Source organism: Chenopodium quinoa, unplaced genomic scaffold (genome assembly GCF_001683475.1).
Source record: "Chenopodium quinoa cultivar QQ74 unplaced genomic scaffold, ASM168347v1, whole genome shotgun sequence".
Lineage (NCBI taxonomy): Eukaryota > Viridiplantae > Streptophyta > Magnoliopsida > Caryophyllales > Amaranthaceae > Chenopodium > Chenopodium quinoa.
The window spans coordinates 924,695-995,823 of NW_018744128.1; the positions used below are offsets into that span (position 1 = coordinate 924,695).

Here is a 71,129-nt window from a genome sequence, read left to right on the forward strand (position 1 = left end):
AAATAACTATTTTTTAAACTTACCGCCAGTATTTTTTCAAAATTAAAAAATACCACTCCTTAAAGTCAAAACAAGTAGATATCGCCACATTTTTCCTATTTCGACCATTTTTCCAACTTAGGGTACACGTGTCTTCACATGAATGGTAAAAAATTAAAATACAAATCAACAAATGTATAAAAAAAAAAAACCTAACCCAACCCCTGGCAGCCACCCCCCCTCCCCCTTCTCCTGCCACCCCACCCAAACCAGCCTCCTGGCACACCACGCCCCACCCCAACCAGACACTACCCCCCTGCTAGCGAACCCCACCAAGCCCACCCCTGCTCGCGAAACCCCGACCACCAAGCCCCCTCCAATTTTGTCCCTGATGTTTCCCGCTTTCTCTCTCCTCATAACCCTAGATTTTTAGGTGTCCTAGAATGTTCACCACCACTCTTCACCCCAGAATCATCTGAATTGTCTCATTTCCTGTCGATTTACACCGGAACAATCACCGCCGACGACTCATCTTCATCAGGTATCTAGTCTTGACAGTGGCGGACCCAGGATTTTCCGACTGGTGAGTCACAATCGATAATCAAATATGTAAATTTTTTTTTTTACCAAACAACCAAATAATAGTACTAAAAAATACATCCAAATATTCAAACAGTACAAAATACAACCACCCCACTTCTCCTCCATTGTACTCTACAGTAGAGCTACATGTAGTGAATCCATCCGACGCAACTGCAACACCCAATTCAGAAAAATTCACCTTTAGGGCAAAACATAAACACAAACACAAGTTATCCAACACTACAAAACACAAGAAACCCACCAAAATTCAGCCACCATTTTAACAAATTCAACAAACCCATCACTCAAAACATAGAATTTCAACAAACCCACAAAAATTCACCACTAAAAAAGCAAGAAATTGAAGAAAATTAGTGATTATACACAACAAACATGGAGATGAATTCTGGGTATTTTGAAGATGAAGGTTATGATCTTGGGGTTGATACTCGTGAATTCTGAACTCGTTGAAAAGAACAGTAACAGTAATTAAAAGCATAAAGATAAGAGAAATAAGAGGTAAGTGAGACCTTCTCCTGCTCCATTTCCAGCCTTGCACCATAGCTGCTGAAATGTAAGGAGAGAGAAAGTGAGAGGGAAGAAGTAGTAGAGATTCGAATGTTGGATTATGCGACTATGCGAGAAGCCACGAAGAGGACGGAGTCCACGACCACCGACGTCCGACCACCAGGCGATTAGGCGAAGAGAACGGTGGCTTCCTGGCTGCCTGGCTGGGACGAAGCGAAGAGGCGAACTGAAGAATGGAGATGAGGCGAAGTCGCGAAGAGAAGAAGGCTAGGGCTTGAAGTCTTGAACTGAATTCGTGTTTGGTTTTTTGGGGAAAACTGATTTTAATTTTTTTTTTTTTTTTTTTAAAATAACTTAAAAATTTTTTTTGGGCCTGGTGAGTCACTTGACCCACCAGGTCTAAGCCCAAGTCCGCCACTGAGTCTTGAGGGGGAAGGGAGGGGGGCCGGCAACAGGGAGGGGGTGCCAGAAACGGAGACGGGGAAGGGAGATGGCAAGGATGGGTTTGAGTTTTTTTTTAATTTAATTTTGAACATTATGTGGGCTTTTAAGTTGGAAAACTGACCAGAATAAGAGTAATGTAGTGATATCTACTGGTTTTAACTCTAAGGGGATTATTTTTTAATTTCGAAAAAAACGGATGATAAGTTCGGTGATCTGTTTTACAAAATATCTTTGAATTTATTTAGGAAAAAAAAATGTAATAGGGGTAAATTTGTAAATCAAGACATAGCCAACCAAAACCACATTTCTGATTTCTCTACTCCTTTATTACGTATCCAATCACCCCTAATCCCGCGTCCCCACTCTGCGTCAAACAGACGGTCTTACTTTTCTTTTCTCTCCTTTTTTTTTTTTCCTCTTTACCTTTTCCTTTCTATCATCAATATCATTTCCAGTTTCCCCCAATAATCATCCACAAATTACAGAAAAATCCCAGTTACAATATTAATTAATACTTTAAAAAAACAATATTCTCACTTCTACAACTTCGTTGATTCTTACTCTGCAAAAAATTGGTAGTTGCAGCCATTGATTCAATTGCTTTAAATTCCCTCTTTCCATTAAATACACTCACAGAAATTTCTACGGAGCTGAATTTAATGTTGTAGTTGATCTTCTCAACGGCTTCTTACAAGCGCTTTTACTTCTCCGTCACTCGAAAGTATCGAATATTTATCATTCCATATTTCTCTGAAGAACCCAAAATTTGAACAATATAGAGTTGAAGACGAAGATTTAGATGATGTTGTTGCTTTATAGACTGATAATTTTTCTGGGTTTTTGTTTTCCATTAGCAAAATCGATCGAAAATTCTTTAAATTGCAGCAGATCATGCCATGGTAAAACAGTAAATTACCCATTTGGATTCTCTCATGATTGCGAGTTTCAATTGGATTGTAAATCCGACGGGAAAATGGAGTTCAAGGGTTTTGATATCAGAAATTTAACATGGAATTCTATTCTACTTAATCTCTCTCCAAATTGCAGTCGTCCGATGAATCAAACCCAGCAATTATTTGGAAGAAACTACGCTTTAACTGCTCAAAATGGGTTGCTTCTACAAAACTGCAGTACGCCTTTAAATGGGTGTGTAATTCCGGCGATTTTGATTGAGGGTAGGTTTAATCAGTGTGAAAAGAGGAGAGAGAATATGAGTTGTTATGCTGCTGAACACCCGATTGGAGGAGGTGGGATTTTAAGGTACGAGGATGTTAGTAATACTGGTTGTCAATCTTTGTTTTCGTCGATTGTTATCGAAAATTCTGTCGCCGGAGATAGTAGTTCCGATGCTTGGTTGGAGTTTCAAGCTGTTCAGGTCAGTTGGTGGCTTACCGGCACGTGCCGGTGTGATCGGAACGCTAATTGTAGTACAGTTGGAGCTTCCGGGTACCGGTGCCAGTGTAATCCTGGTTTTTACGGTGATGGGTTTGTCAACGGCGATGGTTGCACTTGCCGCAATGGTTAGTGGTTATATTAATAAACTTTATATTATATTCGCATTTCATGGTTATTGTTAAATATTGTTATTTATATTGTTTTCATATGATTTGTTTTGATAATAATGATTGATGTATTGACAAGCGTGAAAAGTTGTGGAAGTTTTGCGAGTATTAAGAACCGGAGGAGGTATAATTAGGTTATCCATTGATTTTGTTTTATGTGTTGCGAGTTGATGAGGTTGGGTGTTTTTTGAGTGGTAATGAGCAGCTGAATTGCTATAGTCATAGGAAGGGATTGGACAAAATTGACCAAGGTTAGATTAATAAAATGAGGATTTTGCGTCGACCGCCTAATAGGATATGATAATTAGTTGTAGATGCATAAGATATGGTAGTAATTGAAACCATTGAAAAGTTTCTTTGAAGGTGATTTCTACGAAGTTGATGGGTTACTAAAAGCACATGGACCGGGTTTGGTGTATAGTTGTTTAATTAATTGATTAATACGTTGTAATATATTGTTGGGGATTGACATTAGCAAATGATTTATTTTGAATAGTCAAAGAGAGCCATGAATGTTCAAAAATGTGGGGATTCATTCATGTACTTTTATCATTGACTATAACCTAAGATATGAAAACATTTTGATATCGTTATTACATATTATTATAGTTATGTTCCGTGGGCTACTTCACCTCTATTGACTTTTCGTCGGATGTGTAATGTATTCCAGCCATATCCAAGGGAAAACAAAAAAAAGATAGGATAATAGAAAATGAATTAAGTGCCAGTTTGGTTTGCTTAGGATGAAGAGGATGGGTTTTGAACATTAAACAATGTATACTAGCTCATGAAGTCTTTGTGCAAAAGTCTGTTTAAGTTTGATTGTGTTGTCTTGTAGTGGCAAAAAAAGCCCTGGTGCAATCAAATAATTTTTATGGTCCATGGCATACTTGTTTGGAGTAGGGACCCAAGAATTTTCTTATATGTTACGTTCAAATTTTTAGGGGTTATTTTCAGGACTCTTAAGTGAAGAAATGTCAAAAACAATATCATTGGGTTAAAAATTTATTTGGGTTTGACTGTGGACTCTGGTTAATATCACTTGAGCTGATAATCTAGTTACCGAGGGGTAATTTAGAGTATGCAGTGAGAAGAATTGAACTGTCACTTATGACTAGAACAAGATCATATAAAGGGCGGGGCAGAATGAATCATTCGTATGTAATTTACATAGAATGCCTGAAACTGTTGATGTATTGATTAATGCATCGGTAATGCACGTGTTTTCCTTGATTTCCATATCATTTAAAACCACATATGTGATAATGAGCTGTGATGGAAAAAAAGTACATGAGATATAAAATGCGTCAGACATTCAAATGGGGCATGGCAGGTAAAACTATACACGCAATTTTGTTCCTTCAATAATGTGTAACTAAATGTCTAAATGAGAGTGCATGTTTGTAAATCTAGAAAAATTGTTGCACTTGCAATTGCCCCAACCGTTTTCGGTTGTGTTGGCTGTTAGCACTTAGCAGCTTGTCTTAAAGACCGGCTCTTTCTTGTTCAAGTAAAAATATTTATTGAGGTAGTGGAGAAATAAGGAAACAAAAAATGCACACCATTTTATCTGAGAGACAGTTTTTTTTTATGTGAACATAGGATAGTGCAGGGGCTGGTCTAATGGAAATTGGAAAGTAAAAAGGAATAGAAAACTCAATCCAGTTTGAATAGAATAAGTTTTTTTTATTTAACTCATGGGGATTTGAGCAGCAAGATAGCATGAGAAATTGGTTGCTGGATGGGATTCCCAGTGAATTACAAGATACTTATAATGTATGTTTTTTTTCCCTTTATATCCATGCTGTCATTATTGGATTCGGTGAATGCTTCTGAAACCTCAACCTCATCAGGTTAGAGTGGCTCCTGGATTGATAAGTGGTTTAATTTGGGGGACACTTCCCCGGACCCGGGCAATTCCAATTTATGAAGGAAAAAAAAAAAAACCATACATGCTGTCATTATTCTTATTCATGACATTTGCTTACTTGTAATTCATTTGTAAAATCATACTCTATCTTTTCCGAAGGGGAAATGTTTTGATAATTAGTTGGACTTGAGATTGTTGGTTTTGGGTTTATATCTTTTATAGTTTGGCACTTTGGCCTTGATAAATTGGCATATTTTTTTCCCTTTACTAACATGAAATTCAAGATAAATATTACCGAAGTATGTGTCTATGTTTGTTACATCTTAATATGTGCGCGTTCAATTGGTTGTGTTATCTGATGTTCTTTTCTTTGGTCTCTGAATAGATTCAGCTGCAGTCCTTCACAAAGATGGAACTAAAATTCCTGTTCTTATTGGAGGTATTCCATCTACACATCGGCATTTACATAGTCTATGTTATCATGTTACTCTCTTTTTGTCTTTCCAGCTTCATTGACAGTGAATAGTTAAATTTGTGGGCATCTGCTACAATCTTGATCTTTCTTGTACAGACATATTTGTACCTTTTGCCAATATCTACATAGTACATACTCTTTAGGCTTAAGGACTACGGCACTAGTATGTCTTTTAGAGAAAATCATTAGCCAGATCATTCTATTGGTCATTTTGTGGACTTCGTATTACAGTGAGTCAGTGAGGCTTTATTACAACATATCTTTGGCATAACACACAATGCAGTGTTACACACACACAATGCAGTGCTTGTTTCTATTCATCCTGATCTTTTTATGTCTCTCCATATTCACTTTTAAAGTGGCCAAGTGATAGCATGTTAAATCCAAGTCTAGGCCACACCCGTCACCAAGAGAGTCCACTTTACAAGACCAAAGGAGGTTCTATCCCAAAACCATATGGCAATAGGAGTGACCCCTTAGTCTTATAAAGTGTTTAACTCTCTTTTCTTTTCTCAATGTGGGACACTTACATGTGTTGTTCGGGAAGTTTTTACTTCAATATAGCATGTTTTTATTTTTTTATATATTAAAATGAAACATATCATGTACAACTGCATTTCTGATTTTGTTGCATCTTTTCAATGTTGAAAAGGCATTGCTGCTGGTGCTGCTTCCATGGCAATCCTGGCTGGTATTTGCTACTTTTGTCGGCATCGTTCTGCTCATCAGAAAAGTCGGACAAGTGCAAGGCATCTTCTTTCAGATGCTGCTGGCAACACTCCTGTTCCTCTGTACCCTTACAAGGAGATTGAGAGAGCCACAAATGGCTTTTCTGAAAAGCAAAGGTTAGGCACTGGTGCATATGGTACAGTTTATGCTGGAAGACTTCATGACAATGACTATGTGGCTATCAAAAAGATCAAACATCGGGATCCTGATAGTATAGAGCAAGTCATGAATGAGATTAAACTCCTATCCTCTGTCAGTCATCCAAACCTTGTCCGTCTTCTTGGTTGCTGCATAGAGGGTGGCGAACAGATACTTGTGTATGAATATATGCCCAATGGAACTCTTTCTGAGCATCTGCAGAGAGAGAGAGAAAGTGGAAAGGCCCTTCCTTGGACAGTACGCCTTACCATTGCTTCAGAAACTGCCCAGGCAATTTCCTATCTTCACTCTGCTATTCATCCTCCGATATACCACAGAGACATAAAATCAAGCAACATACTCCTAGATTTCAAGTATCAATCAAAGGTTGCAGATTTTGGTCTTTCTAGACTGGGGATGATGGAATTATCGCATATTTCAACTGCGCCTCAAGGGACTCCAGGATATGTTGATCCTCAATACCATCAGAACTACCATCTTTCTGACAAAAGTGATGTTTACAGTTTTGGGGTAGTTTTAGTGGAGATTATAACTGCAATGAAAGTGGTGGATTTTAGTCGGCCTCATACTGAGATCAATTTGGCTGCCCTTGCTGTTGATAGGATAGGAAAAGGACGCATTGATGAGATAATTGATCCATATCTTGAGCTGCACAGGGATGCTTGGACTCTTGCATCTGTTCACAAGGTGGCAGAGCTTGCTTTTAGATGTTTAGCCTATCACAGAGATATGAGACCAACAATGATGGAAGTTGCTCATGAACTAGAGCAAATAAGGCAAAGTGGGTGGGCCTCTATGGAGGAGAATGTGTGCATGGCATCATCGGTTGCATCTTCTTGTTCCTCGCCATTTAATGGGAGCGAGAGATCATTCGGTGGTTTATCAATGAAGAGGGTAGTAGGAAGCCAGAGAGTTGTTGTTCCACAGAAAGGTATAGATCATCTGGCTTCATTGGAGGAGGGAAAAGATAGTTCACCTGTATCGGTTCATGATGGTTGGTTTAGTGAACAAAGCTCACCTTCAACAAACAGCTTGTTGGGTAATGTAATTCAGTAAGCCTGACTAAAATAAGTAATCTTGACTCTGTCATCGTACAATGTGCATAAACTAGTAAGTTTTTAATAGCCCGTATTGTTTTCCTTCTTATTGTCCACCCAAGGCGGTGGTACATATGTAGAACTGTGAAGCAATTTAAACAAAGTTTACACATTATAGTTTAGGATGTCTGCTGTATATGTCAAGAAATCATTTATCTGTGCGACTGTGTCCCCTTACAATCTTATGATCCTACCACAATTTTTGGCCCTAAAGTTATCTATTTTATGGAATTTAAGTCCCCTTTGAGCTGGCTTATAATGATGGCATAAATGATTTCCATATCTGGTTCTTTCTAAAGGGTGAAAACTCTTACGAACTGCAGAACAGGGGACTATTTATTTGGGGCATTAGTTGATAGTCTCTACTAGTTAATTGTAAATCTCACTAGACTACATTACTTTTTATGTAATTGATTTATATAATCAATTTACAAACTCTCATTCTGAATTCTCCGATCTGCCACTGTTTTTTTTTTTTTCCTTCTAATCTTGGCAAAATAATTCTGACCGTATTGCCGAAAGTCACAGGGCTCACAGGCGGTGATTTTCTTCTTATACTGAATTTTAAGTTCTGTAGCCACTTATTATCTTACCGGACAAGGCCTAGTTTACAATGCTAAGATCTAAGCGCAGGGCTTTACGTATAAATTTTTAGCCCTCAGGCAAATCTGTGTCTGTCAATAAGGTAGTTTATTAGGCCTGTTACAAATTACTTTCAAATTATAAGATCATATATCAAAATTGTCAAACCTTTTGGTCTAATTTATGATAGTGTTCGGGTCAGAATACCTTTTAGCCGGCTTTTAGTCGTAAAACTGTGTACAGTATGTAAAATTGAATACCGAATTTCTGGTCGGTTTGGTCTGTTTTAGCAGGCCGGCCAAACTTAAATAAGCTTGAAGCAGCTCGTAAAGTGTCAACAAATTATTTCATAATTCATACAGAATATGCAAGAAATCTTGAGGTATCAGTTTGAAAGAAATTCTTTAATCACATCAGCTAATCTGATGGGGATGTTTGCTATCTGTCTCATTATCAACCACAAGCGAATATGATCAAAGTAAATCAAATGGAATCCGAATAAATTCAATTACTTAAGTAGCTGAAATTAGTGATATACCGTTTGTAATATGTTGGCAGTAACATTACAAGTTTACAACTCTCATACAGTAAGTAGTATTACAGTACTGAATTTTACTAACACTGACAAAAATCAGGTTTTTTGAGGCTGAGAACCCAAAATGCCATTAACAATAGAAGTAGCAATTAGTACCCCTAAAAATTCAGCTCCAGCAACTACTCCAGCTTGAGCTAACCCACTAAAACTCACACTCTCAGCTGCACTTTCAATCCCTTTTTCAGCAGCTACAACTCCCTTCTCAGCTGATTCGATACCTGACTCGACAGTGTCGATTCCTTTCTCGACTGTTTCGAAGCCTTCCTTGACTATCTCCTCTGCCTTCTCCTCTGCTTTCTCCAGCTTCTTTCGCAGGCCGAACAATGGAATGTCCTTGGCATTGGCAGATGGCAAGTTGACTGCTGTCAGCACCGTCGTTGCGGTGAAGATAAGGCAGCCTCTACGGCTAGCTGATTGTATATGCGCCGTTGCGCGTGGTGGGGTGGTGGTGGTGGTGGTGGTGAGAGAGTTGCGGACTAATTGATGGGGATGAACGAATGAGGCTGTGGACGCCATGGTTTTTCCTGCCTTATTTTCTTCTGGTGGAGTTGTGTTGGTGGAAAGGAAAGTGAAATGGCTAATAATTTTTGTGGTTTAAAAGTGTATTGAGTTGCCTCAAGTTGAGGATATCATTTGCCCATGTCTACTAGTCTTGTAGTGTAAAAGTATTACGAGTATATTTTAATAATAACTTTATTGGGACGAATCAAATAAGAATTAATATGATCGTTATATTTTACCTATTTAGAGTAATTCAAAAGATTATTTAATCTTATTAATGCTGCCACAGATTATTTAATCTTGTTAATACTGTCACGATTCCAAATGAAAAGAACATAAAGGAACGGATAGAGAATTTTTTTTTCACAATATTAAAAACTCATGCTTAAAAAAAGAAGGAATATAAAGTGTTTTCCCATAAAACTCACTCGGTGCTACCGTGTGGTTGGGGTTACATATTCAGAGGTTACTTATTTAGGAGTTACTTAGTTGGTTAAGGGTTACTTATTATGGGTTACTCAGTCGGTTAGCGCGTTTTTACTAGAGTTACTAATTCAGGGGAAATTTATTTAGGGGTTACTCAGTCAGTCAATGGTTACTTATTATGGGGTTATTCAGTCGGTTAGCGCGTTTTCTGTGTGAGAGTAAATCTAATCGACCGAGTAACCCTTGACTAAGTAAACCCTGACCGACCTAGTTCCCTTGAATAAGTAACCTCTAATCGACCGACTAACCCCTGAATAGATAATCCCGGCCACACAATGTTGCCAGCCACATATAAAAATTTGTGAAACTCAATTTTATAACGTGATTTATTTTTTCTGCAAAATTTCCATTTTTATTGAGGAAAATTTCCAAATTAATAAAACAATTTTTTCTTCCTAGAATCTCTCCCATTAACCTTACCTTTTTATTATTATTATTTTTTTTCATGCGAAGAACCTTACCTGATTTCCTTACTCTAGTATAATTTCAAAAAAAGAAAAACAAAAACAAAAACAAAAAAAAAAAGGAAAAGGGAAGAAAACCCTAATTTCCTTTTGATCTGTATCTATAAGTACTTAGAAAACAATAAATTAGCACCAGCCAAAATTGTCGTTACTCTTCTTCCAACCCAATATACGTGCAATGCTATTATGGATGTAGAGGTCGTCATGGAAAAAAAGCCAACCACAATCAATGATCTTGTTGACAAGTTATTGATTGAGATTTTTGTTAGACTTTTCTCTTATGAAACCATAATTACAAGCAAATTTGTATGCAAGCGTTGGTTATTTCTACTATCCAACCCTAAATTGTGATTCAATTCCTTAACCACAAAAAAAAGCAACAACCCCCCTTACAAAAGCTACCATGGACCTTTCTAGGCTTTTATTCTACGATACGACTCAAAACCAATGATGATGTCTAGGGGTGCTAATTGAGTTGAGCAACTCGCAAGCAACTCGAGATTGACTCGGTCAACACTCGGTCAAAGCTCGACTCGAACTCGACTCGACTCGAAACCTAAACGAGCACGAATCAAGCAAGGCATAGCTCGACTCGATAATATTTTATTATTAAAATATTATGTAAAAATTTATATAAAAAGTAAAATCACGTGGCATATACAAAGAAAAAAAAATGTAATTCACTCCTCAGTAATTAGTTAATTACTAGTAGTAGTTTCCAAACTTTCTACTACTCATTCACAAAGAAAAACAAAAACCCTAAAGGCCTAGACACTTACTCCATCTAGCCGCTACTGTACGCACTCAACCCTCCTTCAAAATTTTCTCAAATCTCTTTTCTATTATTGAAGAAGGAAGTAGAGATCAAGATCGACAATTTTGACAAAGAACAAGCTTTTAATATATGGCAGGTGCGTTTTATTACCCTCTTTTCTTGTAGATCTGTAGTTGTTCTTGTAGTTTTATTAGATTATTGATAAAATTTATTCATGTAGTTGGACAATTTTTTATGTTCTTGAGAAATTAGATGATTAATTTGGGTGATTTTTAGCTAAAATTTACAATTAATTGGGCGTTTGATTTTGTGTGGAAATTAAATTCGTTTACCCAATTAATTTGGGTGTTTCTAGTGTTTGCATATTATGAAATCAGAATCATTTCCTTTTTCCTAGGTTTGTGATTTCGTGACTTTGCAGACCACCACCACCACCACCACTACTCATTCACAAAATAAAACAATCACTAATCTCATTGACTATCTTTTGTTGATTTTTAATTTCATTATGATAAAATATGTTATTAGATCAATACAATAATTTGTTGTACTATCATTTCAACTTAATACTATTATTTTGATTGTAGAATAACTTTGGAGAAGAAGAACCAAAAGAAATCATTCTTCCAATTTCCTAATACTGAGGTATTGGACTTAATATCTAAGTTTTTACATCTTATATATAAGTTTATTATTTATTAATTTGGATTTGAAATATATTATTTTTTTGTAGGATATTGGAGAAGATTGCAGGAAGAATTTGCAACAAAGACAAAGTGAAGAAAAGAATGATTCCCTGTATTCATTTTCTTTGGTTACTTTGTTTGATGTTCTAATTGTTTGTCGTGTAAGAACTTGAATTTGTAATACGTAGTACAATTTTTCTGTTAGATTTTATTTGGTAGTTTTTAAAAAATTATAAATGCAAAAAATAAGTAGTTTTTATTAGATGAAAATATTAGATAGTTAAGTTACAATTAAAAAAACAGAAAAATTAAATTAGACGAGCTGATGACGAGCCGAGCAATCTAGTTTTTTGAGTTAATGAGCTGATTCGAGCCTTTGCAGCTTAACGAGAGTAACGAGCATTTTCGAGCTCGAGTCGAGCTACAAAAAAAAACGACTCACGATCACGAGTCGAGCACTAATTTAACAAGCTTAAAGAATAACGATCACGAGTCGAGCACGAGATATAGTTTTCGATCACGAGTCGAGCATTTCCTAGCTTATGATCGACTCGTTCGATTAGCACCCCTAATGATGCCGATGATAACTCGATGGAGACTAATTCCCTGAATCATAAGGTATTTAGTTCTCCTAAATATAATCTCAACTACTGTCTTCCTTGTCCGGTTAAGGTTGTCGCGACATTCAAGGACTTAGTATTATGTTTAGATCTTAATAATCATAAGCAATATTATATATGCAATCCGCTAACAAAACAATGGGTTGCTCTTCCCTTGACTCCTTCGCCTCATGATCCCGAGCTCTCTTGGGGTGCTTTGTTGTGTGAAGATCCTTATTATAATGACTACGAAAGTTGTATCGATTATAGGTTTAGGGGCCGTTTGGTTGACAGAAGGGAATCGGAATGGAATGAACAAAGGGAATGAAATGGAATGGAATGGCAAAGTGGAAAATTTGGAAGGTTGTTTGTTACAAAAACCAGGGAATCATTCCCTCCACCACAGCACCACCACCACAGCGCAGCTCCGACCGCCGCCGAACCCTCACAGACCTCCGCCGACCGTCGTCGACCCATCCCCGACCGTCGACGACCGTCGCCGACCATCCAGCCCCCATCGCCGACCGTCAAACTCCCTCCCCGATGCTCCAGCCCCCCTCCCCGTTGCTCGAACTCCCTCGCCGACAGTCGCGCCCCCCTCGCCGACAGTCGCGCCCCCCTCGCCGACAGTCGCGCCCCCCTCGCCGACAGTCGCGCCCCCCTCGCCGACGGTCGCTGACCCCTCGCCGACCCTCCAGCCCCCCTCGCCGACGGTCGCTGACCACCACCGACCACAGCACCACCTCGAACTCCCTCCCCGATGCTCCAGCCCCCCTCCCCAACGCTCGATCTCCCTCCTCCACCACAGCACCACATCGCCGACCACTCCCCGGTGCTCGCCGAGCCTCCCCGACCACTCCCCGGTGCTCGCCGACAGTCGCCGTCCGACCACCACCGACGTATATGGGTGTTAGTGTTAGGGTTAGGGTGGGTGGGGAATGGAATGGGAAAGTGGGGGGGGGGTGGGGAATGGGGAAGAGGGGTTTTGGGGTATTTTGAAAAATGAAATGGGAGAATGATTGAGGGAAAAAGTGGCAAACAAACAGGTTGAAAGGGAATGATTCCCATTCCCTTTCCTGAAACCAGCGAACCAAACGCACCCTTAGGGTTGTGGTTGTTTATCCTATACCCAAGGGGTACCATATAAAAGAGGATGATCCTTTCAAAATTTTCAACTTGATTGTTTTTTGTTCTGAGAATTTCCAATGGAAAAATATTGATCTCAAAGTGTCGTTGCCTCCGAGGGTGTGTACCTATGATTCATATGATGAGCCTTTTCTAGGTTTGCTTTGTAAGGGGATGGTTTGTCTTCGCTATGCTTCATATTTTGGAATGTTCAATCCATTCGATGTCACTCCTAATTCAAGTGGCATTCTTGATGCAAGAATTGTACCATTACCTTATCTAGGAAAAGCCCTTTTAGAATGTGAAGGTCGATGATTTTAATCTTAGATTCTTCGTTTTACCCTATTTGTGATAGTGATGGAGATAAGGATATGTATAGGGATAGGGATAGAAAGCGGTCCATCCCTGAATTTGATTCCAATTCTTTGTTGTACTGTCCTAGGGCTAATGATAGAAAGCGGTCCGCCTCTGAATTTGATTCCAATTCTTTGTTACACTACCCTAGGACTAATGAAAGAAAGCGTAGGGCAATATCATTGACAAATGTAGAGCTGGATCTCAACCAAATACTCAAGGAGAATAATAATGAGGTAGGCTGTCGTCTAAGCAAGATTTTCATAGAGTATTGTGGCAAGGGATCAAATTCAAGATGGTGTTTAAGTCGTGTGATAGGGATGCACCCAAGTAATAAGTGTTTTGGTAACTGGTGAGGATGAGGTGCTTTTGTGCGATATGGGGTCAAAGTCTTGAAGTCTTTGGGTACATTGCTTCCGAGTTTTTTAGAGTCGTCCTGCTGGCCTACGCCAAAACTTGAGCTCCAATACTGGCCAACTCCAGTTCCTACAGTCCTCTAATCGATCTTATATACATTAATGCGAAGGTAAATGGTTGATACTTCCCATGTTCAATCATCATACTCTTACATATCAGTTTATTACGTCTTATTATATTTGAAGTATTTTTTTGAGGAAACATTTGATACTGTAATCAAACTCTTTTATGAATTATTGTTTCTTGTTTCTGCTATATAATTGTCATTATCTGAAATCTACAAGTATATTGCTTTTGGTTCTTTCTCTAATTAGTCAAATAGCATTGTTGTTAGACTGTAGATGGGAGTGGGTGATTTTTGCTATTGTTTCTTTTTCATATGTGTTTACAGACTTTACACACATGGTACGCGTGGAAAATATTATGGGTGTGGAATCCTTAGGAAAGTGATTTTATATAGCCTTTTATGGATGTATGTAACCAACATTAAAAAAATTCATATTCAACATTGTAAAATGGCTATGTGATCAATTTTTTTTAAAGTACCAGATGGGTAAATTTCCCTTATAGGTTGTAATAAATATATAAAAGTTTGAACAATAATGTAGGACAAAGCCGAAAAACTTACAAGATTGCCAACTATTGCGGCTCTTCCCTTCACCTGGTTTTATTAGTTGATTGGTAGTAGTTTTTGTACCGGGTCTTTGCCCACTTCTGCACCCAAAAAAAAAAAGGTATGATTATGTACACAAACACAATATCTTTGATTCATAGAAACTTTATAATTATAAAGTTTGAAATGCATATATATTCATGTGTTGATTCATTAAGGGACATATGTCAATTTCCTAATAAAAAATTTTCCGCATAAACTATTTTTGACATCATCTTTTTTTTTTTTTTTTCCCTCCAATATTCCAAAACTAAATAAATACAAATATACAATACTTCATTCAAACTTAATTAATGAGATTATGATCACACTTTTTTCGAATATAAAATTGACAACTATTTAAACAAATAATAACTACTTAATTCAGGCAACGAACAGGGCTAAACTAGTTTTGACCTAAACTAAATATCACTTAAATTCTTGACACTATTGCTAATATTGGATTTTTATTTTTATTTATTTATTTTTTATTTTTTTTCCAACTTGAATGTAATATCAATCCTTGAGGAATGAACTTCCATATTTAACATATTACGAGTCAATGTGTTTTTCAAGATCCGAATTTTTTGCAATGGTCTGGCAAAATGTTATTAGCTACTACTGTGCCTACTACATTGTTCTTCACCAAGAGACCTATGCAAAACAATAAGATCCGTATTTCAAATCTTTGTTTTCATCCAGTAAGTCACTTGATGTTACATTTTTATTCATCAAAAAAGAACCCACTTCTCATGACATAAGGACTGTTCACAAAATCACAATCAAGTAAAAGAAGTCCCGTAAATTTCAATCCTTACAATTGCAATTCTAAAAATCAATTATGTACGTACCTTGAGGATTTGAGGTAAAAGATATTTCAGTCTACCATCATGTAGGATTTTGAACTTGGGAGGGTAGAAATCCGTCTCACAAATAGTCGTTAGTCACGTGATATATCACTATTAGATCTATCTTCATAACAAACTGATCAAAGTGTTTGGGAAGGCTCAGAAATGTAGGTTTCGGTGGAATTCTGTGCTGAAAATCCATACCATATGTCTCTAGCACTAGGGGGCTGCCCACATTATCAACAATATGCCGAATATGTGCTTTGAGGTATAGTAGACTTCCTGATTGTAAGCAGTCTAGAACAGTAGTTTCAGCAATCCAACGATAGTCATATTCATCAGGTGTTCCCAAACTGCTTTCAACTCCCGATGGCATCTTAACAAAGATACCAATTGTGAAGGCATCTAAAGGTGCAACGTAAAAGAAGTCAAGTTCATATTCATTCAGCCAACACCCAACATCATTATCAGCTGTCCACACTCCAGCAGGATCATACTCATCAGCCTTACTTAGAAAGTCCCCAACTCCAGAATCATTATCCGATGAGCTTGAGTCAACTAGCATGTCATCACCTTCCATCAGGTCTTTTTCTTCATTGTCAACATAACAAGGATTCAGCACGCTCTTCTTGACCTGCAAAGATTACACTCAAAAGGAAGGCACTTAGAACTGTACATATCTAGTCCCAACATATTATAATTGAAAAATTTACCTCAATTTGCAGCAGATTCTTCTTCTACAATGCATCATGCACTCCTGAAATACAGCACAAACCAAATACAGTACATCAGCTAAACAAGTAGATTTTGAAACCAATCAAAAGTTTACTGGCCTCTCCATCCATTTTATAAGTCAAAAGGACTCAGCATCCAAAACATAGATAAACTTATACTTATTAGTTGTGACACTTCAGTGAACTCAACAAGAAAATTACCTCTAGTAAGAAGATTCTCACTGAAAAAATTCACCAAAAGTAGGCCTTTCACGTTGCTGACATAGAATTTTGCGTAGCAAAGCAGCTTCTTAGTCTGCAGCAAGTGGTTTTAATTAGCAGTATAACCCAACATGGAAGTGGCCTTTCTTTATCCTAAGTCACGATAATTACCATCTTAGGGAACATTGGATCCAGCACACCATCGTGTTGTGATACAAAATGCTTACTACTCATGTTCCCATCTTTGTCTGTGCAGCCTCTGATGAATGGTGGTTCATAATCTATTGGCTGCAATTTAAGTTGTTTTCAAAAATTAAAATATATGCCATGAATAATCTTACATAGGAAAGGCATGTAGTAGCAGGGACAACGAAAATGCATATATATCAGAGCTATTGTTACCACTGTAAAACTAAGAATCGATTATTTTACATGTTATTACTTTTGTTTCCTGATATGTTATTGCAAGAATCAATGTCACCCGAAGAATGTAGTCAGTTTGCAGATGTGTTACTTCAATTGTTGTGAACTTCTAAAACTATAATCTTACCACACAAGGTTATGGATCTTGTCAACTTTTAAAAAAATATATCATCTTATGAGCTTAAGGATTTCCTCTGAAATAACTTTAAATTACTACATACTCAATGTGCATAATGACAGGCACAAACACAATAGCTCATACATGCAAACATGACCTAAGTAGAGGAGCTTTATCACAGTTGTGCACTGTAATGAGAAAGAAAATTATCAGAAGTATAAGTATTATATAAATGACAGAAACATGCCACATTTCATACTAGTACACTGTGATTACTTTGCTACTATTTTTTTTAATACCTTTTCTGGCATTTTGTCAAGAGTTCTCATCAGATGAACTGAAGTATGAATCATTTGGCAAATTGAACTCCTACAATATTTATAATAAATGAAATTAATAAGCCAATGTCAACATCAAAATAGGTAAGCTACTCCACACAATTAATCAGATCAAAAGGAATAATCTCAATAAACATAAGTTTGTAATTGTAAAAATTACTTCATTTCATTAGTAGAGTTGCCTTTGCAGTTCCTCCCAACCTTTTGTTTCCAATGCGATTGAAAATCATGCAGGTTTTGGTACTCTGAGCATTTGGGTAGCTAAAAGAAACTGCATCAACAATTGAAGATTGCTTAGCTAGAATTGTAGTCTAGTATGAGTAGTATCAATGAGTTCTTACCATCATAATTGAAATGTACATATGTTTATGGTGGCATTATAATGAGTAAATGACAAAGTCAATGTAATTGACTCATACTCTGATTGACTCCAGAAAATGCAGCTATGTTAGTTACTTTTTTAAGGTTGCCGAAGGATCTTACTTGCTTTTTCCTCAACTGTCAGATCATTAGTAGCCTCGCATATGCTGAACATAGTGAGCAATAATGTCCTTAGGTACTTCTGCAGTGCTTCATATGTGCCTGCAGAAATACAACACACCCAAGTTTATAAGCTACCGTACGCAAGTAGTAATATAGCCAATTCATAACAAAAAATAGCAGTCAAATAAGTTAGATGTTAAAATCAGAGTGTACTCTCCTTTTTCCATCCAATTTATCAGTCGAAGGGACTCAGCATCCTCTGGCATCAGCATCTTTATCTTCATGTCTGATGATTAACACTAATTTTCAAAACAAACATTATGTTACAGTGCCAGGTTATCATCTTTAGACACAAAAATGAAGACAACGGAAGATTACCTAAAGCAGGAACATTCTTATCATTGAAAGATTTCTCTGGAAATTGGCATCTTATGTAATGAAGCAAATTCATAATCTGAAATACAAGTATCTTTAATCAGAAATACTGGTTACACCTCCAAAATGCCCACCTAATTGAGGTCGTCAATCGATCACTTAATTAAAATATATTTCTCGTAGCACAGTAAAACTAGCAGAAGATAGAAATTAAAGAGGCTTGAAAATGGGACATTAAGCTCACATTATATCAATATATAATCAAATCTCCAGAATTAAGTAACACTTGTAACACAGTAGTTCAACTTCCACTAATATAATAATGACGAGGTACGATCTCCAAATATTCATCACAAATGCTTATCGAACAATGAATCCGTATGATTGATACAAATTCAAATTACAACTGAAATTAAACTTAATTCTCACAAAATCTATCACTTAACATTCAATTACGAATTTACGAGTACTTAGACATTTCTGGAAATACTTTGCATAAACAATAGCTCGCAAACTCAACGATAATAATGATATTAGCTGATGAAACAATTAACACAAGGATGAAGATAGCTTTTGATGATCACGTGCGTTGTAATAATACAAAATTAAACCCTAAGCTAAGTAGAAATTCAGGCAACGAATCATCAGAAACCCAATATCAACGGAAATTCATCCATAACACAATTAACACAAGGATGAAGATAGATTTTGATGATCACATTGTACTAATTCAAAAATTAACCATAAGCTAAGTAGAAATTCAAGCAACGAATTATCAGAAGCTCAAAAACAACAGAAATTCAATCGATGACTGAATTTACACAAGGATGAAGATAGATTTTGATGATCACATTGTTATAATACAAAATTTAAACCCTAAGCTAAGTAGAACTTCAAGCATGAAGTAACAGAACTCAAGATCAACGTAAATTCAATCGATTGAACAAACGATAGCAAATTTCATCAACGATTAAGCTGAGAAACTGACGTTTGAAATTTCAATTTGAAAGAAATTACCAGAACAGCAGATTGTTTTTGAGCCAATTCCTCTTCCTTCATCAGCTGTGCGACTACCTGAAACGAAAGGAGAAGCAGAGAATTTAACTCAGAGGTGTAAGAATGATCCGAAAACAGAGAAGTAACAAGAATGAATGAGGATTTTTGGAGAGAGAATGAGAGATGAACCGCCATGTTTGTGAGCTTGGAGAGAGAAACTTGCACTGCAAAATTAGAAAGGGAAGTGGAAGGTGGGTTTGAATTTGAAGGAGAGTGAAAAATGGTGAAATTGGGCTATATATAAGATCGCGGGAAAATTGGAAGAAGAGAATGTTCAACGAGTTTTTTGTTTTTTTTTTTCGAAAATGTTGAAGGAGTTTGCAGGAGTAAATTTTTTTTTTTTTTACAACATTTATTATTACGTGTGGTCCATGTGACCCAGTCACATACTCCTCTCTAATTTTATTTCGTCATATGAAATTTTGTTAAAATTGTCTTACTATTAAAATATTACTTTTACTTTTTGGAAAAAAAAAAAATTTACTTTTATTGAAACTCATTCTATTTGCTTTTTTTTGTTGGAATAAAACTCATTCTATTTATTTGATTTTCATTCATCTAAACATAAAAAGTTTAAGATTATAAAATTTGATCATAACACTTCCTTAATAAAGTCAATTTATGATCAAAATATTTTTGTTAGACCTAATGGACCAAATGCTAAAATAAGCTTCAAAGTAATTCTTATTTGAACTTGTTAGAGCTTATAAACCACACACACACAAATAAAATATAATAAAATAAAATAAAAATCTTATGAAATAGCTTAAAATAAGGCCCCTTTCACTTCACCTTATTTTTGCTATACTGAAATTATTTTACTGAATTGCAATTATTTTTGCTGAATTTAAATTATTTTTACTGATTCCCTATTATATTTTCTTCTTAAAGGTACTAATTTTTACTGAACTGAACTTATTTTTAATGAACTGAAATTATTTTCCGGATATTTTTTTTAAGGTGAAATGAACAGGGCCTAAGGAGAACATTATAGGATCTTCTCTCCCCGCTTGTGGACGTAGGCAACGACGCAACGCATTATTAGTGAACCATGCGTTGTTTTGAACCGGGTACATATTTTGCTTATTAGATGCAGCTCCACAAATGCAGGTGCACCACGCTTATACTTTTGAACATTTAGTAAAACAATCTGAACAATCGCAAATTTTGAACATTTAGTAAAAAAAATCTGAACATCACAAATTTTGGACATTTAGTACAAAAGTATGAACAATCGCAAATTTTGAACATGTAGTATATTAAATACAACACTATATAATAAACATCAATTTTTTGAAAGAAGTTTTTCTGACTCGTATTAATTCAATAATTTTGTAATATAAACTGAACATTTACTGCATATAAAATGAACATTTCTTTATAAATATTAACATATAAAATTGCATGGTTATTTTCAGTTTTTGTGTCGTGTTCATATTTTTTTTTTACTAAATGTTCATTTTTTGTAAAGTGTTCAAATTTTTTTTACTAAATATTCAAAAGTATAGACGTAGTGCACCTATTTCTAGGTGCACCATGGTGCACATAATAACTAGGAAAATACACTTTAATAATCCCAACTATGGACGATTTACTTCTAATAATCCCAACTAAGGTTTATTATCTAATAATCCTAAATATACTATGTGTTTGCCTCCAATGGTCTCAACCGGTCAACACCAAGTTTTAATAATCCCAACTAAGGTTTATTATCTAATAATCCTAAATATACTATGTGTTGCCTCCAATGGTCCCAACCGGTCAACACCAAGTCAACGACTTGTTATAGCAAGTGACCATGACATGTGTTAACACGTGATTGGTCCAAAATTAAAAAAAAAAAACCAAAACCCTTAACAGCCACCTCCTCCTCCCCTTCCTCACCCTTCCCCCATCGTGAAACCCTAAGCATATCCCCCAGCCCACCGGAAACATGCCGACGACCTCCCATAACCCCCTGAAAACGACCGCCCGCCTCCCCTAACCCCCAAAAACGGCTGGCTGGAGCAGATTTCACTCCAGGTGGAACACCATGATTTGATTGATGTATAATACAATTTTGAGGGATGGATTAAACTGAGGAACAATCATTGGAGGAGGAGCACCAACAAGTCGAAACGAAGGTGGAGCGGGTTGATCGGCGGCGGCTGAAATGGTGGTGCAGAGGTCGGAGTATGAGTTATGGCGGGCAACTAACGCGAGGCGGGGAAAGAAGGGAGGGGGTGGGGTTGGATTGGCTGGGTAGTTTAGGGTGTTGGGAGGGCCGGCCGGCTGACTTTGGGGGGTAGGGGAGGTCGTCGGCCGGTTCCTAGTGGGCTGGGGGATATGTCGAAGGTTTCACGGGCTCACAATGGGGGAATGGGGAGGGGGTGGCTGGGAATGATTTTTGGGTTTTTTATTTCTTTTTAATTTTTTTTTAAATTTTAGATCAATCACGTGCTAACACGTGACTTTTAAAAAACAAAAAAAAATTTTTACCCTTTTAGCAGGTAACCATTCATTGGGACTATTAGAGGCAAACACATAGTATAGTTGGGATTATTAGATAATAAACCGTCCATAATTAGGATTATTAAAGTGTATTTTACCGTAATAACTATTGGTTAGTTCGTATCTTAGCCAGACCAAACCAGCCAGCAATTTAGAAACCATTTCATATAAAACAGCCCAACAATTTAGAAACCAATTCATACATAACAGTCCATTTATCCCAAAAAAAGAAAAAAAAAAAAAAAAAAATGTGCGCTGATTGAAATCAATTTCCGTACTGTTTTTCCGCCACAACACAAACCAAAGGGTTTTGCATTTTCCCCCTAAATTTCTCTCTCTTTCTCTCTCCTAAATTTCTTGCCAATTTCCATGGCAGATGAAGCTTCAACCCTAACTTCTACATCAAAAATGGCGGAAGATGAACCAGCGCCTAATCAGTCTGAAACTACTAACGAGGGAACAATTCAGTCGAATGCGCAAGGGGAACACTCTGAATCATCTCTCATAAACCTTGAATCTTCTGAAATCTCTGCTGTAAATGATCATGAGAAGAGTCTGGAGTTTGCCGATGAGTTAATGGAGAAAGGAAGCTTGACATTTAAAGAAGGTGACTTCCCTGATGCTGCTGAACTTTTTAGTCGTGCCCTAGAAATCAGGTTAGGGTTTTAATTCTCTCTCATTTGAATTTGATTTTACTTAGAATATGTTTTTTATGTTTTTTTTTGAACAATGAATTGCTTGAAATGATTGTGCTTTAGGTATTTGATTATAGTGATGAAATTGAATGTTTCGAATTTTAGGGTTTTAGCGAATTTAGGGGATTTATTCTGGATTAAAGCAAGTAGAAAATGACTGATGATTTTGGACAGTAATTGGGGGTTTATTGTTTGTGGATGGCTGCCCCATTGCCCCTTTTGTTGCAAATGTAATTCCAGAAAAATATGTGCATTTGGTTTTGAGGTTATTCATTGCCCTTTTGATGCAGATTAAACAACTTATTAAGATAAGACAAATTATTAAAAAGATTCCCAAGCTGAATTTATGAGTTATGACTGCAATAAGCTCAGATTAGCTATAAAAGTTCAATGTGTTTGGTTTTTAATGATGATTCACTGCTTTAGTTTCTGCATTTGATTTTCTTAAGGAAAGATAAGGCACCGCCGGGGTGGGGGTCGGGGGGTGGGGGGTGGTGTTGGAGGAGGTCATCCCAGGAAAGATGCCCAATGGCGGATCCTCCCTCTCCTGCAATCTCTTTCTTATGATTGTAACTTGGAAATAAACCTGGGATATCCTTCATATTTTTGGCAGCATATACCTCTAAATTTCATGCTAAACAACATTTAAATTTCCAGAAAAAAATGCATCATATAGGATTTTAGTGGAACAAAATTTCTTTGTTGTTCCAAATGATTGAAGATTGCATATGTGCTAGCCTCCTTGACCCTGTCAACAATGTGATGCAGAGTAGATGTTTGCTGTTTTCATTTTGGTCTTTTGAGAAGCCTTTAGATGAATTGTAACTCTTTTCAGATAACTAGTTTGGAAACCTTACCGTCCTGTGTGTTTGTCTTTTGATGATTATATAACTTGACATCGGGTTGCTTTTCCTTTTACTACAACAGCGCAATGGTTTAACTTGCTTCAGAACTTTGCTGTCTCCAGTTGTAGTGATATTCTTGTACATATTTGGTTTAGCATTTACTTAGCTGCATGACTTGGGGTGCTCTGAATTTATGTCTTTGCTTATAAAAATCAAAATTGATGTACATTCATATAATCATATAAAGGTTAGTAATCTTAGTATGACCGTCTGTGTTGTTTTGCAGGGTTGCTCATTATGGTGAGCTTGCACCTGAATGCATTAAATCATACTATAAATTTGGCCTTGCCTTGTTGTACAAGGCACAAGAGGAGGCTGATCCCTTGGGATCTATGCCAAAGAAAGATGCTGAATCCCAGGAAGGTTCTAAGATTGAATCTTCAAAGAAACCTGTTGAGCGTGAATCATCCCTAGCTTCTGTTTCAAGTAATGCTGAGCAATGTGCAAGTTCAAGTCAACCTGCGAGTTCAAGTCAGCAGCAAGGCGCAGATGATGGTAACTCTATTAGCATGTCTGTGTTTGATAATTAATACTTTGCCTATAAAGACGCTAAAAGACTACCACCTTTGTTTCAAATAGTTGCATCATTTTGACTAGACACATGTGCCAACATACTACTTTGATTATTTTTGTCTTTCATAATGCTTTCATATTAAATCTTATTTTGAAAATATATAATGAGATTAACTCAACAACATTTAAAAAAAAATTATTTTGTCTATAAAGTCGCTTAAAGACTACCACCTTTATTTCAAATAGTTGCATCATTTTGACTAGACATATGTGCCAACATACTACTTTGATTATTTTATTTTGAAAATATATAATGAGATTAACTCAACACCAATTAAAAAAAAAAAATTATTTCGTGAACCGTTCCTTGTGACAATTCATGTTAGCTGGCCCCTAATCATTTCGGGAGTAATGTGGTCAAAGTTAGTATAAAAATTGTGTAAAAAATAAAAATGATGCAACTATTGAGAGGAGGTAGGAGTTTCAATTGGATGTGGTGCAGATACTATTACATTTTATGTTTTAACACCATTGAATAAGTATTGATAAATATCTCAGATTCTCAGATTTGAGGAGCCCATGTTATGTCAGTCTGGTAAAATAGTAGACAGTTGCAATGGCCAGAATTTCAATCCAAATTTATGTTCAGAAACATTATGCACTGTATTTGTTTTCCTCACATTTCTTACTTTGATGGTTTACTTTCTTTCGAGATAGTTCCAAGCAAGGATGAGGGAGATGAAGATGATGAAAGTGATACAGATGAAGTTAATGATGCAGAGGAGGATGAGTCTGACTTGGATCTGGCGTGGAAAATGCTTGATCTTGCTAGAGCAATTTCAGAAAAGCAGTCCAAGGAGACAATGGACATGGTTGATATCTTGTCGGCTCTTGCTGAAGTTTCCCTTGAAAGTGGTATCATATAATAATTTTTCAATTTGCTATGGAACATCGTTATCTGACGATTGATCATTGCCCCAATTATTGACTGCCTGTTCAAGTTTTCTATGTAGTAGCTGGCCTAATATCTCATGCTGGAATTCGGTTTCACTAAATCATGTTTGATGTTTTGATTGCTTCTTTGCAGAGGATATCGAGACATCTCTCAGTGATTATCAGAAAGCACTTGCCATCTTGGAGAGTTTGGTTGAACCTGATAATCGCTATATTGCTGAATTGTATCCTTCAAGCTTTGTAGTATTCTGAAAATCTTAGATGGTATCAAGTTTGCTCCCAGGATCGGGTCTATGTTTGTTGACTCTTTAGTTGACTTCCTTTGTATAGTCCATGCTAGACATTTTCTTCCATATGTTTTTTTTTTTTTTTTTTTTTTTGGGCTTAGGTAGCCACAAGGGCGGGTGATGAAAATCAATCCCAAAATCTCTTGGAACTGGGAGGAGAGCTCTAACCACTTGAGTTATCCCTCACTCTCTTCTTCATATGTTTTATGATTGCTTTGTAAACTAATCCAGGCATAGCTTAATTAGAACATCTGCAATCCACATACAGGTCGCAATAGTCATGGTTATATGGATCATTCTATATTCTTTGGACGGTTCTAGTTAATTAGTCTTCTTGGTAGCTTCTTATTCCAAGTGTTGATTCTATGTTATTAGAATGCTTCTTGAGTTATTGGTTCCAGGCTTGCTGTAGTTGAAAATCAGTATTTATTTCATTGCTTTGCTCATTTGTAACCTTCACAATAAATATCAGAAACTTCCGCATCTGCCTTTGTCTAGAGGTTGGCTCCAGGTCCCAAGAAGCTATTCCGTACTGCGAGAAGGCAATATCTGTCTGTAAATCAAGGATGCAACGCTTATTGGATGAATTGACGAGAACACCAGATGCTGCTGAGGATGCTGCCGCTGATAAACAAGCAAAAAAAGCAGAGATTGGAACATTGAAGAGTCTTTCCAGTGACTTGGAGAAAAAGGCAAGTCTCCCGCTCTCTCTCTTTCTTGTACCTCACCTTCCCCAACCTTCCTATCAATCTATCATTAGTTTTTCCTGCTTTAAGACTGCTAGGATAACTGTGCATCTGTCACCAGCTTGAAGATCTGCAGCAATTGGTATCCAACCCAACATCTATCCTATCTGATATCCTGGGGTTGGCAGCTGCCAAAGCAAGGGCCAATGAGCAGGCTTCTGCATCAGCACCAGCAAGTTCTTCACGTGTTGGTGTTGCCACAAGCAATGGAGATTTTGATTCCCCCACTGTATCCAGTGCTCACACTAATGGAGCTGCCAGCGGAGTCACACATCTTGGTGTTGTGGGCAGGGGAGTAAAGCGTGTGAACATGAATTCTGCGAATGTAGAATCAGACTCTAGCAAAAGACCTGCCATTGATCCTAAACCTGATACAGGTGATAGCAGTGCTGCTTGAAGAACATCAGATATTCTAACAACCGGATGTGTGAGACATTTCTGAGCATTTAGATTCTGATTGAGCGGCTTAATATTCCTCCCTTATTCTTCTTGTACTATTTTATGCATGTATGACTTGGATTGTACCATGTAGTAGTCTGGCTTTGACTCCTGAAAACGATATCCTTCCGAGTGCTGGTTATGTATGCTGTAGGATTTCTGCCTACTGGGGCGCTTATCTATGGTTCATCCTGCTGCCTTTTATTTATTGACACCGTCGTCACCGTCTCTTGTGGAGTTGTGCTCATGGGTTAGGAACCAACTATTTTCAAAATCAAATCAGTCCAATTTTAGATTCATATGTTGTCCAGTAGGCTTTGCATGGGCTTGGTCTTCACAATTTAAAGCTAAAGAGAACAGGCTTTAGCCTATAAGCTCTTCTTCTGTTGAGCTATCTCAAGCTATCTGGCCTTTTTCTTTTCTCGTAACTTGATGTCAGTGGATGATGGTCTATTGCATTTGCACCAATTTATCAACCTCAATAATTAGTAATGTCCAACCTATAGCAATTGTGATAATGTAAATTAAACTCCGTTGTTAAATTAGCTATCAATTTTAAATTAGCCTTAATATATGTTTTTTAAATGTCTTTTTTTTTTTTTTTTTTTTTTTTTTTTTTTTTTTTACTCATAATAATTTTTCTCATATTTAATCAGATGAAAAAGTAATAGTACTTTAGTGAGCGTGAACCTCAAAACATAACATCTATGTTAAAATGGATAAATTAAGAATTGAACAACAATGTAATACTCAATTTCTGTACAAAATTACAAATATGTGAATGTAGATTGCATGGAAGTGGACAAAGGTGTATAAAGCAGTGAAAAATAACATCAAAGCAGTGTATTGAATCATCATGTCATATAACTCATATTGTCAAGTACAATAACTCAATAGGCAATAATGCCAATAATTAAACGACTTTGATTACTTTTGTCTAATACCATAAAATAATAGGAAATAAATGTTGAGGTATGTCGAATTTTGTTTTTATTACACTGTAAGTGGCTCCACTATTTGATAATTACAGTGAGGCAGCCTACTCAGAAGCGAATTTCATTTGCCACTAATTAGAAAATCTTATCTTAAAAATCTCCATTGATATTGAAATCATACAATAATATTAGATCACTTTCCTACATACTAACTCTTTCTTTTGTCTTGATGATCTAGACGAATACTCGTGATAATGAGGTTTATTCTAATTGGAACTTTTTTTTAAAATAAATAAATAAATAAATAAAATAAAATAAAAACACAAGTACAAATAAAAAATGTCAATTAGTCTAATACTTGGTACAAATAAAAATAAAAAAATGTCAATTAGTCTAATACTTCATACTTGGTACACCATTTTATGAGGATAGATCCTATTCTTATTTAAATTAAATTGTGCTCTATCCACTTAATTACAATTTATCTAAACTTTATCGAATAGTTATTAGAACTTATTTTAGTAGTAAAATGACCCTTTATAACTAGAATCAAAACTTAATTATCTAGAACTTCTTTGTTTGAGCTTATTAACCTTATATTAATTTATAAATCCTAAAATAATTAAAAAAAATAAGATGCACAAAATAGGCCTAAATGTATAAATATGTCCAATCAAAATTTCTATAAATTACATTAATTTTATTTGTTAAAAAAAAAAGATGATACCATCTTACGGTAAAGACAACAACAGTCAAGCTCTCTAATTGGATTTTTTTTTTTAAATGCAATTATCTAGAGATTCTTCGTACACTACAATATATATTTCGTATAAGAGATTGAGATTTGCCTTAAAGACAAATAATTTGTTGTAATTGTCGGTGACCTTGCATGAGAGGTTAGTGACTTTAGGGGTAAAATTATCGGTAAGAAAGGTTAAAAATAATGTCAACTTGTAACTGATCAAAGTTCACGAGTGTATGACTTAATAGTCATAGACCTGAGGCCTCATATTAATTGACCAACAATTAACTAATAGATTATAGTTTTGGATTCTAATTAATCTGTTTTCTACCTAACTGGCTTTTGCACTTTGTCCAATGATTAGGTGAATAACAAAGCTTATTGTCCTCAAATATTCAAGTTTAATTTTTCTATAATAATGTTAAAGTCTTTGACGATTTCTTTGTGCTACCAAACAATCAACAGCATATTCCTTTTTCACCAATATATAGGAATAGGATTACATATACTCGTATCAAATAGTTTAATTTTTGAGCTACAGACTTGTCAACGGCATTACGGCAGTATAATTTAGGGTTCTGTTATTAGTAATTAGTATGCTTTTTTTTTAAAAAAAAAAATTTCTTGCTAACAATATAATGCATTAATGCTCCTAAAACAAGACCAGTGCAATTAAGATATTAGGTACCAGACTGTACATCATCAGTACATATATTGATATATATGATATGATTGAGATTTTCTACCCTACATTGTATTTTACAAATTACAAGTATCACTTTTTTTTTTTTTTTGTGTGTATGGTTAATTGTTTAGCAACCATAGACGTGAAAAGAGTTTATACGTGAATAGAATTTGATTTCGGATTTAAGGAACCATTCCATGAGCCTAATCCAACCTATATTCACCAAATCACCTTATTATTTGAAATTGAGCATAACACCCTGTAAATAATATATACAAGTACATCTTATTCACTTAGTCTTGTTACATATAGATTTTGAAGGCACATTGTAAAAATTAATTTTCTGTTATATATGTACTATGTGCCAACACCTTAGACGAGTCTGTCAGCCAAGTCACACTTAAATTCGAACTCGTGAACGCAAAGTCTTCACCAAGCAAGCTTAGATAGTATTCAGTACTTATTAATGTATTACTCCGTATTATAAATACATAAAACTTGGTTTAAGTATAAAAAAGTAGATGGTATTTACTTTACATGAAAAGAATAGCATCATACTGTGGTGGGTAGAAGGCAAAGCATTAACATAAATAAGCAAAGGAGAGAGTGGACCAAAGAAAGAGACATGAAAGTTGGACAAAATAAGATAGCCGTGGGAGTAGTGGAAGAATTCAAATATGGACATAGCAGTTTCAATCGGCTCATTTAAGAATGAAATAAATGCAAAATATGTCACATAAACATTACTCACTCAATTGTACGACCTAACTCTTTATGTCTTACCACAGTGGGGGTTGTTGCAATTGCAGGGGTAGATACGATCTTATTTATGATCATATACGAATTGGCAACAACACTGAACACCAATTTCATGCCCTTGTTTTTTTATAGCTTGGGTATTCTTTTGAATTTTGAGTAATAGACTAATAGCCCTAGTATGCCATGTTGGTAGGATTTCTAGATTTAAAGGATAAAATCATTTAGAAAAAAAAAAAAAAAACGATTTGATACAGCTTATAATGTACCGAGTAATTTGTTTTTGGATGCAAATGATGGTTGAGGCACTCCGATATTATGTTCCTAATTAAGCAATTAATTTGAGCACGAGGCTCACAAATTACCATGAGTACTTTCGTTTGGCAAGCTAAGCCAATTTCTTGTCTTATCTCCATAAGATTTGTGTTGTTATAAGACGGACATGCATGCAATAGGTATTATGTAACTAATGATAGTCATTGAATTTGTAATTTGATAACATAACGTACAAGTCTTTTCGGAGACATCTTATAACATAACCTACAAACAATAAAAGATATACTTGCATGGTTGCATATATACATTGGTTCATCATTTTCTTTTATTTTCTTTTTCTTTTTTCTTTTTTCTTTAGGAGGGAGGTTTGTGTGATGATGTAACATAAATCACGGTCTTGTTTCAATTTCCTAATCTTTATGCTTCTTGTTAAGCTTTTATACGTAGTATATATCAATCTCTTATTAGGCTAATTGGCCTTGCTTAACCATTCAAAGCTAATTAAAGCAATTAAAGAGAAGATTCTTGGAAAATGGGACAAACTATTTTACATGGTTAAATGATGTTATTATTAAATACATGCATATTTCAAAACTTGATCATTTCATCATTAGATTGGACATTGATTGCTCCTATCTTCACTTTTTTTCATTAACTCATTGTTTGAAAGCTTTCCACACACTCTATTTAAACAGGTGGGTCCAAATTATGAGCAATAATTTACATAGCCAAGACCAAAACAATTCAGGGTTACAATGATGAGTACTTCGTAATTAATTTTGAATCATTTCATTAGTGGCATAAGTGTTACTCCAAACTATAATAATGTGAAGTGAGGCACGAGGCAATAATCATATGTTTCATCTCCTTCCCTTTCTTCTCATTCTTGGATGTGATTCTCGTGATCACTGTCATACTACACTAGCACTAGTTTGCAATTGACTATCAACATTGTAGTAGTATGGTTTCTAATTAGTTAACATAAATAAACGGTACGAGTGCATAAATGAAAGAATTATTCGAGGAGAATAAAAAATGAAGTCACATACTCCATACTTGTGTAGTTGTGTGAACTTAAATGAAGTAATATACAAACACACCTACGGTCGTACTTCTATTTTAGGCTCAAGCTTGTCCTCCCCTCATAAAAAGTTTAAGATTATTCATTTACTCAATATCACTATTGGATGTTTAAGATTATTCATTAACTAATCTACTAGATATTACCGAGTACTATGTATTGGATGCATGTTTAATTAAGATTATTCAATGTAATTACTATGCATTAATAGGAGGAAAAATAATCTTACTTACTTTCATTTTCATGTGGTTGAGCTAAGTTTCATATAGAGATACAAAAAGATCAAATAAGATTTGGTTGAGCTAAGTTTTGTATAAAATAATATTATAGGTGACCTTATCATTAGAGTTATGAGATTAAATTCTACTACTCCGTAATTGTGAGTCCTTAAATACGAATTCCTTTATTTTTTTCCTCGCTTTCAAATTCCAACAAATTTAACTTGCAAATCTAGATTGAAATGTTTGAAATGATAAGTATTTATCACATCTCGCTCAAGTTCTTTTGCAATTGAATAATGTTTTTTTTTTTTTCATTACTATATATATATATTATACATAGATGAGCCAATATTCAAATTATTGAAAACTATAGCTACGTACTCCATAGTTTTTAAAAATCTCATTCATTGTATAACATTTGTGACAAAAGAAAGGCAATCCCAATAAAATATATAGAGGTGGTCGCAATTTTTTTTTTTTGGAGTGATATAAGGGAGGGAGATTTTAGTACTATGTATTAAATTTCATACAAAATTTCAAATCAACCTTTTTTTTTTTCCTTTTTTTTTTCTGTCCAAGATAGAGTTATATTAGTTGGAATGCATACTTTAAACATTTTAACATTTTAATTGATGAGCGATAACTCAGTTGGTAGAGCTTTTCTGTTGATTTTAAAGGATTCTAGGATCGATTCTTATAGATAAGCTAAGTTAGCATGACATATTTATAAATAAATTAACAATTGTGAGACCCATTTTTATTAAAAATTAAAACAAGTTTTTAGGCCCGGACAATATCCGAGTTACTGCATATAAAGTTTTATAACATGATAATACAGTACAATTTAAAAACTAATTTACATTTAGAGGTGATCATTGGGCGGGCCGGAGCTAAAAAATTATGTCCACTTCTTGGGCCGGGCTGGGCCAAGCTTCGGCCCGGAATTTTTGTGCCCAAACCCGCCCAAAATGGTCGTGTCGTGCGGGCTTTTTGGGCTATATTCGAGCCGGGCCTGAAAAATCAACTAAATATACATAAAAACGCATTTTCAAACCCGTCCAAAAAAATAATCAGGTAAGGTCGGACCCAACCCAATTTCGAGCTGAAAAAATTCTGCCCAAAATCAGACCGGGCCATACTTGATCAGGTCTATTTACATTTTATTATGTGTACTAATGCTACAGTATTTTTATAATAATTTTATGAAAAACACACCTGCTTCATTTGTTTTTATCTCTTTCTAACCATAACAGAGATTTTCTTTTTATTTTTGGACGGATTACTGTGAGATTCTTCTAACTTAATTGAAGACAGTAGGATATTTCTTAAATTATAAAATAAATAATTGGAAAAAAAAATGGTAGAATATTCAAAAATAGAAAAATAAGGAAAGAAAGACTGTTGATTTTAAAGGATTCTAGGATTCGATTCTTATAGATAAGCTAAGTTAGCATGACATATTTATAAATAAATTAACAATTGTGAGACCCATTTTTATTAAAAATTAAAACAAGTTTTTAGAGCCGGACAATATCCCATTTAAAATTAAAACAGTTGGACCCCCTTCTCTTTTATATGTAAAATTAAACCAAAATCCTTTTCCCCATTATTGGATTCCATTTCAACTTTCCTTTTTATTTTCTCTTCTTCCATCTTCACTTTATCATTTCCCATTTTCATTCCGCTCATATATATATATTTTTTTTGGTTTCTCTCTATATGTTCTCCATGCTTTTTTCATAGATCTATAGCATTATAAATTCTCTTTTGAGTTTTCGCAGAAAAAATAATTAAATAAAAATGGTGAATGGAAAATCTGGTGCTGCTACTCCTAATAAAGGTCAAGCATGGTTTTGCACTACTGGTTTACCAAGCGACGTCGTTGTTGAAGTTGATGACATGACCTTCCATCTTCATAAGGTACTCACTCAATTTTTCCGTGTTTTTTTTTTTTTTAGTTCTTACTATTATTTAAGGCTTTTAATTTGTGGAATTTTGTGTAGTTGTGTGTAATTTGTTATTTCCTAAATGATTTCAGTTTCCATTGATGTCGAAGAGTAAGAAACTCCACGACCTCATAAAAGAACAAGAAGCCAACAAAGTACAACCACTAGAGCAAAGACAAGATACACAAAACGACGACGTTGAATCCGAAGAGGACGAGGACTTAGTTGAGCAAGAGCAATGTCACGTGTCACTCACAGAATTCCCCGGCGGCTCAGAGACATTCGAAGCCGCCGCGAAATTCTGTTACGGTGTAAAAATCGACCTGACCGCCGCCAAAGTGGCCCCACTCCGGTGCGCCGGGGAAGTTCTGGAAATGACGGAAGAATACTCGGAAGACAACCTCATCTCGAAAACAGAAAGATATCTCACAAACACCGTTCTCAAAAACATCAAGGATTCCGTGAAAGCATTGAAATCATGCGAGTGTTTATCGCCGCTTTCGGAAAACCTTGACATTGTTAACCGATGCATTGATGCTATTTCATCGAAAGCGTCGCTTTATGATCCGACATTATTCGGGTGGCCGGTAAACGACGTCGTTGTTACTTCTTCCGGAGGTTCTAGAAAGAAGAATGCGACGTCGACGAAGATGAGAGACGCATGGGTTGAAGATCTTGCTCAACTGAGCTCAAGTCTCTTTAACCGAGTCATTTCCTCGATGAAGGAGAAAGAGGTTAATCCGGAGATTATTGAGAGTTGTTTGTTTCATTATGCGAAAAGATGTTTCCCTGGGATTAGTCGTTCAAACCGTAAGCCAACGCCGTCATCGTCGATGATGGCGTCGGAAGCAGAGCAGAGGCAGTTACTAGAGACGATAATATCGAACCTTCCACCGGAAAAGAGCTCTCGGTCGCAAGCTGCGACGAGGTTCTTGTTCGGATTATTGCGCACTGCGAACATTCTTAATGCTTCGGAAGCATGTAAATCTGCGCTGGAGAAAAAAATCGGAGCTCAATTAGAGCAAGCAACACTAGATGATTTGTTGATTCCGAGTTATTCGTATTTGACGGAAACTTTGTATGATGTTGATTGTATTGAGAGGATTTTAGGCCATTTTTTGGCGGATTTTGAGGAGAGAGAAATTGAAGGTGATGGTGATCAAACCCTAGGTAATGCCCGATCACCGGCGATAATGCTCGTCGGAAAACTTATTGATGGTTACCTTTCGGAAATCGCTTCGGACTCGAACTTGAAACCGCAAAAATTCATTCAATTGGCTCTTTTGTTGCCGGAAAAAGCACGATTATATGATGATGGCGTTTATAGAGCCGTCGATGTTTATCTCAAGGTATAATTGTATAAATTAAACCATCTCATTAAACATTTATTATATTAAATTTTGTATTAGTTGTATAGTTTAAATATTTAATGTGATTACTTAGTTGTAAAAATTATTTGTTGATATTGTTAGGCGCATCCATGGTTATCAGAGGAAGACAGAGAGAAAATAAGCGGAGTAATGGACTGTCAGAAGCTAACACTCGAAGCGTGCACACACGCAGCACAAAACGAGCGGCTGCCACTTAGAGCAGTAGTTCAAGTACTCTTCTTTGAGCAACTCCAACTCCGGCATGCCATCGCCGGTACTCTAATCACAGCCGACATTGCGGCGAGTGAGTCCGCTCGTCCTTCAGTCCAAGACGAGGACGAGGGGGAGAGGGATGGCGGCGATGGTGGTACCGGGGTGGGGAGGGAACAGAGTACATGGAGGGAGGCAATAAGGGAGAATCAAGTGTTGCGGCTAGATATGGATAGTATGAGGACAAGAGTACATGAGTTAGAAAGGGAGTGTTCAACTATGAAGAGAGTAATTCAAAAGATTGATAAGGTGGGAAGTGCTTCTCCGAGTTGGAGAAGCACTATAACACGTAAGTTTGGGTGTAAGTTTAAGACACAAGTTTGTGATTCGCATGAATCAACCGTTGTGGAGAATAGGAAAGGAAGACATCACACCAATCAACGGTGATTAATTAAGAGTAGTAACACAATGTGTCTATAAGATTAGAGAATTATATTTAAATTCATACTAAAATGATAGGCATATTTCGTACAATTTGTAATTTTGTTGATTGTGTATTTGGGAAAAGGAGAGGTACTACTAGCACTCTAGCAGTATTATTTGGTATGGTATTTCTCATCAATTCTTTTTTGTATCCTCTCGATTTGGTAAATTCTTTTTGGTGCGATCTGATTTGATGATGAGTACATGATGTTGTTTTTCTACTCCGTAAATGAACATTCATAACTCATAAATGACGATAATGTAGATAAAATTCGAAGATGATCCTGAAATCAGTATTGTAACTTTGTAAGCCATTAGTAGAGTACGAGTAATATAGTATTAGTAAAGTTAGTACTATTGTAGTGAGTGACTTTATTGCGCCAAATAAAATTATGTGAAAGTTGGCAATACCAAAAAATATTGTGGGACTTTTGAGGTGGAATGGAGGGAGAGAGAGAGAGGGACCGCTAGAGGCCAAGATGTATGGGGGAGTGGCCTACGGTAGTGGGGGGAATTACTACTTTATTTGTGCGAATAATTTGGGGAGTGGGGGAGTGAATGGGTCCGGGTTCGGGTTCGGGTCTGGGTCCGAGTCCGAGTCCATCCGAAAGACTTTAAGGTTACTAGTAAACGTAAGATGGAGAAGTGAGTGGGTCGCATTGAAGTGGCCGGTGAGTTATACAGTTGCCCATGCAATAGTGGGGTTGCTCGTGAAGTTGCCTACCTGATACGTAATGGCATCATTTGGGCATGTACTGAATTGGTGTGCAAATGTTTTAAGCGATTCAGACCTTGAATTGCCGGCAAAGTTAAGACTAGTTGTAGCGTGTAAATGAGATTAACAATATACTAATTTGTACTTTTTTTTAAACTTGGTATAATGTTGAGTTAATAAGCTGGTAGTATTTGGGTAATAAAAAACTAAGTTCATTTAAGGCATGCTTATTGAGATTCATCAAGCCATGTTGAAGTAAGAGAAAGTTAGTTGCATCTTGCATGAGGAAAAGTAGAACGGAAAAAGTAGGTTTTGTTTGGGTGGCAGATTAAACTCAGGATTTGTGTGAGTAAAATGAGGCGAAAAGGGTGATTGGTTTGTAGGGAGGGATTAGTACACAATAAGGTTGGCGATGCTTGATAAAAATTAAAAGAATAATCAAATATTAATCAAATGTAACATAGTTATATTGAGTTTTATTCTATTCATATTAATGAGTAGTTAATTAATATTTAATAGTTTTAGTTGTTTTTTATAAATTAGGGTGGTTAACGCGCGGGATGCGTGCGCCATAGCTAGCCATGTTCAAATGTATGGGTTTTTCAGTTGTTGGTTATATTAATGAGTGAAAAAATATGTATGTAAACAAATATTTTAGAGATATAAATGTCCACAAACTATTCTAAATAATTCAAAAAAAAAAAAAAAAAAAAAAAGACACTCAACATTAACGAACGTAAAAAAAAAAAAAAAAATAACATTAATGAAGGCAAAATAAAAACTTGTACTCATCACATTAATGAGGATAATCATATAAATGCACATTTTAAAGGGTATAATTGGTAGCACAATATTCATAAGATTAATCTTGTACATTTTATAAGGTAGGAACATACTATACAATTAAAAATATTTATGACAAAGAATCTGAGGAAGTATTTCCTAATGGCTCCATATAACTTTGACTACAACTTTTTGTTACAATGTACCTAAAAATGTTTACTCCGTATATGGATGATGCTGGATTAATCTTATTGTATGTGTTTCTTCAAAGTATTAGAATTTTAAAGTTTTTACTGCAATTAAAATCTTATAATGATCAAATTTTGCATTTACAAATATGTTGATTAAACTTCTGCAATTTTAAAGAGACATAGGAGGTACTATAATTGTAGGGTTGTACACTTAACAATAGTTGTTTGGTGGAAAAGAAATTTGTGGAACAAACACAAATTCATCTTCAATAATAATCTAAAGTACGCGGTGTAAAATAAACGAATTATAGATTGGAATAGAATATGGAGTAGAGTATTTGAGGATCGGATTTGCATTAAAAACAATATTGCATAAAATTTGGTTGTTACAGTAAGAGCTTATAGTGGAATCACATTCGAACATCGCTTTTGAGTTGGTGAAAAGCTCACAATAATTATATGTTTGTGGTTTTGGCAGATAAACTAAGAATTCAACACATTCTTTAAAAAACGTATGTTTTCAATACTATAGCTCAAAACAAAACTCTCTAGATAAATAAAGTAGCCAAAAAGAAGGACAAAAGGATTATTGTGGAGTGTTTCACTGTTTGGTACATAGGTCGTTTAAACCTATTTAATTAATTCCTTATAAGTTATAACGGTATAAGACCGATTTAAATAATTAAATAATTATTTATTAATCATACCAGTGTGGAGTATCAGATAGCTTATTTTAAAATGATCAATTATATAGGAAATTAAATAAAAAGGAAACAAATTTGTTTGTTCGTTTCGTGATCATACTCATAGAGCTTGAATATCAAAGTTCAACGAACGAGTTAGAATAAACTTAGAAGGATATGTCTTAACAAATAATAATAAAAAACTTAGAAGAATATTGTTTCTTTTGTTAGTTCAATTTGGCCTTTGCACATAGCTCAAGTATATCTTAAAAAGGTATTGTTTCAATTCAAGAGTACTCCTGAAGTAGTTTAAACTTTTGTTCCAATTATTTTGTTGCCTTTGTACAATATTCTAAGTGAAGCTCTTTTTTTTTTTTTTTTTCTTTTTTTTTTTTCAAATAGAACAACTTTGGAACATGTTGATCAATTTGTAAAGTCGATCTTATACTGATAAATATTAGATAACAACTAAATACGAGTATTAGTTTTAATAAATTTTAATAAGTTCAAATACAATAAGATAAGTTCATAATAGGTAGTAAAAACCAATTAGGTGAATAAAGCACAATGTTAATAGATGAAGTCATAAAACTTGAATATAGTGAAGTCATAAAACTTGAATTCCTATGGGAAAAGTACTACTCGTATGCAATAATTATGATGTCTTTTATCTATCAATTTGTCATAATATATTAGCACAGAATTGATTAGAAACCCAAAAATGTAATGAAAACATGTACAATTGAAGTATAGTACGTAGTACATTAACAAACTAGTAAAATCAATCTCCAAATTGTGCATGCATAATTAGTTAAATTACTAATTACTAGATCAAACACAATGTGAATTATCAACTATCACCAAATCTCCTTGAACGTTAATTTAACCTAACAAACTTGTAAAATCAATCTCATCTTTCGGTGCATCCATATAATATTATCCCCTCGTGTTTAAGCAATAATGTTACTTAACGATGATAATCATAATCCAAAAGTGAAGACGACCTTTTCAACGTGGGAAAATTGGGTAATTATTAGTCAAATTATGTAATAATCAAGTAATTATCAAGACCCAAAAAAGTAGACTTTGGCATAAACCTCGGGCCATTGAAAACATAGATCAAGTATAACTGTATAATGATGACACTCATAGTTTACCATACCATAATTTTTTGACAATCATGTGTGAAAAGCTTTTCATTGATTTAGGACAACGGAAAAGACATTCTAAAAAGGTTAAAAATAATATGGTGGAAATGCGTTTCTATAGGAGTAGGTGGTAAACAGGTTATAAAAAGGATCATGCATAACCTGCTACTATCCTTTATTTTTGACAAAATAATTTCTGCCCACAAGAATCCTGTTCATGATTGAAATCGTCTTTTGTGGGATCAAATTAAATTACTAATTACATTTTATTTACTTGCCCCGTTTTTCTACTTAAATTATTGCTTTATTTATTTATTTATTTATCTATTTATTAAAAAAATTCTCTATTTTTCTTTTGAGTTGAATTTCACACTCGCTGACTCTGCTTTTTCTAGCAAATTATCTTAGGCAAATAATTATGATATAATAATTGAAGACAGAGAGTATCAAATATTTTTCTAGCTTAGAATGTGTATTGAATTAATATAAGTATGGAATTCCCTTTTTTTTTTCCTAGATATATAATGAAACTAGAACCTTTTTCCATGAGAGCATACTAGAAGTCTAGAAATAAGGATATGGGCATGACATAGAAATAAGAAGTCTTTTTGGTAGTGACCACATCATTATTTTATTATTTTAGACGTATTTTAATTTTAATGGTTTGCCTATTATTATGAAATAATACTAGATCTCGTAAAAAAAAAAAAAGAACATATATATATATGTGTGTAATTATTATGAAATAATGCTAGATCTCGTAAAAAAAAAAAAGAATATATATATATATATATATATATAGATCTCGTCAAAAAATGAAAGTAATTTTAGTTTTGATGTATATTATACGAAGTAATTGTCATATAACTTGAAATCAAGGAATTAAGTTTTGCTCAAAAATTATGAATGGATAGCCTTTCACTATAAAGACTACTCCCTCTATCCCTTTATTTTTGCCCCATTTGACTATGCGCGATCGACACATGTTAAAACGTTTATGTCTCCATTTTAATACGTGTAAAAATTATAAAAAGTTGATATTAATTAAATTCACAATGAGACGAACTAAAAAAGATCACACATGATTATATTTCATTTAGTAGAATAACGGAAAAAATATCGCCAAAATTTTTCAAGTTTGACCCATATTTTGACAATAGAGCAAAAAAATAGGGGCGGAGGGAGTATAATGTAACAAATTACTTTGAGATGCAAAAATTAACTACAAGTATTAATTTTGAATTGATGCAGTTTAGAAAATTATCCTTATTTATTTGGGCTGGACCATCTCATTGTAATTCATAATGGCAGATCAGATAACAACTTGAAGCTAAAATAAAAAATCCAAAACAATATTTTGGGCCTTTCATAAATAAAAATATGGCCAATTTTGCACAAAGCTATAATGGGCTTGTATAATCTAACAAGTGTACTTCCGCATGTTAAGGTTTCCGCAGCCTATTCATTCGGATAAAGCAAATTTCGTGGCTATTTTACGTTCTAATACGTTTGAAACGTTACTATATCTTCTTCAATCTTCACATATTTTCCGTAATAATATTACACTTTGGTTTTTTACACACACATTAACATCTTTACAGGAGTTAAGTGAGCTAAGGAAAAGAAAGGGGCATCGAAAATGGGCAGAGGAGTGAATTATATGGCAATGACAACTGAACTAGCAGCGGCCAATTTGATCAATTCCGACATCAATAAGCTCAAGATCGCTATCATGACACTCATTCATGATGCTACTAGACTCGGCGGTACTTCAGGATTTGGAACTCATTTTCTTAGATGGCTAGCCTCTCTGGCTGCTATGTGAGTGTTTGTTTTTTCCTCGCAATTCAATTGCCTATTGATTATGTACCATATGATCATTGTCGCGTGTTGGGTCTAATAATATATCTCCAATAGATTGTATTATATAAATGGCAATTGTTCGATGTTGGATAAAACTCTATCCCTTTGTAGTCTCTTTGTTACAAACTACTCAAGCCTAATTAGATCGTTCATACTATAGATTGTAGTCTCTCTTTATTGATATCTACTCAATCCTAATTAGGTCATTCGTTCCATAGTAACGTAATTAATTAACACCATCGACTATAGTTGTAAATGAGAATTATACATTCAAAGTAAATGTTTCTTGTATTTGCTAACGCTGAAACTTAACATTTCCAATGTTAATGCAGTTACTTGTTGATCCTGGATCGCACAAATTGGAAAACCAACATGCTCACATCACTCTTAGTACCATACATATTCCTCAGTCTTCCTTCTGGCCCCTTTTACCTTCTAAGGTTTTTCTTCCTTTCCTTCTCTATTCCTTACATCATATAGCACCATGCCTTCTATAATGGTTTCATTGATCACATAACTAACCCACAAATTACATGTCTTAGTGGTGAGGTTGGGAAATGGATTGCTTTTGTCGCGGTTGTTCTAAGGTTATTCTTCCACCGCCGCTTCCCAGGTATATATCGTCTTCTAAACTCAATACTCCTTGTATCAGCTCATGAAATCATTTACGAAATAACAATTGACACAAATTAAAGGATAGTTGGATGGGAGTTGTAATTCTGTTAATCATAGGGTGTTATTTGCTGCAAGAACACATCAGGGCAACTGGTGGTCTCAGAAATTCGTTCACTCAAAGCCATGGAATTTCCAATACAATTTGGTCCATGGTTATTTTCATGATATAATTGACTCATTAAGTTTCACCGTTTACATTATACACTGTCATAATTATTACCTCTGTTAAATTAGTATAATACAGTAGGTGATTAAAAGATTTTCATCCAATATTTTGTTTCATCAAGTGTTCTTTTTTTCATTAATTTCTTCCAATATTTTTTTTCGGTCCAGTTTTTGTTATTAATGTCATCAACTATTATAAATCCTTATCGAGAAATGATACATCTATAATATTTTTAGGCATCTAAAAGTATAATCCTCTTAACACTCCATAATTATTCAAAATTATTACAAAAGTACTTTATATACTGTACCAAAATTAGCTTAACTATTTTTTTGAAAGAAAATTAGCAAAAATATTTTGATTAAAACCAAAAACTGATTGAAAGCGGGGTAAAACGCTCATATTCTATGGGTGTATAGATGAGTCTATCATGCCATTAAAATAGCAATTCAGAACGAGGAACTTTTACAATCACTGCTTTTTTACCCCAACTTTCGGAAAATTTCTTTGATTCAATGTGTTGCATTCTTGCAAACACCATTAAAGATTTAAAGTACCATTATTTTTATTGTAACTTTCATTTTAAGTAAAGTAAAATGATGGACCACATTTCTAAACAGTAAAACAAATCCCTACATAATATCCCATCAAATGAAAACGCATTATTGCTCATCATAGGAAAATCATTATATGGTTTTGTAAAAACCTTTTAATGGTACATTAACATTACGTTATACCAGTAATTTATTCATTAAAAAAGACTATACAATCGGATCAATATTAACTAAAAATTATCAAGATTAAAAATTTATTCAGGTTGAAAAAACAGAGAAAGGGGGAAATTGCAGCTCAAAAGTGCTTGATAAATAATCATGAATAGCATAGAATAACTATACTATTCTCATTAATTTAATGAGAGTGTAATTACTTTCTCATCATAGCTGCTTTTGCTTCCCTTTTAAAGTTTTAAGCAATCACAAACACCCAGAAAAATTAATCAATTGGAAAAATCATATATAAAAAATCCCTGAAATTGCAAATTAAATTTTTGAAAATTTACTACTTTAAGATTTCATGAAATTAAAATTAAAGAAAAAGAAGGAAGAAATGTATGATTCCTCTCAGACAAATGCCTCGTTTTGTCGTCACAATATTAAGAATGGATCGGACTCGTCATCTGTTTGTATCATCAATGAGAAATCAACAATTTCTTTAGATTTTTACACTAATTTTTTTTCCAAAAACCTAACAAACAAATTAAATAAAAAGGAACTATTGAGAAAATATAGGAAGAAATCAAATAAATAAAACAAAAATAAAATGGATTGGAAATGAAGAGTCAGAAAGGAAGAGAAAGATTGGAAGAGAAATGGAGAAGAAGGAGGAGTAATTATAGGTAAAGTCTAAAAAAAAGAGGTGGGTATTAGGGTTAAGGATTAGGGTTCAAAGTCAACTACTCATCATTTGGTCTAAGTTAGGCCCAGGCCCAGGCCCATCTCCCCACTTGTAGTTTTTTCCATTCAACGCTCGTCTAATGAAATAATGATGTGTAATGAGTAATCACCATGTTGTATAAGGGAAAATTAAATGAACAAGGGTTAGTTTGATTTGCCTCTACGGTTTCATGATTTGAGCATGGGGCTAAATATTTAAAGTATAATAGAATTTGGGTTGAATAGATACCGTATTGATGATTTAATTAAGATAATTTTAAGCTATGGATTGTCATTATTTTTTCTTTTTACTTTGAATAGAAATTCGAGAAATTTTAAAGGAGAATCTAGGTTGGGTACGTCGAACACATTAACTTATGGTAGTGATGCCCTAAATCTTGGCACCAGACACTATTTATCCTTAATCAATTATTTGACTTGTTAGATAATCGATGTTGAATGGAATTGAATTGAAACGACTAAACTTGATTGTTAATGTGATTACTGTAGATCAATGTATCAAATAGTTGAGTCAGCATAATGGTTTGATTTATAATAATTTAAATGACTCAAATCAAATCATATGATCAAAATCAATATATCAATGTATGATTGTTGCATAGACCCGCGTGCACTGTACACTCATGAGTATTTTATTCTCATTTTGATGATTGTTTTTCAACTATCCATCAAATGAAGAGAAAAAACTAACCCTGAGTTAATTAGGTGTACGGTGCACCCGAGTGTATATAACAAATTCTAAAACTATAGAGATATAGGTGCAACTTACCTCTCTCAATGATATTAAAAAGCATCCTATGCATTTTGACTTTTCGAAATAAAATGATAGTGGAATGTGTGAGCAATTGCACTTACATAATCTCACATAGTTTTAGGACAACTTTTAATTCGGAAAATTGTATACCCGGAACTAAGCTTCGAATTCGAATTAGCCCAAAGGGTGAATCGGGTAGGAACAACAAAAATTTGAAAAATTGTATAGAAAAAATACAAGTATATGACCTACAGTCCTTTTTTTTTTTGAAGGCATGTGACCTACAATCCTTTATTAAAGCTATTTGTCACTCATTTTTATGAATTTTATCACTTGCTCAATAGTTGATATAATTTCCCCCTTCTTTTAGAGTAACTAGTGTATAAACCCTTGGAACTTTATTAATGCAGAATAATAGCAACATTTATAATTATTACTGTAAGTACCAAAAAGAAAAAATACTTGACATTCAAAACCGAAAACTTCACAATTGACATAAAAGCATGAAATCAAATATTGACAATGTGCCCTTCTACACCATACCCATATACACAGCCAGTCCAGTGTCCACAAAGCACAGCGGTCAGCTACAATTAAAACCGTTGCAAATTGAAGCCCAAATAACCAATGCCAAAATCAGAAAAATTACTCCTAGGATGATTAGTTTTATTTTGGCATTCTGATACCACATCTTCCGTCTTATCTCTATTGCTCTATTTCTGTACTCAAGAGACTGAAACAACAAAGAATTAAGTACATATATTAGCAATTGCACAATCCTCCTAAGAAAAGGCGGTATGTGTCTCAGATAGATGGAGTATCATATAAATGAATTACCGAATCATGTAGTTTCTCAGCCTTGTCTACAACAGTGTCTATTTGCTCACCTCTCTCAAGAATCTAGAATACAAAGTTATTAAACACACAAGCGTCAAACTCAAAACATTGCAATCGTGCAAATCCATTTCCTTCATTAGTCTCAAACTTATTTACCTTGTTTACATTGTCGGTTATGATAACTTGGACCTCGGAAATTTGAGCTTTCACTTTTGCAACCCTATCAATTTCTTCAGCATGATCAACAACCCATTGCATATTCTGCTTCATTATAGGCCTGCTCATGATACCAGAAAAAATAAGTAACATAAAAGTTGTGTTAACTGAAGGAAACATATTTTTTTCAAGAAACTTTTTCTTCCATATTCCTTTATTTGGTTTGTTTAGAAATTAAAATTCACTTCAAATTATCTTCATGCATACCAAATTTTATATATGGGTTTCGGTATTCTATTTGGCAAGGACTAACATACCCAAATTTCTTACTGAGACTTTTTGCAGTGGCAGCATCCCCTTCACCATGACCATATCTTTTCTTGAAGTCCTGTCTGATTCGGTCAAGAAACTCGAATAGAATCTGTTGTGTTCCCACAGTTTCTCTGGCTACAACACCGTAAACTGCACATTTGGAAAAGAGTATACATAGCAGCAGCATAAGCATATTACTTAGAGCATACTCCTTATATTCTAACAAATAAATGTTGTTTTGGAATGTAATGACTACCATATGGCCCATATCCCTCTTCAACTAGGAAATTAAAAGTGTGGCCATCGTATTTCATGGTGAATTTCTTGTGAGGATCAGCAGGGAGATTCTCGAGCCATTGAGCAGCAATGCTCGGTAAGTTGCTAGGTCGGGTGGTGTGCTCAGCCAATATAACCACCCCTCGAGCTACAAAACTGTATACAATCCATTCTTGTCCCATGTTATTATCCCCAAAGTACCAGAATTTGGAGGTTTCTTAGCTTAATCTGCAAGTGGCAAGTAGTTTTAGAAAGAGCTCTAAAAAATACATACAGTATATACCTTGCTATTAACTTTGGCTTCTTTAATCTGTATATATTTGAAGCTGAAATTTCTTGATTAACTTATAGAAATAATACTTGAAAAAATCAGATGTTGAAATTGTCTTGTTTCAAAATCTATCAGCGTTGGGTTAAGAAGACCTTTTCTTTTCCTAACAAAAAAGGCATAGATTATAATTATTAGTTTAATTGACGAGGTTTGTTCAATATTTTGGTCATCTTGACCAAGGAACATCACATATTGGATTCAAAATATCGTTAGCATTGGGTTCACGCCATCAAGCTATTCACTTTTGAAGACATTATTTTCCATATAAACAATATGCAATATGCAAGCACTTTCGCGGCCTATTTGATAAACAGTTATAAATGGGGTGAAGTAATACATTTACTCATCCTGCAAGGAAAATTATTTCTTTGAAAATTCTGAATTATTTCTTTGAAAATTTCTCAAGAATTTATAATTAATTTCTTTTTATAACCTATGAGTATTAAATTATACAGCGCAGCGACGCAGCCTTTATAATGTTGACTAAGCTTTGATGAACTTTCTTTGCATCTAGAGACAAGTTTGAACTCTAACCCAAAGGAAAATCACAATCTTCATGATTAAAACTCAAGATTCTTTTCAAATATACTCATCCTTTCCTTTTTCACATTATCTACTCTAAAATTGACCTCATTTTTGTTGGAGTTACTTATCCTATATCAATTTTTTTTTTCTTTTTCTTTTTGACAAAGATATATCAAATATCAGTTATTTGATCTTTATCATTGAAGGGGATAGCATTTATCTTTAGGGAGCATAAATAATCTACTTACAGTAATTATCTTATTAAAACTGGTGGTTATACCTACACTAAGTGACAAGGACTTCATAGTGTGAAATACAAAAACTATTAGAGGAACTACTAGCAATATTAGCCTCAAGTGGCCAATAAATGAAGACCTCTTATTGTTGTATGACTCTTATCCTATCTCTTTGTCCAACTCATTTAGCCACAAAATACCCAAACTACCTAGATTAAGCTCTTTTTCTCAGTTTTAATAGCAGAGAATAATAAAGAACCCTTCATGCAACCCTCTAAGGTAAACCCTTGAGGCAATTGCTGGCGAAGCAGATGCTGGTAGAGCGTCTTTCTTCAATGTAGGGTGTGCGTTGAGTTTGATCTCACCACCTTAGATCTCACTTCACGCACATTGCCTCGGTAAGTTGCCTGGATCTCTTATTAGGCAGTCTCACTTAATAATTGTATTGTATCAAAATCAAAATCATTTTCAACAAATATAAACTCGTGTGTCCAACCTAGACGTATAATGTGGCTAGATAATAAGAGTTCTTGTTTCAAATCTTACACGTTGGTAGAAAGCGTATTACATTTGAATTCACACAATATTTGTTGTGATGATTTATTGTCCTGCCTTTAGGTAAAGGAAAGAAAAAAATATCTATTAGAGTTTTTGTAATTTTTGTAAAAATCTTTAATTATCTAGTCAACAGCTAAGTATATTATGCCTAAGATAGAGCCTAGAATCATGCCTATCAATAATGCAGAGGTTAAGAGAATATATATATATATATATATATATATATATATATATATATATATATATATATATATATATATATATATATATATATATATATATATATATGAATATTTAGTTCCTGTCAAAAAAAAAAAATGAATATTTAGTTGTTTACGTACATACAGAAATTTGCTTTAGATCATCTGTTTTAGGAAAACTAGGGACTCTATACTGCTCCATTGGATTAGTACACAATAATTCCTTTGGAAATGCAGAGTACCCTGACATTGAATATACACCATCTCTGTTCCAAATCAGTTGCATTGCTATGTTGCATCTGATTCGTGATAGATGATGACAGACTCATCTTTTACTGATGACATGAATTCGGTTTTGAATATCTAGCAAGTTATTATATGATTGAGGAAAGTTTTTAATAGTGTGTAGTTTGGAGGAGAAGGAAGGGAAGAGAAAGCGAGGTATTTCATCCCTTTCTTTCTTTCCCTCACTCCTCAATACTTCCAATGTTGATATATTTGGAAGAAAAGTGCAAAATATCATTCCCTTTTCTTTCTCTTTCTTCCCTTCTTTTTTTCCCGTATTAGAATTTCTAAGTAACCTGTAAGGGTCTAGTGCAGATATAATTTCGCTATGCTAAAAGATTGGTTTTTACCAACTGCTTCATAGTATAATACAGCATATTTAGAACTTTCTGTCTCATCAAACCGGCAGAAAATGTAATCACTTATGCAAACAATGTGTAATGAATATTAAGCTACTGTTAATTGAACTCATAAGAGATTAAAATGTGATGAGATCTAAAGAAAGACTTACCTTGAAGATGAGGAACTGGATTGTCAATCAGTGTTTAATGATTTCGCGTGAAATTGACTACAGTATGGCAAAATTCTGCCTTGATCCGAACATATACACCAAATATCTGAGGACTGAGGGTATGAACATAGCTCCAATAAAGTTCCATGATGCTAAACTCCCGTATCATTTGACTTACATAATGAGGTAAAGGAACCATTCAAAAACCTCATTTGATCCTACTCTGAAGTTCAGCTTTCTGGTGGTAGTAGGACTCTGCTCTTCTTCACTATTAAGCGACTTCTAACAGTTGGCAAGCCAAACAGCTTCATTGGAAAATTACTTGTCCCATCATATGATATTTTCTCCAAAGAGGTAGTTACAACTGTAACAATTTAGGGGGCGTTTGGTATAGATATTGGAAATTGAGTGGAAAGGAAACAAATAAGAGGGAGGAATTTTCCATTTGTTTGGTTTAACCATGGAAAGGAATCACTTATTCATAGCTCCTTTTCTTCTTGTTTGAGGAAGGTAAGGGTAATTGTTACCTTAGGTTTTAGAGAGGTAACATATAATAGTGGAAACAATTACCTCTAGGTAACGGTAATTGCTACCTAAACCTTCTAACCAAACACTTTGTATTGGTAATGGTTGAATTGAATCCATTCCCACCCCAAAAGATACTCGAACCAAACATGCTCTTGGTAGGCATTGCAAGCTTGAGGAGAAATTTGAACAAGAAGAATAACACTCCATCATCCAAAGGAGCCAGTGGTAGTCTTGCATAGTCTTCCTCACTATCACGACAAAGGCCCAGAACGATGTGAACATGGAAGTCTGGTATGAATTGTATTATCGGCTTAAGCAACATCACATTTTGTATTTTTGTGTATGAAATTAATGATGATTGCACTCAATTTGTTACGGAGTACAATCTTAAAGGCGATTTTGATAATCCCAAGGAGAAAACAGCCCGTGAGTCTGTGATTGTGCTCAAGAGCCAACTTCTTAGACTTGCGAATTTTCATTTCTGAAAAAGCTCATGTCCTGCATCAAATCAAAAATCTGGATCAGCCACAACTGCTTGCACCATTGGTAAATAGGAACACACCTCTTGAACCTATTCTGCTTAAACCAACAAAAACATGTTGCAATCAAGTCCCAAAAATTGAAACCAAATATGCAGCTCAAGTTTCCAACCTAAGCAACTGTACCTTAGGTTGAGCCAGGAAAGTGAGAACCACGGGAAGGAGGGGGGGGGGGGAGGGTGGGTGGGGGGATTCAACTCAAGCATTAGGATTTTGTACAGAACAGCCCATGGAAGATAGTTCCATCCTCAGATCCTTGAGATGGATGTAAAATGTATCACATATACATTCTCACAATGTTGTTACAGATTAAGCTCATCACAAATGCTAAACCAGTTTCTGAAAGCTTAAATAGCTGGTTGTTTAAAACATGAATTTCATGTTTTACAGGTTTGCAGATGTTATCTAAGTTAGCTAGCTAATGTTATCTAAGTTAGCCAATATAAGATCTCTATGATTATGAGGTACCACTAGTACCTAAGACCTATGTTTCAAGCACATTAGCACATCGACGTTATAGTCTTTGCAGCCCTACATGAATGATATGAAAAAAAAAAAAAAAAAAAGAAAATCCGTAAAGACTTCCACATCTTATAGAATGGCTAGAGGCCTTAGCAAGAGAACAAAAGTCCAGGATTAAATTTGTTGTCGATAGCATTCAAATGATGCAGGCCATTCAGGATACATATGTAAGATGATGGTTTTACCTCCAGTTTGCCTGATGAACCATGATAATCTCTAATAAAAAGGACTATACTGGACGGACTTGAATTTTCTTTACCTAAACTCCTTAAACTTGGTTGAAATGCTCTCTCTCCCCTGTAATTAGCAATTTAGCATTCCATTTTGAGCAGCCTTTTCTTCCATCAGTTGTGCGTGCTATGCTTATCAACAACAGAAAAGAAGTGTCCCTGCTGCTTGACAGCATAATAGCTAAATGTCAAACTGAACTTCTAACACCAAAGCATCTTTGAAGCTCATAAGTCTTGAGATAGGTCATGTCCTCAGTTCATACACCGAATACTTTGCTACTCCTTTAGATTTACAATGAAGTAATCACCAAAAGTCTTGACAAGAGCACAAGCCATCCTTGAAATGGTGAAATCTTAATGAGTCTCTAACAATGATCTGTATGCCAACAACCTTGGCTGTGAATTTTATGAAATTATGACAATCACCACATATTCTTAAATTTTTGAATACCCGTATTGAAGATTCCCCATTTAAATTCAGCAACCCAAAAGCAACTGCTAGCTTCTCACTATGGTTGCATAAGACTTCCTCTTTCTCTTCTTGATCCAGATCTTGCAGAACAAAATCAGTATTTGGCAAATACCCAGCCAGTCTGACCTTATATCTGATATTACTTAAGAATTGGGATATTTTATCACTCTGTTCATTGCTATTATCACCAACAACAAATGAGTAAACTTTGTTCTTGACCTGAATCCAACTACAACCTGGTGGTTTTGATATTCCCTTTTCTTCCATTATTCTCCGATATTTAGAAGCTTCACCCCACAGTTTGCCAGCAACAAAGATGTTCGACAATAAAACATAATTTCCAGGATTGTCAGGTTCAATCTCAAACAGATGCTTGGCAGCGATTCGTGCCAAGTCAACATTCTTATACACTCTACAACCAGCAAGTAAAGCTCCCCAGGCAGCAGCAGTTGGTTTCATGGGCATTTTCTGAATGTATTCATAAGCTTCTTTTAGGCGACCAGCACGACTGAGTACATCAACTAAACTTGAATAATGATCTGCGTCGGGCTCAATAAAGTGATCCCTCATTGAATGAAAAGCTTGAAGACCCTCATCAACAAGTCTTGAGTGACTGCAACCAGAGAGAACCCCTGTAAAAGTTACAGAATTTGGCTTAACACCATAAGTTATCATATTTTTGAAGAGCAACAAAGCTTTTTCTCCTCTCCCATGCATAGCATTTGCAATAATCATGGTATTCCAAGCTATAGCATCCTTTCTAGGCATCATATTAAATATCTGACTGGAAATCTCAAGCTCACCGCATTTAGCATACATATAAATCAAGGCTGTTGTGGTTGTCATGTCAGCGAAAATCTTATTCCTAAAAATGTATGCGTGGATCTCCTTTCCCTTCCTTAACCTCTCTAAGTTTGAGCATGCAGGTAAAGCACTAGTTAAGGTAATATGATTGGGTTTGAGCCCTTGAACCTGCATTTGGACAAGCAATTCAAGAGCTTGGGTGTTCTCACCATTTTGAACACACCCACCAATCACAGTATTCCATGAATCATAATTTAAGGTGACCCTATGTGTTCTCATTTCACCAAATAGGCTGAGAGCCCTCTCTGATTCTCCATTTAAGAAATACGCCGATAATATAACATTCCAAGAGACGATATCACGCACAAGCATACTATCAAACACCAACTGAGCCTCTTTCAAACATGAGCAGATTGCATACAAGTCAACAAGCGCACTAGTAACAAATGTATTCTCTCCAAACCCATCTTTCACAACATACCCATGAATTTGTCTACCTAAATCCAAGCACTTCAATTTAGAACACGCAGGCAGAATTGAAGACACCGTCACTTCATTCGGTCTCAATCCACACAATCCCATCTCACGAAACACAATCAAAGCATCCCCAAGAAACCCACAACTGACATAGCTCGACAACAACGATGTCCAAGAAATAACATCCCTGACAGGCAACTCATTGAAAACAGACAGAGCACCCTCACAACACTTACATTTCCCATACATATTAATCAACGCATTTCCCACAGTAAGATCAGACAAAAACCGAAACCTAACAGCATCATCATGAATCTCTTTCGCTTTCGAAAGATCAGCAGATGCAGCACAGGCCTTGACAGCTGATAGAAGCAGTATCCTATCAGGCAGCTGAATGTTCTGCTTCCTGAATATAGAATACAACTTAACTGCTTCATTTGAATAACCTTGCTTTGTGTAACCAGAAATCAAGTTTGCCCAAGAATGTAGATTTGGTTCAGGAATTTTGTCGAACAGTTGGCGTGCACGACTTAAATCGCCCGAATTTAGAATGGGTTTAAGCAGTTTTTCTCCTAGATGAGGTGAGATATTACTGGGTATTTTGAATCGCATAGTTTCTAGATAGTGGAGCGGTAGATTACCAGAATAGCAGATGAATTTGGCGGAAAAAAAAATCATCGACTATAATGCTTGAGCTCTTAACTGAAATAACGACTTTCACTTTTTAGTTATTTGCAACGCCTCTCGTATGATATAAATTTCCCACGCGCCACGGCGGAGCCATCTATAGACTACGGCTGGTGGACTACTAGGTATCGAATGCAATAAAGATGATAGTGGGTTGTGTGGAACCATGTCTCATGCTGAACCTAAGTGCGTGTTTTGGAGTTAGTTAGGCCTGCCCTATGACTGTGTTGTGTTGAAATTTTCAAAAGGTCGGCCTAAGCCCACGTGTCATTGTGTCGTGCTTACATGCCTAAACTAAGTTCAATGATTTTAGTGTTCTTTAACTTTTTTTTTGTCATGCTGAATCGTGTTGTGTCTTGTCGTGCTTCTCTAAAATAAATGCGGTCCACGGTCTGACACTACACATAGTAGTTAGCTTGTTGTTTTGTGCCTAAATCATGTCCATGTTGTGTCTTGCTTCTTTCGTGTTGGGTCGTGTTGTGCCTCAAATTGGCCTATTTTAGTGCGATCCTTAAGTGCACCCTCTTATATTGATGTACATCTAGCTACTTGATTGTTTGTTGTCACTTTTGATGGGTGAAACCACGAAATCAATGTTCTTGCTTGGCTAAATTGATCAATTTATGCGACAAATCCAAAGCATGGTTCCTACAGGCGTATGCACCGTGCTTGGTGTATACGTTTCTTAAAAAAAAAGTGGAATGAACATATTATAGAAATGTAATGAACATATAGTTACAGTGAAAAGAACATACTATTAAAATATAATGAACATATACCTAGAGTGAAAAGTACATACTATAAAAATGTAATGAACATATACCTAGAGTGAAAAAAACATACTATTAAAATGTAATGAACATATACCTAGAGTGAAAAAGAACATACTGTTAAATAATGTTCTTTATCTCCATGTTCTTTGATTATCAGTATAATGTATTTTTATTTGTGACATAATATTCATTGTTTATTTTGAAATGTTCTTTGAATTTTGTCTTTACATTATGGTGGTTGAATAAAAATAATGTTCATCATATTATATTATCATGTTCTTTATTAATTTTACGAATGTTCTTTAGATATATAAAAAGAACATAAAGTTGTTTGTTCTTTATAAAACAGCTATATGTTCTTTGCAAAACAGCTATATATTAATTACAAAACAACTATATGTTCATTCCGCCTTTTAAGAAAAAAATTTAAAAATCCGTATGCACCAAGCATGGTACAATACGCCTGCACGAAAAAATTTCAGACAAATCACATATTCACATGCATGCCTTGTCTCTTTTCACTCTCCTTGTCCTTCTATCCTCAATCTTATACGAAGTATGTTATTTATTGTATGAATTGAGTTTGATGCTCCATGGTTTTGATGACAACAATCTAAGTAGTTAAGTACTTTGGTATTTAATTAAATCTTGAGTAGGTCAAAATTTTATTTTCAGTTAAGCTCTGAAAAGTTCATTCGTAAAAATCTCTCTTGCACTTTATAAGTTTTATCTAAGTTTTGCATTAATTTTTGCTCTCCATCTAAAATCACCCCTCCTCCTGTAGTAGTCTAACCAAATAATATTGAAAATTTCTACCACGCAAACCCTTTAATTCTCTATGTAAAATACATATTTTCATTAGGAATTTGGTCATCTATTTTGAAATAAAGAGATCAACATCAACAAGCCCATGGAATCAAAAGGTCTACTACGCCTAATTGCCTTTGCATCTCCTTTGACCAAATGGGTACCCTATAAAGTAGAATATATTATAAATACCCTTTATTGGAAATAATACAAGGAAAAAAATGGAAAAATAAAGAAATATAAAGTAAAAATTAATCTGGAAATTTAGTAGGGTGAGTCGCGGATTACTTTCAGCTCTCCTCAAGACAATTTACGCCCTCTAATACAAATTGCAGGGAGTAAACGGTGCGTCATCCCTAGGATAAAACCCCAACTTATACACTCCCTAATCTGCGTATTAAGAAGTAGAAGCTTATATAATCAAAATACCCGACTTTTGTATATTTTCCAAATATGTGAGATATTGTTTTAAAAATTGTGTATATCAAATTGATGTTCAAAAGCAACATAATTATAAAACCAAGAATTATGTACATTGCACTGGTAGAGTATTACTTCATGTAACTCCATGCAAGATGCATATTGTAACCCCAATCAATCATTTAAATTGGCATTAAAATATTACCATGAAATCTCATCCTCAGTCATTGTAATAAAGCCAAATCATAATAGCAAAGTAACTTTGAGTCTTTGACGTTAGTAATAGCAACGTTTTTAATTTTTGAAAATTAAACAATTATAATTTAGTAATAAATATTATGAATTACAAACCTCATAATGATGATATTAAAATATGATGAGTAAATATATGCAAATAATACGTTAACTGAAAATGAAAGGATTTTAATTTATATTTTAAATTTTAAAAATTAAATACATTAAATTGAAAATCAATTAAAATATGCTTATTTTTAGGTAAAATATCCAACAATCTCCCACTAATTTTAACAAAAAATAACTTACTTGGATAACCGTCACAAGATACCATGCATAGTAGAGGTGGCTCCGCCTTGAAACCTCTAATTAGTGTTTCAGTTTACCATGTACTAGAGTCAAAGTGGCATGGCCTTAAAACTTCAACTATTTGATGGCACGTTGGAAACTTCACACACATGATACCTTAGGTATTTAAAAGCTTATTAGGTTTGCACGTTTTTTGCCATGTGCACCATCCCGGTATTCATGAGTGTCTTTAGAGAATATGCCCTCATTCTCATAGAAGCGGCCTCACTTCCACACTCATATAAATAATGTTCTTGTGGTCAAGCATTCTTCCCACATAGGGTATCGGGTCATTAAGAGCAAAGCCTTACAAATTATATACATAAAATTTAAATATTTATTACTTTGCTCAACCTTATCAACACCACAAGTATACATGCCGCACCCTAGGGAGGGACAAAATAACAATATATATATACGAATGAGTGGCATGTCTCCAAGTCATCATATAATTCGTTTTACCCTACATAGGGTATCCTCATATATGACTTATTTCATTTTTGGGCATTAGTCCCATCCCCCTCGATGCTTTCCAAATCTTGTCTCTAGCTAGAGCTTTAATGAATTGATCGGCAAGATTGTCATTCGATCGTACATGTTAACATTTATGGCGCTATTGGACAAATGTCCTCTCACAATCCCATGCATCCTTCTTATGGATCTAGATTTCCCATTATAGTACATACTATGTACTCTTCCAATAGCCGTTGTGTTATCACAATGGTGCAAAACTAGTGGTACTGGTCTATCCCACATAGGGATATCATGTAAGAAATTTCGTAACCAATTGGCTTCATCACTAGCATTTGACAAAGCTATCAATTCGACCTCCATTGTAGAGTGGGATATAATTGTTTCACTACTACATTTTTGATCTATTGCAACCCCCAAATCTGTTGCATTAGGCGTCAAAATCCGTGGCATTAGGCCTAATGCAACGGCCATGTACCGTGGCATCTGCTGGCGTTGCAGTAGGACTAATGCAACGGCATATGACACCTAATGCCACGGCACCACTGATTCGTGGCAATAGACCAATACTTGTTGCAACGGCATAACTATCCGTGGCAATAGAGTACTGACTAATAATTATGATGAAATTGAACCTATTACAAAGGATGAAGCTAATTAATACAATGATAGGAGTACGTATCTACTGCAACGGATTGATCATTGGTTGTTCTTTTTTTTTTGTTGGGATGGAATGGTAATTTAAATATGTATTATTAGTCAGTACAAATCTAAATATACTAACAGAAACAAATTAAAGTATCATTTATATATAATAATTATAATGTGAAATACGTACATTACAAAATATTACTTGCTTGTTTTTGGTATGACATACCCTACTAATAATAAATAAAAGTTAGATAATTAATTTAATCGTCCAAAATACAAATTGTCAACATATATATAAGCCGAAATTTCCAAATCTTCACAAAGCCGGAACTTGAATAAGAGTCGCCAACATATATGCACCATTTGTTAGATGACTAGTCACTATACTTCCGCTCCATTTAACTCCCCATGCACCTACACGTAAAATTGAAAAAAATAATAGAAATATAATTGAACTAAATTATAAATTATAATCGACCAAGGCCACAATCAACATGAGAAAAGTTCAAAACGCACAGATGATAGTTGTTTAAAAGATGGCAGCAAAGAAGTTTATTTTTTTACACAGAAAGGAAAATATTATTAATTTATAGTGGCAGTAGCCACATTAATTACCAAAAGATAAACATTCCAAGTCTGAAAAGCAAAATAGCACCCCAAAATATAACAAAGTACTAGCTAAATAACCAACCAGAAATAGAACTAAGTAGTAGTCAAAAGTATTCTGGGTGATTGTGACTGAAAAAAGACATGATCAAAAGCACCAGATTCATGCACTGTAGGTGAACTAAGTTGCCACCATTATTTCTGGGATGTCATTAGCAGTCAAGGTGTTCTCAAAGACCGAGGCCCCTAAGCAATTTAGCACTGAGGTTCGTAATTAGGCAACATTTTTTTCTCAGATCACTCAGTATATTAAAATTTGTTGTGTAACTCTATATATAGGACTGGATTACTTGCATTATGGTTGCAGCCAGCCTATAGTTCATAGAGATGTGAAACCTACTAACATTCTTCTAAACAAAGAATTTCGAGCAAAGGTAGCTGATTTTGGGTGGTAGAAAGGGGGTTTTGGTGCTTCTTACTTGGTTGGACAGGTATTTGTAGGGAGTTTCAGTTTGGAAGATACTTTTGGGATTAGCATGAGACTAATTAACTTTATGTAATTATGAATTATGTTTCTTACTCTGAGAAATGATGTAGTGTGTAGGCTGGGCTGCATTTTCCTGTTAGTCATATACTTAAAACTGCAGTTCTGCTGCTTTCCACCAATATCTGTAGGACTGCAGGTCAAGTCTCTCTTTTTTACCTAGTGGAAATGAATTATATTGCTGAATTGGTATCTTGATGCTGAAATCAATTGTGAAATTTATGTGACCAACTTGAGCTTGTGGCTTAAAGCTTGGGTGGCTTTGTATATATGATGAGTGGGTTTTGTAGTTCATGTCTACTAGTGAGAAAAAAATTATGTGTACACTTTTCCATTCAAGTTTTCTAACTTTCTTGGTCATGAAACTATGTTTCAAATTTACAAACAAGGGTTGTTGGAACACTAGGCTATCTTGATCAGCAGTAAGTGAGCCACTTCAGTCATTCATACATGACTATCTTACATATTCTAACACTCTTTTACCAAAGTAATACATTGCACACTACTAATTGAAGTGGCATAAAACTTTTATGCCACAATGATTATTACAGGTATAATTTAATAGGACAGGTGCATGAAAAAGGCGATGTTTACAGCTTTGGGGTTGTTCTGTTGGAGCTAATCATAAGGAAAACAACAATAGTAAACAGAGATGATGAGCGCAGATATTTCAAGTAGTATGATGAAAACAGAAAGTACGAGCTGCAGATATAGTTATTCGATGTTTTTGGTCTGTTTTTTTCATTGAGAAGGTGTCTGGGTTGCTTGTTTTTGTGTTTTTGAAAATCTATTTTGTGGAACAGGCTCCTACTCAATCTATACACATAATAGAATACAACTATACACAACTACATAGCACAAATTTCATACACAAAAATGATGAATTCCTCTGCTCAAAAGAAGAACATCCCTGGTTCAGTGCTTGTAGACCCAAACAGTCCAAAGATCCAAGAGGATTATTTGAAGCTTAGAAGTTGTAGGATGCACTGTGGCAGGCTGGGAACATATGCTTTTTCCCCCCAACATAAAAAAACTTATCTTCAAAATTATTCCCGGCAATTTTTTACTTAAAAAGGTTTTTACTAAAGCTGAAAAGACCAACATGAACACGCACTGAGCATTGAATGTTCAGTCAAATCAAGAAAAAGAATTCAAGATACTTCACAAATATTACAATAAAAATCATAATCAAAAGAAGACAGATTTCTATTTAGGGAAAAGAAGACAAACTCAGAAAGCCAACAATCTACTAAATTTCCAAATTTGTAGTCATCTCTATAATCACATAGAAACATGACAATAAGATCACACTGATAAATAGATAGTCATCCATCTAATTATCTAGGAAATAGACAAATTATGAAGCCAACAAAAGAGAAGTCATAATTCTAATAAATTTTGTCTTTTCTTAAGTAAAAGGACTACTAAATTGGAAGTAGTGAAGAAGGCCTTTGAAGACGATCGGAAAAAAGAGAAAAAACAAGGCTTATCAATCTAAAATGTACCAAACTTACATGTTGGATAAGTATTATGTAGTCCATCCTGAATGACACCAAAGCTAAGTCTACATCCCCTCAATATACTTGCATGTATGCATAGGTTAGGTCATTTCATAATATGTACGGAGAATTATTTAATTTGAACTAGTTTTGATGACTGAGCTCAAAAGAACTGGCCTGGCAAGGCAAAAAAAAAGAGAGGAAAGTAGACATAAAGCATAATTACATAGCATAAGAAAAAAATATAATGCATCATTAGACTATACTTGGCAGCATCATTAAAACTACACATAGCAGCAAGGTAGTGCTGATTTACCCAAAAAAAAAAAAAAACCTAAACACCACCATAGAGAAATCAGTTCTTGTACATTTAGAAGTTACAGAATCATGAGCATGCATCTTCTGTTTTTTTTTCTTCCCAGAAGAAACAGGAGCATCCATAGCCATACGAATGCCCAAAGCAGCTAGCTAATGAGCCATATAGAACAACACACTAGTGACTCTGAGCATCACTAATTGTCACAGCCTGAAAGAGCTACCTTCTGATTTGGGTATGTTGGATTCACTACAAATCCTAAGAGTCTATGCTTGCCCCAATCTAAAAACTCTGCCTCCTGGGATATGCCAGCTTGTTTGGTTAAAATACCTTGACATCTCTCAATGTGCAATTTGGTATGTCTCCCAGAAAAATTTAGCCTAGCTTTCCATCTAAGGTTAACATAAAGAACTCGTGTAGAGTCACTAGTTAGTTATTGTTATGATAGTTGATCATTTCAAACTAAGATTTGGAATGGCTACTGTTACTGGTGGTAAAAGGGAAGATAACGGTGGTTGTGATGGTGTTAGTGGTGGTGGTGGAGTGGTTTCACATTTGGAATCGCTGAGTGTTTGAAAATAGTGACAGAAGTAAGGTCAACAGTGAAGGGAGAGGAGAGAGAAGAGCATTGTCAAGCTAGCTTCCTTCATTTAACAAAGTTTGGACCGGAATTTGTGATTTGGCAATATCATCCTACTAATTTTATAAAACCCAAAATGAGCGCCTCATTGGTGAAGCTGCGAAGCTGCCAAGAATCAAGCTAGAGTAAACTCACCAATACTATATACGGTACTCTTTCTCTTCTAAACATGATTATCTTCAATATAATTACAACTTCAATTACAAGTTACTCGTACTGTTTGTCCGTTTACATTCTAACCTCTTGGTAAACTAAATTACTACTTAGCTTGTACATCTTAGATTTTTTTTAATAGACTTAAGTTAACTTGTTGGAAATTGTCATTTACTTACCTTGTAAGTTCTTTTAATAATTAGAAGTAATTGTAGATTTTAAAACTTTCATCAGCCTTTGAGACATAACTATAGATAAGTTTGAATTAATAAGTAAAATCATTCTCTTTGTTTTAATTGATATAAATAAGTATAAGTAATTCAAAGTTCACTGCAAACAATTCAGATTCAGTAACAGGAAAATAAAACAAGGCTAATGTGAAAAAAAGAAGAAAGAATTTCAGATATATTGTAAGTAGCTGAGAAGATTATTCAAATTGGGCAGCAGTTGCATTACCGGAAAAACAGGTTTTTTTTTTTAAAAAAAATTTAATTTTTTGTGTTTTGTAATTTATTTTATTTTAAAAATGCATAGGCATATAATTTGAATGATTGCCTATGCTTTCAATAGTATTATGAATTGGGAAGTAACTACTGTGTGATTAAGGGTCATTCAAAATCATTTACTTGCATTCGTTGTAACAAAATAGTTCAAAAAATCCCAAACAAAATCAAAGATGGACTCCACAACAAAATAGTTCAAACAATCCCAAACAAACTCAGAGATTGACTCCACTGGCATGATGCTTGACAAGTCAAAAAGCCAACTTAATTAATTAAACACTTACAGTTCAAATGCTACATAGTGTATTGAGTAAATGACATTCAATTCATACGACCACTTAGAATAATGCCTAGATCCTTTCCATTTAGTTCCTTTCTTAGAAAAAAAAAATTTTGTATGTATTTTCCATTTGTGCATTTACTGAATTTCTAGTAAGCTGATATGATTCCCCCTCTGCAGTTTACTGCCAACTTAATAATGCTTCTCTTACTCTAAATTGAAAAAATTAATGCTATTATATTTATGACTCAAGAAAATAGACAACAACACAACATTTGGAGCCAAAATAATCTTATCTTTTTCTTTTCCTTAAACCCTCCAAAACCCACTATCATATATTCTTATCTAATAAGTTAAATGACCTAAGCACGCACATGAGCTTGAACAATGGATATAGCAATTAGAAAAAAGTATTAAACTTGGATCTCTAAAGTCTTACCCCATTCAAATCAGCCACCCCAAATCAATATTCAACTTCATCCCAAACACTAAAGCAAAAACTTCAAATTTAATTCTCAATAACGAAAATTCGTTGTTTACCTTGAACAGAATTTCGAGCAATCAGCTCAAGGAAGGGACATGCAACAATGAAATTGAGACCGTCTGTGCCGCTATCAGCCACCACCGCCTGAATGCCGCTATCACCCACCACCTCTGATCTTGACTGCCGCCTTCGTCTACTACTTCCTCATAATTAATTACTTATTTTCCTCTTCGAATTTTTGAATGATATTTTTCATGATTTTCACCTCAGAATTTCGAAGTGATTCTGGAGATAGAGAATTGGGGGAAATTGAGAAAAGGGAGAATTTGGGGAAATTGAAAAAATGGAGAAGTTGGGTGAGAATAGGTTATGGGTACTGTGAGATCAGAATGAGTGGAGAAAATGGGTGAGAAAAGTAATAAACACGTGTGGTTCAAAATTTTGGTGAAAAAATTAGAGGGAACAATGCGCGCTTTACCTAAAATTTTCATGATACAACACTACCGTTGCATTAGCTATTATTTTTGTTAAAATAGCTAGGCTATTGCAACAGTTTTTTAGAGCCGTGGCAATAGCTCTACCTCTAAGAGCATTAGTTTTAACTCCGTGGCAATAGCCTACTCTATTGCAACGGCAATAATAATTCCGTTGTATTAGCCTTTATTAGGCCGTTGCAATAGATAAAAAATGTAGTAGTGTATAATTTGCTTTTTGGATCTCCAACTGATTGCACCACCACCTATTATGAAAACAAATCCACTGACAGACATAGTGTCTCCGGCTAGAGAATTCCAGTCAGCATCAGAAAAACCTTCAAGTATTGCAGGATGTCTTTTATAAAAAATATCATAGTCAACAATTTTCTTAAGATAACACATTAAACGTTCTATAGCAAACCAATGTTCATGACAAGGTCTACTAATAAAACGACTTAACACACCGACTGCATAACTAATATCAGGCCTTGTAGTATCTGCAGCATATCTTAAGCTACCAATAATTTTAGCATATTCTTTTTTATTAATAACATCACAATCATTCACAGTCGGATAAGGTTTAAAGGACTATTTCTAGGCTTGCAATCAAAATAATTATATTTTTTCAACATTTTCTCAACATAGTGAGATTGATCAAGAAATATTCCATTTGAGCACTTATGAATTTTCATACCCAATATCATATAAGCTTCACCCATGTCCTTCATATCAAAATAATTACAAAGAATTTTCTTGGTACTAGAAATAATGGATAGGTTAGTACCAAAAATAAGAAGATTATCAACATACAAGCAAATAATAACACTATCATTACCTTCACGTTTATAATAAACACACTTATCACTTTCATTGGCCAAAAAACCATTAGCTATCACACAATCATCAAATTTCTTATGCCATTGTTTAGGAGCTTGTTTAAGGCCATAAAGTGATCTAGTTAGTTTACACACTTTATCCTCCACCCCAGGTTGAACAAACTCATCAGGTTGTTTCATATAAATTTCTTCATCTAAGTCTCCATTCAAAAATGCAGTTTTAACATCCATCTGATGAATTAGAAGATTATCAACAGCAGCAATAACAATTAGCAATAGGAGAATAAGTATTAAAAAAGTCTATATTTTCCTTTTGATGAAAACTTTGTATAACCAACCTAGCTTTGAATTTTTCAATAGTACCATCAGGCTTTCTTTTCCTTCTAAGTACCCATTTACAACCTATTGCTTTACAACTAGGTGACAAATTAGTTAAAATCGAAGTTCTAACTCATCGTTAACAGCTTCCCTCCAAAAATTAGCATCGGGTGAGGAAAAAGTTTCGGCCAAAGATTTAGGTTCACCTTCAACATTACAAATTATATCTTCTAAATCAAATAAACAATCATCAAATGAATACAAATGAAAATCGGAACCAAAGTTTTTTTCTACCCTACCTCTTTTACTTCTTCTAGGAGGTTCATCTAAAACTAATATTTTGGTGAAACTAGACCTTTCAACAAAGTGATCATTATTAGTAGATACATCACCCCTACTATTTACAAAAGGAAATTTATCTTCATGAAAAATTACATCCAAAGATTCAATCACAACATAATTTTCTAAGTCTAAAAATCTATATGCCTTACTATTGTAAGCATAACCAATAAAAGCACATCTAGTTGCTTTGATGCCTAATTTAGGAATTTTAGGATCCGTTTTTCGAACATAAGCCAAACACCCCCAAACACAAAAATAACTAAGATTGGGTTTACGGCCTTTCCATAACTCATATGGTGTTAATAAAGTCTTTTTATGAGGTATTCTATTCAACACATAATTTCCGATTAATATGGCCTCTCCCCAAAGATTTTTAGGAGCCCCAGAATTTACTAACATAGCATTAGTCAAAGCAATTAGAGTCCTATTTTTATGTTCCGCTACACCGTTAGACTCCGGTGAATAAAGTGGAGTAATTTCATGTATATTTCCTAAGGATTTTATGTGGTCTATCAATCCTAAGAAAGCATACTCTTGTCCCCTATCACTACGAAATATTTTAATTTTACGCTCTAATTGATTTTCCACCTCTTTTATAAAAGTGGTTAAGCGGTCAAAGGCATCACTTTTATTTTTCCTCAAATAGACAAAAATAAAACGTGAATAGTCATCTATAAAAGTAATAAAATACCTTTGTCCACCTCTAGTCAATACACCTTCAAACTCACAAATATCAGTATGTATAAGTTCTAATAATTGAGTATGTCTTTCAACTTTAGGGTGAGACTTCTTTGTAATTTTAGTCATACTACAAATTTCACATTGTTCGAATTTATTTACTAATTTAGGTATAAGGCCTAAATAGCTCATGTCATTAATATATTTACTATTAATATGACACAAACGAGCATGCCAATCATTAACACAATTCACAATATAAACGGAATTAGTAGTACTTTTATTCATCTCAACATTCAATTTGAACATTTCATCACAAGCATAACCTTATCAACAAATACATTATTCTTGGTAATGGTATAACTATAGGATTTAATAACTTGTTCAAAACTTGCTTTGTCGAGGAGATAACCGGAAACAAGATTCTTACGAATGTGAGGAGCATGGAGAACATCCTTCAAGGTCAAAACTTTTCCAGAAGTGAATATAAGCTCAATATCACCAACACCAAGAACATTGGTAGAGTGAGAATCATCTAGAAGGACTTTTCTTTCGACATTGGTAGGGTGATAATTTTTAAACCAATTTCTATCATGACAAACATGTTTAGAAGCCCCGGTATCAATCCACCAACCCTCATCATTATCAACCATGTTAATTTCAGTAATCATGGCTACAAGAGGTTCCTCCACCATGTTGGCTTGAGAAGTAGGTCCATCTTTCTTATTTCTACAATTTTTAGCAATATGACCATACTTACCACACACCCAACATTGAGGTTTATTAAATTGATTCTTATTATTAGAGGAGTTGGTGTGAGATTCATTTCCGTTATTATTAGAACTAGGCTTATAATTATTATTTCTATTATGGTTATGTTTGCCATGACCTTTATTCTTAAAAAAATTTACCCTTAGGTTTAAAGTGAGTATTATTTTTACCATTGTTATGACCTTTAGGAGAGTCCTCACTAGAAGTGATAAATTTACCTTACTAGAATCACCATTACCATTCTTTGCCACGTTGTCACGCTTTAGTGATTCTTCCTCAACACGTATCCTTGTCATGAGATCGATTACCTTTAAGTCATTTTGCTTCCCTCTCAAGGTCTTTTGAAATTCGCCCCATGATGGTGGAAACTTGCCAATGATGGCCGCAACTTGCATTTGTTCATCCACGGTGCCTTCGGATTGGATATCATGAACGTATTTTTGAAGCTCTTGAACTTGTGCCACCACGGACTTGTTATCCTCCATTTTGAAATTGAAGAACTTGCTACAAACGAACTTCTTGGCTCCGACTTCTTCGGTATCATATTTAATTTTTGTTGGAGAGGTTTCCATATCTTCCTTGCATTGGTGTAGAAATTAGAGTAGTAGTCATAGAGTTCATCGGACAAACAATTGAGTAAATAATTTCTACAATCTTCTTCGTCGCTCTTCCACTTCTCAACTTCCTTATTGTGCTTCTCGAGCTCTTCGGGTTTCATTCCGGTGGTATCTTTTTTAGTAGGATTTTTGGTGTCCAAAATCCATACTACCTTCATGAGTTTCAAGTAAAACAACACCTTCTTGGACCAACGCTTGAAAAACTCACCGGTAAATTTAAAAGGCTTGTTAAAATCATTGGGATTGGAAGTGGTGAAGGGTCCATGGCTCGTCTTGAGATTGTTGGAAATAATACAAGGAAAAAATGGGAAAATAAAGAAATATAAAGTGAAAAATAATCTGGAAATTTAGTTGGGCGAGTCGCGGATAACTTTCAACTCTCCTCAAGACGATTCACGCCCTCCAATACAAATCGCAAGGAGTAAATGGCGCGTCGTCCCCAAGATAAAACCCCAACTTATACACTCCCTAATCTGCGTATTAAGAAGTAGAAGCTTATATGTATAATCAAAATACCCGACTTTTGTATATTATTCAAATATGAGATTGTTATAAAAATTGTGTATATCAAATTGATGTTCAAAAGCAACATATTTATAAAACCCAAGAATTGTGTAAGTTGCACTGGTAGAGTATTACTTCATGTAACTTCATGCGAGATGCATGTTGTAACCCCCAATCAATCATTTAAATTGGCATTAAAAACTTACCATGAAATCTCATCCTCAGTCATTGTAATAAAGCCAAATCATAATAGCAAAGTAACTTTAAGTCTTTGACGTTAGTAATAGCAACGTTTTTAATTTTTGAAAATTAAACAATTATAATTTAGTAATAAATATTATGAGTTACAAACCCCATAATGATGATATTAAAATATGATGAGTAAATATATGCAAATAATACATTAACTGAAAATGAAAGGATTTTAATTTATATTTTAAATTTTAAAAATTAAATACATTAAATTAAAAATCAATTAAAATATGCTTAATTTTAGTTAAAGTATCCAACACCCTTAACCACCCAATCAACTAAGTTGATTAGCTAGAGGTACTACAAAAAGAATGGCTGGTAACAAGATTTAATATCGTCCTTTGAATTGGCTACTGCTCATCTGTAATTTGCTCTCATCAACCTCTTTTTAAATGGTCCACTAGGTATTCAAAGATTTTGTCGCCTAACTTTATATCTCTACCAATACTTCTTCATTTTTAGTTTGTTAGTGCACCCTTTTTTCTTTCTTTTCTTTGTCTTTTTCATGCATGTATTTAAATGCTTAATAATGCTCCAAGCCCCAAGTACATACCTCGATGGTTCATAGTCATCTATGTGAACTTTTTCTACACTCTACTACTTCCTTGAGTCTCTTTGTTTCATTTTTGATTGTAACATATCTCATTTTACGTATGTCAATAAAATCAAGGAGAAGTGTGAATAATACAAAAGTTAAACCGTTACAACTAAATATAAATAAAAGAAGTGTATGTGTAACAAACATAAATACATGATAAAACAAAGAAATTAATAATTATTTTCTCTATTTTTTCCCATAAAAACAATAATTTCCAAAAAAAAAAAAAAGCTTTACAAATAATGTACTCCGTTTATTTCTTTCTAAGAAAAGCAAACATTTTTTTCACACTACATATATAAATATATTCCAGTATCCCACACAAGCGCACATCATATCATTAGTGATATTTCCCGAATTCCTTATTTACGTGATTCTTGTACGGAGTAGTTGATTTCAACTTTTGCCCAAACTGCTCTCCGTTTCTACCTCCCTTAACAATATATCTAATCTAAAACGTAAAAAGTGTGAACTTGTATCTCATACCACTACCCCTGCCTTACGTGGCTAGATCCACCCATATATGAAGTACAAGTACAACTCAATGTTTAAAACAACCAAAGAAAAAAATTGTAGGACCAATTGACAGTCCAAAATTCTTAAACACCCCTTGAAATAGTTAAATGAACATAAATACAATTCTGAATTCTGAAATCAATTAAATTGAATGAATGAATTGAATCTCATCATCCAATTCATTCCACACATTTCTCCGCAATTGTTTTCCACGCTGCTGACTAGTGGTGGGTGAGAAGCTGTTACTTTAACAAAAAAAAAAAAAAAAAATATACTGGGCACTTCACATTTAACACCAAAGCATTTAATTTTCTTCTAATTTTTTTTAATAAAAACTGTCAAATAATTTAGAAAAATAAAAATGAGAGAAAAAAAGTATGAAGAGAATTAGTAGCAAGAAGAAGAAGAAGAAGAAGAAGAAGAAGAAGAAGAAGAAGAAGAGAAGAGGAGAGAGAAAATGGTGGATGAAGTGCCAGGATCATTGGGCACCAGCGCAAGCTTAGCTCTTCGATTTGGTCAAATAATGTTTTCCTCTGCTTCCCTCTTTTTCATGTGCCTTGATGTTGATTTCTATTCCTATACTGCTTTTTGGTATGATTTTTACTCCCTTTTCGATCAATCGATTACACCCTTTTAATGTGAATTTGAGTTATTGATTTTATATATGTGCATGTGATTTTTACAGTTAATTTCCTCTGTTTTTTTGTTTGTATATTTTAGTTGATTGCCATCATAGGTTATGAATTTTGTTTGGGGGAAGGGTAGAATTGTTAAATATGTAATGGGAATTAAAAAGGTTTTTACAGAAAATTCAGTTGTACAAAGGGATTGAATAGAATTGTTTAATTTTGTGATGTTAAATTATTTTGTTTTTTATTACTCCGATTATGATGGAATTGAGCATTGCGATTATATTAATCGCTGTAAAATGCATTTTCTCTGAGATTAGGGGACTTCAGAGATTATCATATATGGAAATGAAACCATGTGCCTTGTTGAGGGGTTTGGATGTTGGTTTGGTTGGTTCGTTTATAGGTTTGATCACTTTGATCAACCTTTCAATCATTCACATGCTGATACTGTCATTGATGAATGCTGTGGATTATGGGGTCAATGTTATTGTGATCACTGATCAGTCCCTAGGCCCCGGTCGCAATTTCGAGGTTAGTTTTGCTTTTAGATGTGTTTGAATGGTTCATAAATCCTAGAGTCTTAGATGGTTCACCAAGCATGTAGTGTGAGAAGCCAAAACTGTCGTGTAGTTATTCCATTTGGAATGCAGACTGCAATCTGCTGTAAAAAAAACACTCACAATATCCTGCGGGCTAGAAAAGCCCGGGCAGATCATGTTCATGTCTGTCCCTGACTGCAGACACACATCATGACTTGACTGTCCAATATTACAGGCAGGTTGTATCGGCTAATTTATCACACCCCTGCACTCCTGCAGTCCTCTGCACAGCTGCTTCAGTGCTGTGATATATCTTCAGTTCAATGTTTATTTATTGTTTCACAGTCAAGGATGCATCTTGATTGAGTCTCTACCTCGAGTATCTGTGTTACTCCGTATACGAGTCACACTATCACACAACAATCAAGGATGCACCTCACTTAAGCCCCAAACTAGAGTATCTGTATTATTCAAGCCACACTGTCACATAAAAGTATCTTTATGATGCACTAAGGCCAATAACTAGTTCTTGATGCCAGCAAACAATTTAAATTTTACTTTGTGAAGAGAAGACATCAATGGAAATTGAATGGACTATGGTTTTTTAAGGTCAAAAGCACCTAATACTAGTGGACACAATCTGGCTATTATCTGTGGGTAAATGGAGTAGGATTGGGAAGAGGAGCCTTTCTGACAGAAAACAGTTAAGAGTGGTGATCAAGAAGGAAATGAACTTATGAATCTATGTCGATCTCATAACCCACAGACTTACATCTAGAGCTATTTGTTTGTATCTCAAGCTAAGACAATAGCCCATTAGTCCATTATGCATTGTACCATCGGAAGGGATTATATTTTTTTTAGTACACATGCTAATTTGGATCAATGGATTATTGCTTAGCCGTCTCTGTCTTTGTAACTCTGTAATGTTTAAGTTCTCTAATTGTTCGATGATGAGGAATTGAGGATTAATGATACGAGAAATTGTGAGTTTAATATTCCAATAGGAAACAGTAATAATTTAAAGCTCATACTTTAGAGTCAGTAGAGGCTATCTGAAATGATCATAATCTGAGAACTGAAAGCTCAAGATTTTGCCTTACTACATGTTATGTTTACTACTTAAAGGTGTTATTAAAATTGTAGGAAGTGTGGACTTGTGGAGTTTCATGTTTTCTCAAGTTTTAGCTATCCCAAAAAAGTGAGCAGCAAAACTTATTCTGTTGCAGTAGAGTGAAGAATTTACGCTATTTTCTTTTTCTGTTTAGTTTAAGATACTTTTTGAAAGACTTTTGATGGGCATAATTGATGTGCTTGCTACTTCCCTCTTATATATAATGGATCCTGCTTGTAAACAATGGACGTGATATAAAATTTTAATTTCCTTTGTTTACTTGTCAAAGATGAAGCATAGTTGTCAGCTAGTTTTCTTGCAATGCTTTTTAATTGAATTCTTTCTTACTGTTATGCAGCTTCTTAGTAACGGTTATGGGTTTGGTGATTCCGTGGAGTATGACATTGGGGCTAGTTGATGCATATTCTGTCTTTATTAAGAGCCCTTCGCGTCAACCTGGAGTAATGACTGTAATTGTTGTAGGAGATTGGGTAATTCATCTGCACTATTCCATTCCCTTGAATTTATTATCTTGAATCCTAGATTGCAAAGGTAAATGGTAGACATCTTCTTTCTTATGTGTTATCAGGTTTTGTCATTCCTTTCGCTAGGAGCAGCTTGCTCATCTGCAAGTGTTGCACAAATCATGATTGCTGAAAGCATTCCGGCGTGTCCTGTTAAAATCTGCAGTAGATATTCTCTTTCTGCTGCCATGGCTTTCTTGTCTTGGTCTATGTCTTTTGCATCATCTCTCTTAAACTTATGGATCCTTCCTAAATTATAGTTAATTGTATATATTCCGTAGTACGAAGTAGTTTTTTTGGTGCTAAATTATACAAATAGAAATGTTTAAAGAGAAAGAAAGAAGATGGCTACCAAAATTTATGGTGGTATAGGCTTCTTAGCATGATTGTGTCTTGTATACTGTACAGACATTTAGATTGAAATTACAATTATTCTTATAAATTTGAATTTTATTTTATACTTTCAACATGGACCCTTGAGTAGAGTAGCTGTAGATTTTGGGCCTAGGAATTGATTTTGAGCCCAAAACCTAAAGAAATGTAACGTGAGAAAAGAGGAAAACCCAATATAGTCAAATAGTAGCATTTGAATCTGGCTAATTGGGCTGGATCTGATATCCTATTGTCAGATTGGATCAAACAGTATCAACTTTATTAGGTTTACCTTAACTGAATGGCCTAAAATAATTGAACAATGTTTAGAGTTTTAGACATTGAAGATAGGTCTGAGCAAATTATCCGAAAAAACTAAAAATCCGAAAATTTGAACAGTAACCAATCTGAAAATTAGGGTACCTGATCTGATAGTCATAACGGTTCAAGTACCCGATCCGATAATTTTCTTATTGAGTATATGGTTATTGGGTATCATTATAAAATTAACGGTTACCCGATCCCATCCGATCCGATAAGCAAGTTTTTTTATTTTCCTACTTAAATCGATTTATCCAAAAACTAAACTTTTACTTTATTTCATAATCACTTCGTAATTTGAATGATTAGTAATATTATTTGTAATTTGGTCAAGATCGTGTGGTATTGTTGTTAATTAATGTTGAATGATATCATAATAACTGAACTATAAAGTCTAAATTTTCATTATTGAATATCATATTGGGTACCCGATAACCGATCTGAAAATCCGGGTACCCAAACATATCGGTTCGGTTCATGGATATCATTTTTAGTGTTTTTGGTTATCGATTACCCAAACCGATAGTGTTAACGGTACAGGTACCCGACTCATGCTCACTCCTAATTGAAGATACCAAGCACGTACACAGAAAAGGTAAAATACTATCCTTCATATTTACTACGTACTCCCTCAGTCCCTATTTGTTTGTACTATGGGCCTACTTTTTGTAAGAGACTTTTAGATCAAATGGTGCAAACAATAAGAAACGGAAAGTATAACAGAGCTTCAATGTCCAAAAACTCCTAATTCTTTCCAATTTTTAGATACCAGAATTGTCTACTATACATTTAAGTGTACATAATTCTAGATACTACTCCGTATTAGAGATTATTTGCTATTGCATTCATAATCGTACTAAGATACTATAAGATATTTAAATATTAAACATGTCCTATGTAAGGGTTCAATTTTCCCAGCTAATGGGATTGCATATCTGAATTTGTGGTTGGTATCTTCGATTGCAATTCGTGGTTACTGACTAGAAAATTCTTGCAACATTTGGAAACATCAAAGAGGATTTGATAAGTACAATATTTCATTATCATCCATGACTTTCTCACCTAATCTTGTGTTAAGGTAAGAAAAGCTTTCAACTCGTTA

At 34.6% G+C, this 71,129-nt stretch overlaps 8 protein-coding genes and 1 long non-coding RNA gene across 10 annotated transcripts; 6 read left to right on the forward strand and 3 right to left on the reverse strand.

The window, feature by feature from the left end:
• Positions 1–1,298: 1,298 nt before the first annotated feature.
• LOC110692722 (wall-associated receptor kinase-like 14) lies at positions 1,299–7,656 on the forward strand. Its single transcript, XM_021869766.1, has 3 exons — positions 1,299–3,053; positions 5,351–5,404; positions 6,093–7,656. The coding sequence occupies exons 1-3, from the start codon at positions 2,333–2,335 to the stop codon at positions 7,382–7,384; spliced, it is 2,067 nt and encodes a 688-aa protein (XP_021725458.1). The 5' UTR covers positions 1,299–2,332; the 3' UTR covers positions 7,385–7,656.
• An 834-nt stretch (positions 7,657–8,490) lies between these two features.
• On the reverse strand, positions 8,491–9,223 carry LOC110692883. Its single transcript, XM_021869962.1, has one exon. The coding sequence runs from the start codon at positions 9,116–9,118 to the stop codon at positions 8,639–8,641; it is 480 nt and encodes a 159-aa protein (XP_021725654.1). The 5' UTR covers positions 9,119–9,223; the 3' UTR covers positions 8,491–8,638.
• A 1,517-nt stretch (positions 9,224–10,740) lies between these two features.
• Positions 10,741–11,827, forward strand: LOC110692884. The gene is made up of 3 exons (XR_002505536.1): positions 10,741–10,964; positions 11,416–11,473; positions 11,562–11,827. It is a non-coding gene; the product is annotated as an uncharacterized LOC110692884 (long non-coding RNA).
• Positions 11,828–20,964: 9,137 nt separating this feature from the next.
• On the forward strand, positions 20,965–26,473 carry LOC110692723 (histone-binding protein N1/N2-like). Its single transcript, XM_021869767.1, has 6 exons — positions 20,965–22,383; positions 23,554–23,822; positions 24,558–24,755; positions 24,928–25,018; positions 25,554–25,773; positions 25,889–26,473. The coding sequence occupies exons 1-6, from the start codon at positions 22,097–22,099 to the stop codon at positions 26,222–26,224; spliced, it is 1,401 nt and encodes a 466-aa protein (XP_021725459.1). The 5' UTR covers positions 20,965–22,096; the 3' UTR covers positions 26,225–26,473.
• A 6,001-nt stretch (positions 26,474–32,474) lies between these two features.
• On the forward strand, positions 32,475–35,093 carry LOC110692724 (BTB/POZ domain-containing protein At5g66560-like). The gene is made up of 3 exons (XM_021869768.1): positions 32,475–32,881; positions 33,000–34,256; positions 34,380–35,093. The coding sequence occupies exons 1-3, from the start codon at positions 32,762–32,764 to the stop codon at positions 34,932–34,934; spliced, it is 1,932 nt and encodes a 643-aa protein (XP_021725460.1). The 5' UTR covers positions 32,475–32,761; the 3' UTR covers positions 34,935–35,093.
• A 5,036-nt stretch (positions 35,094–40,129) lies between these two features.
• LOC110692852 (cold-regulated 413 plasma membrane protein 2-like) lies at positions 40,130–42,064 on the forward strand. Its single transcript, XM_021869934.1, is given in 5 exon segments — positions 40,130–40,311; positions 40,686–40,793; positions 40,896–41,019; positions 41,022–41,180; positions 42,011–42,064. Coding segments are annotated over 5 exon segments (627 nt in total).
• A 1,541-nt stretch (positions 42,065–43,605) lies between these two features.
• LOC110692725 (vesicle-associated membrane protein 724-like) lies at positions 43,606–48,782 on the reverse strand. Of its 2 annotated transcripts, XM_021869769.1 has the most exons (6): positions 47,630–48,782; positions 44,964–45,211; positions 44,713–44,857; positions 44,396–44,516; positions 44,240–44,302; positions 43,606–44,135 (listed from the first exon to the last, which is right to left on the reverse strand). In XM_021869769.1, exons 2-6 carry the CDS (start codon positions 45,163–45,165, stop codon positions 43,986–43,988), a joined length of 681 nt encoding a protein of 226 aa, XP_021725461.1. In that variant the 5' UTR covers positions 45,166–45,211; positions 47,630–48,782; the 3' UTR covers positions 43,606–43,985. The 2 variants fall into 2 exon arrangements, with proteins under 2 accessions (XP_021725461.1, XP_021725462.1); XM_021869770.1 differs by lacking the exon at positions 47,630–48,782 and having other exon boundaries at positions 44,964–46,814.
• A 133-nt stretch (positions 48,783–48,915) lies between these two features.
• Positions 48,916–52,047, reverse strand: LOC110692726 (pentatricopeptide repeat-containing protein At1g20230-like). The gene has a single exon (XM_021869771.1). The coding sequence runs from the start codon at positions 51,877–51,879 to the stop codon at positions 49,753–49,755; it is 2,127 nt and encodes a 708-aa protein (XP_021725463.1). The 5' UTR covers positions 51,880–52,047; the 3' UTR covers positions 48,916–49,752.
• A 13,961-nt stretch (positions 52,048–66,008) lies between these two features.
• On the forward strand, positions 66,009–69,792 carry LOC110692727 (CASP-like protein 5C1). Its single transcript, XM_021869772.1, has 3 exons — positions 66,009–67,116; positions 69,169–69,301; positions 69,400–69,792. Exons 1-3 carry the CDS (start codon positions 66,983–66,985, stop codon positions 69,592–69,594), a joined length of 462 nt encoding a protein of 153 aa, XP_021725464.1. The 5' UTR covers positions 66,009–66,982; the 3' UTR covers positions 69,595–69,792.
• The last annotated feature ends 1,337 nt before the right edge of the window (positions 69,793–71,129 follow it).

What these genes read in the sequence shown, in the direction of transcription:
- LOC110692722 (XM_021869766.1), top strand. Translation starts at nt 2,333, where the DNA reads ATGATGTTGTTGCTTTATAGACTGATAATTTTTCTGGGTTTTTGTTTT. An exon ending in TGGTTGCACTTGCCGCAATG is followed by an intron (nt 3,054 to 5,350) that starts GTTAGTGGTTAT and finishes GTCTCTGAATAG; the next exon opens with ATTCAGCTGCAGTCCTTCAC. An exon ending in AATTCCTGTTCTTATTGGAG is followed by an intron (nt 5,405 to 6,092) that starts GTATTCCATCTA and finishes AATGTTGAAAAG; the next exon opens with GCATTGCTGCTGGTGCTGCT.
- LOC110692883 (XM_021869962.1), bottom strand. Translation starts at nt 9,118, where the DNA reads ATGGCGTCCACAGCCTCATTCGTTCATCCCCATCAATTAGTCCGCAAC.
- LOC110692723 (XM_021869767.1), top strand. Translation starts at nt 22,097, where the DNA reads ATGGCAGATGAAGCTTCAACCCTAACTTCTACATCAAAAATGGCGGAA. An exon ending in GCAGCAAGGCGCAGATGATG is followed by an intron (nt 23,823 to 24,557) that starts GTAACTCTATTA and finishes CTTTCGAGATAG; the next exon opens with TTCCAAGCAAGGATGAGGGA. An exon ending in TGAAGTTTCCCTTGAAAGTG is followed by an intron (nt 24,756 to 24,927) that starts GTATCATATAAT and finishes GCTTCTTTGCAG; the next exon opens with AGGATATCGAGACATCTCTC.
- LOC110692724 (XM_021869768.1), top strand. Translation starts at nt 32,762, where the DNA reads ATGGTGAATGGAAAATCTGGTGCTGCTACTCCTAATAAAGGTCAAGCA. An exon ending in TGACCTTCCATCTTCATAAG is followed by an intron (nt 32,882 to 32,999) that starts GTACTCACTCAA and finishes AAATGATTTCAG; the next exon opens with TTTCCATTGATGTCGAAGAG. An exon ending in CCGTCGATGTTTATCTCAAG is followed by an intron (nt 34,257 to 34,379) that starts GTATAATTGTAT and finishes TGATATTGTTAG; the next exon opens with GCGCATCCATGGTTATCAGA.
- LOC110692725 (XM_021869769.1), bottom strand. Translation starts at nt 45,165, where the DNA reads ATGGGACAAGAATGGATTGTATACAGTTTTGTAGCTCGAGGGGTGGTT. An exon ending in AGAGGGATATGGGCCATATG is followed by an intron (nt 44,858 to 44,963) that starts GTAGTCATTACA and finishes CCAAATGTGCAG; the next exon opens with TTTACGGTGTTGTAGCCAGA. An exon ending in TAACCGACAATGTAAACAAG is followed by an intron (nt 44,303 to 44,395) that starts GTAAATAAGTTT and finishes TTTGTATTCTAG; the next exon opens with ATTCTTGAGAGAGGTGAGCA.
- LOC110692726 (XM_021869771.1), bottom strand. Translation starts at nt 51,879, where the DNA reads ATGATTTTTTTTTCCGCCAAATTCATCTGCTATTCTGGTAATCTACCG.
- LOC110692727 (XM_021869772.1), top strand. Translation starts at nt 66,983, where the DNA reads ATGGTGGATGAAGTGCCAGGATCATTGGGCACCAGCGCAAGCTTAGCT. An exon ending in TATTCCTATACTGCTTTTTG is followed by an intron (nt 67,117 to 69,168) that starts GTATGATTTTTA and finishes ACTGTTATGCAG; the next exon opens with CTTCTTAGTAACGGTTATGG. An exon ending in TAATTGTTGTAGGAGATTGG is followed by an intron (nt 69,302 to 69,399) that starts GTAATTCATCTG and finishes ATGTGTTATCAG; the next exon opens with GTTTTGTCATTCCTTTCGCT.